Here is a 72,089-nt window from a genome sequence, read left to right as displayed (position 1 = left end):
TCAGGAAATGTCCAGTGGAGGTAAACACAAATGTAAGGGATCTGGGAAAAACCCAATATCTGTTACAGTAATGTGACAGCTTTGGTCACATAGAATCCCTACAGTGTGGAAGCAGGCCATTCAGCCCAGCGAGTTCACATCAATTCTCTAAACCCAGCTCCCTATTCCTGTAACCCCACATTTACCATGGCTAACCCACCTCGCCTGCACATCCCTGGACACTGTGGGCAATTTAGCACAGTCTATCCACTAAACCTGCACATCTTTCAGCTGTGGGAGGAAACCAGAGCACCCAGAAGAAACCCATGCAGACCAGTGGAGAATATGTAAACTCCACATGTCCGATCACCCAAAGCTGGAATTGAACCTAAGTCCCTGGCGCCGTGAGGCAGCAATGCTAACCACTGAGCCACCATGCCACCCTAACCCCAACTTTCTTATGTTTTAAGAATTTGGACTTCATCCTGGATAAGATGAATGCTACTAGGATTATTTTGGCCCTTAACATGTTACAATGCAAGTTACAGCTGCTACTGTTGGCTTCCTTCATTGGAAGTTTCATACTGTATTTTAAATTCTGTTGCCTAATTATCCCCACAGCATTTCAATTTTCTCACATGGCTCAAATAACCCATTAAGAAAATTTGTACCCAACAAAATCTCAAACTTTTTCCACTGGTAGTTCTAGCCCATAGAGCCCTAACCCAGTTTTCTTTACAATCATAGCTGGTGGGCCAGGAACAGCTGTCCAAAGGTTAACTTAACTCACTGACATTGGAGCTTAGTGATGTCAGAACTGAGTCTCTGTAGGCACAATTCTTGTTTAGATCCATGTTCTGGTATTTTGTACCGCCTTACTGGAGTCTTTACTATCACTTGTTTATTGGTCCTTTCATTCCCAAGGCCACAATTAGCATGAAGTCTTAGAAACATTGAACAATATAGAACACAAGGCTACACAGTTCATTGGTTCTGCTTTGGTTGTTCCGCAGAACAATCTAGGTAAACCTAATTTCCTCTTCTTTCCCTATCTTTTTCCAAATATTTATCCAGTTCCCTTTTGAAGGTTACTGTTGAGTTAGCATTCACCACCCTCTCAAATCATGTACTCCAAACTATAATCACTCATTGCATTTTAAACAGAAAATTTGTCTTCATGTCACTTCTGTTTTCTCAGTCGGTCAATCACTTTAAATCTGTGCTCTCTGAATCAACACTTCAGCTATTAGAAATAGTTACACTCTATTTACTCTATACTGATCTTAGAGGGAGCTGGAAACACAAAAGGGATTAGTTCTTTGTAGGTGCCATAGAGAAGGTTTAAACAAGGTTGGCAGGGAATGAGGAAGGCGAAAGTGAGCACTGCAGATGCTGGAGGTCAGAGTCTAGATTAGAGTGGTGCTGGAAAAGCACAGCAGGTCAGGCAGCATCCGAGGAGCAGGAAAATCGACGTTTTGGGCAGGAGCCCTTCATCAGGAATGAGGCTTGTAGTCTCCGGGGTGGAGAAATAAATGGGAGGGTTGGGTGGGGCTAGGGAAAAGGTAGCTAAGAGTGCAATAGGTGAATGGGGGTGGGGATAAAGGTGATAAGTCAGAGGGGAGGGTGGAGTGGATAGGTGGGAAGGGAGATTGGCTGGTAGGACAGGTCATGAGGATGGTGCTGAGCTGACAGTTAGGAACTGGGGTAAGACAGGGGGAGGGGATATGAGAAAGCTGGTGAAGTCCACATTGATGTCCTAGGGTTGAAGTGTTCTGAGGCGGAAGTTGAGGTGTCCTTCCTCCAGGCGTCAGGCAGTGAGGAAGGGGCTGTGGAGGAGACCCAGGACCTGTATGTCCGCAGCAGAGTGGGAGGGGGAAGTTGAAATGTTTGGCCACAGGGTGGTGGGGTTAATTAGCACACCAATCAACCCCAACGCCCCATGGCTGAACATTTCAATTCCCCCTCCCACTCTGCCCAGGGAATGAGGAAGCCAAGATATATGATCAAAAAAGTATTTCATGGCGCACAGTATTGAACTGATGAAGTGTAACCAGACTCAGAATGTTAAACTCTTATCTGCCCAGATGCTGCCAGATGTGCTGAGCCTCTTCAGCAATTTCTATTGCTGTAACAAGACAGAACCTCTCCAGCTTAGACACATTTTCTTTTACAGTGGACTGCGTTAAGACCAGATGAAATGCATTCAAGGATACACAGGGAAGTGAGAAGTGAAATTACTGGAACCTTGGTTATAATTTTCTAGTCTTCCTTTGACTCTCTGTGGTGCCAGGGACCTGAAGAATTTTAAATGTTTATCCCTTATTCAAAAAAGAAATGTAGACATAACCAGTAACTACAGGCCAGAGTGTTTAACCCCATATTGTCGACTTTAGATCTTACTTTTTATATGTTCAAACTGACTGATAGAGTGATGAATCTGACCATCAGTGTGAATTGAGAGTTGGACTGCACAATTTAATAAAATGATCTCTGCTTACAAATGGTTTGAGGGCAAATTTACTGATGGATCTTCCAAGCTAGTCATTCACATAAACATTGGAATAACAATCATCATAAAACTCTTGTATAATGGGTGTGATCCACTCTGATGCTTAGACAATCAAGGGTAACTTTTTAAAACAGACACGTTTGTAGCTGAAGGTTGTAGCACTGCAACAGGTAACATCAGGCAAGTGAGAAACAATTCCTGATGAAGTGCTTATGCCTGAAGCATCAATTCTCTTGCTCCTCGGATGCTGCCTGACTGGCTGTGCTTTTCCAGCACCACACTCTTCGACTCTGATCTCCAGCATCTGCAGTCCTCACTTTCTTCTAGGCTCACCCAGCCGACCATCACCTTGCCTGTCTGCATGCTTCAGGACTATTTCTGTACCAATGTTTCTGAATGTCCACCCAAGATCAGCCAGCAGAGGCAGTCTAATGACGGACAAAGTTGTTGCACAGATTGACAGCAGCAGATGATACGATGTGCTGTGCTGGCCTACAGTCACAACCCGTTGGATCTTCACTCTGGACAGACAGGATGTCAGTGGACCGCACATGCCACACAGATAGTCAATCCATCTTTCACAGCTACAGGATCACAGACCAATGCTGCTCGAAGTTCAAATGACCAATCCACCAGCAGACTCATCTGTGCATACTGTACCAATTCTCAAGAATGCTGATGCTATTGCATGGGTTGGAGTCCACTGTCTTTTTCATGCTTGTTATAAGATAGGAGATTTAATTAAGATGATTATTGACAATTAGTTCATTGATCTCAATGAGCAATTAAGTTTACCTTCATGAATATCAGTTGGCACACTGAGATGGTTAATAGTAATGGAGGCAGCCACTATGGACAATAATACTTCTGTTGTCAAACTTCCTCTTTATCCTTTAGCTGTAAATGTAACAATAATTATACAGATCCAGGAAATAACTATCCCTGTGAAGGAGATGAAGTCTTCAGCTGGACCTTCTCAAATCCCTCCTCTCAAGTCCTTTGGACAGCAGTGTGACAGTCAGACACTTGCCGTGTTCCAACCACTTAAAGAGCATGCAGTTAAAAAAAAATCACTAAACAGAACCTGTAAGTCACAGAACAGGAGCCTGCGGGGGAATTACAGCTTGGAGAAATGCTGACTTCATCAAGAACAATCGCAAAATGGCAACTAGCCAACCAAGCATATATACGATGACCAAAGTTACCAACTCTTTGTTCACTCATCGTGGTGTTCATGGAAGAGGGTTAGAGTTTCATGGGAGGCCTTTTGCACTATTGTAGATTCATAAGTTGTATTAGTACCATCCACTTGGAAATGGTGAGTGATTTACGATTGCCTTTATCAAACATCATGTCAAAGATGGAGTGAGAAGCAAGCACAGCCATCTGATTGATTTCTACCTGTCAGTAAATGCCTGTTTTCGCACAGGCTACATCAAAACATTCTTTAACTGCTGCATTTTACCATGTGTGGAAAGCCCCAGCATGGAGCAACTGCAGGCTTTGAAGGACTGTAATATTTATCTTTTAACTTTATCTCTTTATTTTCCTAATTTACACTATGAAGAACTGTAATGGACAACTTGTAGCTTTTGTCTTTATTTTTGTACTTAATCTATTTTAGTCCTTAAGATTTTCAACTAGGTACTAAGATAGTGCCATGTGTGGCGACATTATACACTTTTCACTGTATTCCTACACATGACAATAAAACCTAATTTAAATTCAAATTATACAGATAGGCAGCATGAAGGTGGGTGCCACAATTAATAATCTATCTGAAAACTTTCAACCAAGTTAAAAATTACACAACATCAGGTTATAGTCCAACAGGTTTATTTGGAGGCACTAGGTTTCAGAGTGCTGCTCCTTCATCAGGTGATTGTACTTCAACCAAAAATGTTTTGAAAGCAATGTTTTAAACCATACCATATTCTCTATTACATAGGATTTCTGCATTCTATTCTTGAAGTGTTATCAATATTCAATACAATTCATGTAGATGATCTATACATTTTGCATTCTCATTCTCAGCTGAATAAATACTGTGGCATTGTCACCTGCCTACTCTTCCCTCAGGGGAAATTGCTTGTTGTGTTCCCACACTGGTAACATAACATACCAGGCACATATGTTCAAACAGTCTCCAAAATAGGTACATCATGCATACAAGCATTTAGTGGCAGAGTTAATTTTAATTCAACTTAGGTGACAAATCTTACATTGAGCAAAAGAAAGTCTCTTTGAGTAATTGTGCACTGGCTCATTTTGGTCCAGTTGGGATTTAGTGACTGGAACATTCCAAGGTCCCACCCCACCACAAGCATCATTGAGACCTTGCATGCATTTTGGAGATTTGTGGAAGCATTGTTTGTAATTTATTTCATTCTTTAATGTCAATGTACAGAAAATCACGGGCAGAACATTGCAATTTTCCAACAATTACTTGCTATGTGTGAGGCCTGATTGGTGGCTGAAACCTGGGAAATTTCCAACAAGTGCAACAAATATATGCGTCCAACTTTTCAATATGTAGAAAAATGTCCCATTTGGATTACCACAAGAAAATAAAATTGTTCTTATCTTATAATTGCTTTGCATTAAACATACTGTAAGGCCTCCAAGGGTTAAGTCAGAAATCATTTGACTCCCAATCTACTGTAGCCAACTTTAAGCTAATAGTCTTGCTTGGTATATGTGAAGGCTAAGCTAGTAATAGCGTGTTATATTGTTTTTAAAATGCATCACTCAGCAAATCAAACACCTAATTTGCATCATTAAAATAAAAGATATGCTTGAAGGTACTTTCATACTTAGTTGAAAATCTTGGTTGACTATATTGTTTAAAAGACCACTTTCCCCAATCTTACCAACTTCGACCCAGAACCAGGTTCAGTTAATTAAAGCCTATTGCTTCATATTTGTATTTGAGCTTTGTAGAACCTCAGAACCCTGTTGCTTATTTTTAATAATTAGTTTAAGTATTTGACACTGCTTAGCCTTTACATTATAATCCAAGTCCTGACACTGGTTCAAATGTCAACACTTTCCACATTTTTGTTTCATCCTGGTTAAACTGTAAAATGTGCTAGTAATGTTCTAATTAAATACTGCTGATTTTAAGTGAAAAACAGAGGAATTTGTTCAAAAGCCTCACAAGAGACATGTTAAAATCAGTGCTTAGTGGGCAGGGAGTGTCAACCCATTATTATAGAGATGCCCAGTTGAGATGGCAGGATTTGACCATTGTGGCTATTAAAACAGTTGTGCATAAAAGCATCTTCAGGAACATTAACCTGGATCAGTACAAAAGCAAAGTATTGCAGATGCTGGAAATCGGAATTAAAAGCAAAGTGCTAGAAAATCTCAGCAGGTCTGGCTGGATCTGTCTGATGTGGTTCTTCATTGGAACCTTGATCAGACGCTTTTCGTGGACAGCCCAGCAAAGGTCAGAATGCATCCACAAGGTCACGGCAACAACTCTGTGTTCAGACTTCTTCACTCAAAACCATAAGAAGATGTCTCCTCATTATCAAGGGCTTCTTTGTCTTAGTGCTATGCCAGTTTTGCAGGTCCAACACAAAAACATTGAGAAAATCTCAAATATTTGGTAATGACAGACCCAGAGCTTTTTACAGTTCACTAAAATGCGATGAAGTTGGATTGGTAATAAGAATGATTGGTTGGAAATGTAAGGAGAAGAATACTTCACGATAACATACCTAGGTCATTCAAAATTATAATACCTCTTTCTTAACTTGCATCTAGTCCAGTTCGCCCAGCACCCCTGTACTTACTAACCTGCATTGGCTACTGGTCAAGAAGCATCTTGATTTTAAAATTATGAAACTGGTTTCCAAAATACTGTACATCCTCACTCTTGCCATCTCTGTACCTTTTCTGCATTCATGACCCTCAAAGAGATCTAGTAATCACCTAATTCAGGTCGCTCTGAGTGCCCCTAAGTTTAATTGTTCCACCACTGGTTGCTATGCCGAAAGCCCTAAAGTCTGGAATACCCTCTCTACACCTCACCAGTTCTTTACGTCACTTTTCATCTTGAAGACACTCCTTAAGATCCAATTCTTTGATCAAACCTTTGGTCACCTGCCCTAATGTAGAACATAGAACAGGACAGCACAGTATAGGCCTTTCAGCACACAATGTTGTGCCAAACATTTATCTTAATCCAAGATCAACCTAACTTACACATTCCTCAATTTACTGCTGTCCATGTGCTTGTCCAGCAGTCACTTAAATGTCCCTAATGTCTCTGACTCTACCACTACCACTGGCAGTGCATTCTGCGTACCCACCACTCTCTGTATAAAGAACTACCTCTGCCATCTCCTCTATACCTTCCTCCAATCACCTTAAAATTATGACCCCTCATGACAGCCATTTTTGCCCTGGGGAAACATCTCTGACTATCTACTCTATCTTTGCCTCTCATCACCTTGTACACCTCTATCAAGTCACCTTTCTTCCTTCTTCTCTCCAGTGCAAAAAGCCCTAGCTCACTCAACCTCTCTTCATGAGACAAGCCCTCCTATTCAGGCAGCATCCTGGTAAATCTTCTTTGCACCCTCTCTGAAACATCTCCATCCGTCCTATAATGAGGCGACCAGAACTGGACACAATAATCCAAGTGTGGTCTAATCAGGGTTTTATAGAGCTGCAGCAAAAGCTCACAGCTCTTAAACTCAATAGCCCTGCTAATGAAAGCCAAAACACTATATGCCTTCTTAACAACCCTATCAACTTGGGTGGCAACTTTGAGGGATGTATGTACGTGGACCCCGAAATCCCACTGTTCCTCCACATTGCCACATGTGGCTCTGTTTCATAATTTATGACACTCCTGTGAAGTGGCTTGGGACATTTCATTACACTCAAGTCACCGTCTAAGTCAAATGTTAGATTTAATCAGAGATATTGTTTTCCTTTGGCCAAAAGTCCACATAGAGGTTATCACCACACGAATGAAGAAACATACTCTTTGTCATGAGTCAGTCCAGCATTTGAAAGGTTGATAGTTATTGTGGTCCTGCATTCCTTCCACCCGGTCTTCCTTTTCTCGGAGCCAGATTTCAGTTGAATTAACCATACCTGAATCAGTTTCCTTCAATTGTCACTCGGCTGTCAATGAACGAAGATTAATTTATGCTGAATAGGAATTTTATGGCCTGATGCATTCTCATCCATTTCCTGAGCAACTCTTTCCAAAAACCACCCACACTACTTTTTCACAAGGATAACATCTATATATCTGCTTTTTATCAGTAATTCTTTCACCTTTAATTCTCAATCAATTCCCATTATTCTCTTTTCATTGCTTCCCTGCTTTATTATCAAAGTTGTTTCATCCTGCCCTTATCACCTTCCTGTAGTAATACCTGGGTATCTTCACTCTATGAAGTTATCTCACAAATGGGATAGACAGCTGGCAGTCCTACATCTGCTTTTGCCAGATATTTTCCATTTTTGTAGCTAACAATTCTTTTCCTCTGAGTACGCTAAGAGCAGGGGACATATGAAGCAGTTGACATCCAATAAAGATTTCTGCAGAGTAACATTAAAACGTACAAGCTAAGGCAAATATCAAATGTGCTATAGCTGTACGTCAATCAGACTGAGTGTTTCTAGGAGCATGCAGAGAGTTGATTTCTCCATTAACCTCTATCAAGCCGCACAATGTAAAAAGAACACCTGATTTGAAGAAATTTGAGAATGTTAAAGATGTTTCATGAAAGCTTTCCCAGTGAAAGCAAGCTAATATTCATCGGAATGCTGAACTCCTGCCTCCCAAGGAAAACTTGATAGCGCTTGCAGGAATGTAAATCTGCCACCTGCTCACAGAGTTTTCTACAATTGAGTGGGATTTCCATTGTCTCTGGATGCTGACTTGAGAGTTCACTGTGCTTCGAATAATAAAACATTACCGAGATTATCCATACACTGCATTCACAGATGCTATGTGATCAGATATAGAATCAGTTCAAATCTCCTGACTGCTTGAACAAGGACAATGCTAATGCACTTACCAAATCGGGTCAGGGCAAAAAAAAAGGGAAAATATTTGTGCAAACAAAGTGATCAAGGCGATGATAGGCAAACTCAAGACAGGTAAATGGGACAAAAGGTCACATTTGCTTAAAATCATGTAATCTCCTTCATGCAGGAGTGGGAGGAGGGTGAGGGGGTGGAGGAGTGACAATTGGGCCCATAATTGTTGGTTCTATTTTGGGGCTATTCCCAACTGGAGATTCAAACAGATCAACAAGGGCTTAGCAAAAAACTTAACCAAGTGTGCCAAATTTCCTGCAGACAGTACTTTATTTTCTGCTGAAGAAATATTTTCCCAGTTACATGAAGAGTAGATCGTACTGAAAGTGATTCTCATCACTGATATTGCCTTGACAAATGATCACTCAAAATGGATGTCTCCATCTGTACGAAAACCTTAAAGTAATCCACCACCATCCAAATGTATCAATGACTTCCACTCCAATGGTTGAAATGTAAAGGTTAACACCAGAAGAAAGATAGAGAATACTGTCATCAAAGATTAAACAGGGAGGATTAATTATCTTTGATCCATATTTGGGAAAGGCTTGGTAAGCAAGGAAAAGCCATAGGTGTTTATCAAGATAGTTGGCATAGTGAACAATTTGGAATGTAACATCTCAAAACTTTTAATACGGATACCAAGACTAGAACTCCAACTACTTAATTCTTCTGTAAAATCCATTTGGTCATCAACGTTCATAAATAGGCTGACTTATACTATCACTTCATCCAACATTCAATAATTATTATGAGTTTTCAGGAGATTTTACCACAAGCCATTGAGTGCTGCATGCTCCTTAGTCATTTTAATTCTCAAAGAAAACAATCTTCACTGTTTTTGCTTTATCTCTGTACATCAAACTGCCTTGAAATAAAATCAAGATGTAAGATTAGACTGTTATATCAATATGCAGTGCCAGGTCTTTAAAACAACAGTCCTTTTCAAAACTAATCCACGTCATTGAGAAATCAATTGATTTGTAACTGTATACTCCTGAGCACTGAATGGGAGATTTGAAGGATTAGTTGTGTGATTAGATCTTAACTTGAGCTTGAGCTTTAGCATATAATGATTATATATGCATCATACAGCATAATCTAAAAATAAGCAAAACAAAAATTCCTTTGATTCCACCATTGAACATCATAATGTGCTTACGTACATCACTCTAAAAATTATTTACCTTTTTGTATTGCTTGCAGGTTCTTCTACTTTAAAGGTCAGATGCTGTAGGAAATATGACTTGATTTTTTTTTGCCCATACCTGTTGCACAATGAGATAACTTGGCATGGAGTCAGAGAGATGTACAGCACAGAAACAGACCCTTCGGTCCAACCTGTCTATGCTGACCAGATATCCCAACCCAATCTAGTCCTACCTGCCAGCACCCGGCCCATATCTCTCCAAACCCTTCCTATTCATATACCCAGCCAAATGCCTTTTGAATGTTGCAACTGTACTAGCCTGCAACACTTCCACTGGCAGCTCATTCCATACACGTACTGCCCTCTGTGGGAAAAGAATTGCCCCTTAGGTCTCTTTTATATCTTTCCCCTCTCACCCTAAACCTGCACCCTCGAGTTCTTGACACCCCCACCTCAGGGAAAAGACTTTGTCTGTTTATCCTGGCATCAGGAAAGGAATTATTGACAGCAAGATTGGCAGATATTCCTCTCTGTGGACATTCTGGGAGAGATAATTGTGCACTCATCGAGTTTACAGTCATAGAGTCAGAGTCGTACAGCATGGAAACAGACTCTTCATTCCAACCTGTCCATGCACGCCTTAAACTTATCCCACCTGCCTGCACTTGGCCCAAATCCCTCCTAACATTGTTATTCATGTATTTATCTAAATGTCTTTTAAACATTGTAACTGTACTTGCATACACCACATCCTCTGGAAGTTCATTCCACACACAAATCACTCTGTAAAAAAATTACACTTTGTATCTTTTTTAAAACTTTCTCCTCTCACCTTAAAAATATGCCCTCTAGTCTTGAAATTCCCCAGCCTAGGGAAAAAAAATCACCTTATCTCTACCCCTCATGATTTTATAAACCTCTAGAAGGCCAACCCTCGACCTCCTACACTCCAGGGAAAAAACTCCCAGCCTATCCAGCCCCTCCTTAAAACTCAAACCCTCCATTCCTGGCAACATCCTAGTAAATCTCTTCTGAACCCTCTCCAGGTTAATAATATTCTTCCATAACAGGGTGATCAGAATACGACAGAGTACTCCAGAAGTAGAGCTAGAACTAAAAAGTTAAGCGTTAAAAGTTCTGGATTAGAAAGTCCATTGGCAACCATCTTGATTCATGACAAATTAAGGCCCTTATGAAATCAAATAATGGCTACTTAAACACTTCAATCACCAATTCTCCAATTATTTGCCTATAAGGCAGATGAGGAAGGTGGCAGGTTTCCTGGCTCCTGTGTTAAGTAGAGGTTGAGGGGAGAAACAGACTACAATTGCACCAATCTGGTGGATATTGGAGGTCTGGATGGAGGTCTGAGAGTGTCTGGAATTCTCTACCCCAAAGACTTGAGGAGGCTAGATCACTGAAAGTAATTAAAGAGGAGGTAGATAGGTTTTTGAAACACTGAGCAGTTGACACACTGTATAAAGTGGCTCAAGGGCTCCTGCCTGAAACATCGATTTTCCTGCTCCTCAGATGCTGCCTGACCTGCTGTGCTTTTCCAGCAACACTCCAACCTTGACACTGAGGCCGAGTGCAACGGAGCCATAATCTCATAGAATGATGGGGCAGGCTTGAGGGGCCAAATGGCCTACTCCTGGTCCTATTGTTGTGTTCTTCGGTACATCAATGGCTGTTAACATTTATCAGACTTATATCACTAATTTTATATTACATGATTGATACATTGGTGTATTCATGTTATTTTTCTCAGTTATAGTGTTTTTATTTTTTCATTGAAAGGATCCTGAACCTTGAATCCCAAGTTTTTGTGCCTTGAACTTTCTGCAATATGACAGACACTAAACTCGGATTTTAACTCGGGGCAACTGACAAGGATAGGCTTACATGGTAATTCCAGATCTTGTCTTAACTCACTGTCCATCTGCCTCAATCATAGAATCCCTACAGTGTGGAAGCAGACCATTCAGCCCATCGGGTCCTCAGCAACCCTGCAGGAGGAAATTGGAGTACCCAGAGGAAACCTACGCAGACACGGTGCAAATCCTGCACAGAAAGTCGCCTGAGAGTGGAACTGAAGCTGAATCCCTGACGCTGTGAGGCAGCAGTGCTAATGACTGAGCCATCATGCTGTCCAATATCAGGGATCAGTGTCTAACCAGCTAGTGGGAACAGAATACTGACATGAATACCTAAGTTCCACAGGCATCCCCAGTTTTAATCACAGGCATACTCAATTCCAAACAGGTACACAGAGTTACAATTGGTTCTGGTAAGCATCTGAAAGCTGCACCCAACTGTGTTCAATAGATAATGGAACCAGTACAGGCACAATAAGCTGAGTGACCTCCTTCTGTGCCATAATGATTGTGACAATTCTGAGATTTTCTAAAGGACTGGATAATAATCAGGATGCTTTACTAACACCATAATTGTGAAAATAGACCCAAAAATGAACAATTAAGTCATGCCTACCTGATTAGTCAAGATTTCAAAATGATTAAAAGCATTTGCCAAGACACTGAAAAATGATTGGAATATGATGCACAGTCAAGTCTAAGTTGCAAGTTACCACACATAAGAAATAATTTGGGAAGGGATGTTGAAAGATATCTTTTAAATAGTAAAAATAGATTGAGTTACTCTGTAAAGTAACTTTGGAATAACTTTATAGCACAAATATATAAGTCTTGCATTTGATTTCTGTATCTGAAATGTATAAATGGTTACAGTCTGTCACTAACTGCTCGCACGTCTTACATTTCATGCAGGATTGTCTCCCATTACTCCATGTGCTGAGTGAGAGAATTACAATGTTGCTGAGACATTCACATTGTGGTTGGGAGAATCAGCATTGAGATGCAATTGCTTGGTTTGTGTTGTATGCAGGCAATGCCAGCATTATGAAGTGGATGGTCTGTCCTGGAGCGGGGTGGAGGTCTGTTCTGCCATTAAAGGCAACAGTAGCTCTGGGATTGGGGCTCTGCTTTCTTCAGGAAGTTTTCCCCATACATGCTTCAGTTGGCAGGATTCGATGCGGAGATTCACTGCAAAACAGAGCAGCCCGTGCATCCAGAAATCCACATCAAAGCAATCCCAATAATATGTCTGTCAGGATTGACCATGAGAAATCAGAGGGAGGGAGGATTATCATCACAGGAGCCTGTGCCATTTGGTAGATGACATGCCTCTTCCCATGAAGTCTCACCATAGCCAAAAAGGATATGCAAAACGTTTGAGGGTGGTCAAGTGGTCACCATTTTTCAACAATTGGTACCAAGTTGCTCCCAATCATTATTGTTAATGCAGCTGTTTGTCAAGGAGAGATTCTAAGTTTTTGAAGCATTTTTCTTTGTCCTCTCCTGGAACACTGGCAATTTGAGAGCTGAAAAACAGAACCTTGTTTTAAATCATGAACATTCATTTCTCTGTGGTGTAATGATTCAATTACTTCAAGTGCTTAATTTTGAATTGCATGAAATTCATTTTGATTAAAATGCACGAAAATGAATTCTATCAAGTGACGTATTAAATATGGTAGTGCAGTGGTTATGTTAGTGAAATTCTACTCAAACAACTTAACAAGGGTTTAAGTTCAAATTCCATTCTAGCATTTTGACACTTTAAATTCAGTTTAAATCTGAAAATGTAAAAATCTATCAAGTTTCAATAAACATGACCACGAAATATTCAGAATCAGTCTTTAGGATAGGAATGTGACATAGGTGACTGCATTCCCACAGCAAAGGGCTTGATCATTTAACAGTCCTCAGAAAAATTCTAACAAGTCACTTAATGACAGGATAATAAATGCCAGCCTGCCACACCTTGCAAATTCTTCTTGAAAAGATCCTAATCGGTGAGACAGACCAATTTAATTTCTTGTTTATCATCATGGCTATGATGTTGACAAACAAAGTTATAACACAGATCTGGCAGAGCTTTAGAGAAAGGGGAAATTCACAGGCCTTGCACTTACATTGGGATACTGCACACAGATAGATGACTCTGTTTGAAATGAGAGGTGCACATTGCAAAGTTGATTATCCAACCTATATTTCCTTTGAGCAGAGCTAACAACATTTTTACCTTCAAGCACTGCTCCCAGCTGAGAGCATATATAGAGTCTGAGTGTTAAGTGTCCAGATCTCCCAAACTTCATTTTATAAAGTTTGAACAGGAATTTGGTGAACAAAATCACTAAACAATGAAAAGGTGAATCACACAGTACGTTCAATAGTATAGAGTCATAGAGATGTACAGCATTGAAACAGACCTTCGGTCCAACACATCCATGCCAACCAGATATCCCAAACCAATCTAGACCCACCTGCCAGCACCCGCCCATATCTTTCCAAACCCTTCCTATTCTATTAAAGTGTTTTCCTCCAATCACAGTTAACCAGTGCATAGGTTTATAGGTCAGCCAGGAAATTGCAATTGGTTAATTACACATGCTAAACAGAAATGTATATTTCCACTTGCAACGTCAAAACTTTCACCCATTTACTTACACCCAGGTATATCTCCATTCAATGATCTTGATATTTATGTGAAGTTAAGGCCTTGACCAACAACTCCTGCACATATGTCTGCTATCATTAAAGAATTTTTACATTGAAGTGGTCTTTGAGAAATTTCAAACTTTCCCACTTGATAAAGACACAAAGGAGCATGTTTGACCAGTTTGACCCTCATCTAAAAGCCAGCTCCTCACCTAATTTTATAAAACAAACTGAAGTATTTTTGCACAAGTTGTGTAAATTTGGCCTGAGAGAAAAAGAAAGGAGCAAGTGGAAGACTTTGATAAATTGACAACAATATTAGCAACTAAAAGCTCAGTCAAAGTTATGTGGATTAGCCATGCTAAATTGTCCTGTAGTGTACAGGGATGAGCAGGCAAGGTAGATTAGTCATGGGAAATGCTGGATTTTCGGGACGCTGAGTCTGGGGCGGATATTCATTGAAGGGTCAAAGGGCCAAATGGCCTCTTTTTGCACTGTAGGATTTCTATGATGCTGTGAGACCATCCAAACAGCTCACAAGAGGAAAGGTCAGGCATTGTTGTGACAGTTCAACTGACGGGAAGGTACTCTCCAAATTGTAGTGGAATCCAACTCTTTGAAGATCAGCTGCTTCAATGTGGATACCAATACCAAGGAGAACCAACAGGGAGCCTTTTCTACCAACAGCAAGAATTCATATACCTACAGCCCAAGGATTAAAGCAAGCTTTATTGGGAGCAAGCCTCATTTGCCTTGTGTCCCCCTCCCTCCTAAGCTCTGAGCTGAAGGGCTGGGCTCTTGTTAGCCTCCAGGTTTTCTTTTGTTTGAAAGGTAGACTGAGGAATGCAGGCTACATTCTAATGGAGCGAAACTCATGGGAGGAGAGAAGAGTTTCACTATTGACATGGAATCAGTATGAAATAGTTCACAAGGTAACATCTGACTCCAGTGGTAGTCCTACCAGTTTTGTGTGGAAAGAAACATTGCATCGTTAATTAAATAGTAGGGAGACAAAAGAATAGAAGTATTTCTGTCTCTATTCTGGTTTGTCCAGTTTCATCACTAGGCATCAATGTCTATTTTTGTATTGCAAATCATTTTTTTAAAAAAAGCAAATTCATGCCAAACCTTAAAGGCAAGTCATAAGTTCCTTGTTGGTGCCAATAAATACCAGGTCTTGAATTGCAAGAGTTTATTTGTGTATAAAACATGTTTTATGTACTGTGATGTTGCACACATGCTCAATCAGCTGCATATTTGTCAAACCACCAGTAAAATTCAGCCGAACGGTAAAACAGATCAAGTCCACACGAATCCCGAGCAACCCAGAATATTTGTAAATGTTGCCCTGAGCAGAGACCTCAGTGGAAGGAAAATTTCTGGCCAAACGTCAGCAGGGGAGAAACTGCTGTCTTTGATAATCACTGATGCGAATCGTTCTGAAACAGGCTAATAACACACCCCACTGCATTTTGCACATAGGCCAGCCCTCAACAACTAGGGTCAACGGGCAGCCAGATCTCTCCTACCTCCTCGTTCTGCACTACACACCATGCTGTGTTCCTTTCCCCACTTTTGCAGACTTTTTTGTTGGAAACAATGGCAATCAGCAGACCTCAGACATATGGAAGTATTATACCTTTCACCTCTTCATGTGCAATTCACAGTTCACCAAATTTCCAATAGTCTTATCAAAACATTCTCAGAAGCCACAAACATGCTAACACTTATTACGTGTCAAACCCATTTATTATGCTGCACGCTCCCCAATTTTCTTTAATTGTTAATAGAGTTCAGAATTGTGCTTGGAAAGAGGGTAACCCTTACGCTGCCGTAACAAAGTGCTTCATTGTCTCAAGAGCAAGCAGCAGATTAAACCTTCATGAAGGTGCAGGAGAAATGGCTTCACGTGAACGCTTTTTGTAAGCTGATGAAAGTATGCCTGCGATAGGTTGGCCACCTACCGAAATTGCCCCAGAGTCTCCAAGAGTGGAAAGCTGTCTTCCATTGCAAACAACCTGGGTGAAAAAAGGAACTCTTAGGCATTTAAAAAAAACTCATACACTTCAATTTCCTTCGTTAGACATGAAATCATAGAATTATCACAGAATCCCTACAGTGTGGAAACAGCCATTTGGTCCAACAAGTCGACACCGACCCTTCAAAGTGCATCCCACCCATACCTCTACCTTATTACTTCACATTTCACATTACTTCACTAACACACCTAACCTGATCACTATGGGCAATTTAACATGGCCAATTCACCAAACCTGCACATCTTCGGATTGTAGATGGAAACTGGAGCACCTGGAGGAAACTCATGCAGATACAAGGAGAATGTTGGAGAAATAAAGAAAGATTTGGATTTGAACAGCATGTTTCAGAATAACCTGAAGTGTTTCACAAACAATGGGGTCCGATATTGTGTTGAAATACATTGCTAGATTATAACCTAGATTACTGGGCTCTTGAACTGAACCTCTAGCAGAATCAAGATTATGGGGAGAAGCAGAAAAATAGACATATGAAATGGCGGATCAGCTGTGATCCTATTCAGTTGTGGAGTAGGCTTGATAGACTGAATGGCCTACTCCTGTTCCTACTTCTTATTGTCTTATGGTCTTACTTGGAAGCACTCTGAGATGGGCAAATGAAAAACGCAAATAAAAATTGAATGAGCCAAACAGACAGGCCAGCCCTGACTGATCTGCCACAGTCCCCTCTTTGGGGTATGGATTTTCCATTTCAATTTCTTAACCTCGCCCATGGCCTCACGGACGCCTCCTTTATGAAGCTAAAGGTTTCCCCTGTGGCAGGAAGCTGCCACGACACCAGGATAATATCCGCAGCTGCCAAAAATGACCCTCAATTATTTTAATTTGTTGTCTCCATTTGGCAGACAGTCAATTCACATCGAGTCCCATGACTGGAAACCCTTCTCAGGCTGCCATTCCCAAGTTGCTCCTCATTTTTTCTCTGAGCCCTGCCTCCCAGATAACCAGCTCAGGATCAGGGAAATCCTGCCCATCATTTCAAATCCTACTCGATGGGATTTTCATTCAGCTATTCATTCAATGAATCTGTAATGAACAGCTAATAACATTGACCATGAAATGGTAAGATTGTCGTTAAAAAGTCATCTCTTTTCTCAATGCACTTGAAAAATGCACTCTGCTATCCAGACCTGATCTGATACTTGATATGTGGTGCTGGAAAAGCACAGCAGGTCAGGCAGCATCAGCAGAGTAGGAAAATCGACGTTTCGAGCAAAAGTCCTTCACCAGTAATGATGAAGGCCTCATTCCTGCTGAAGGGCTTTTGTCCGAAACGTCAATTTTCCTGCTTCTCGGATGCTGCCTGACCTGCCGTGCTTTTCCAGCACCACACTCTCGACTCTAATCTCCAGCATCTGCAGTCCTCATTTTCGCCTGTCTGATATATGATATGGCCAACTTTTAAATCCCTTCTAAAATGAATTCAGATTTCATTCAGTGGGTGGCACAGTGGTTAGCACTGCTGCCTCACAGTGCCAGAGACCCGGGTTCAATTCGCTTCTCAGGCAACTGTCTGTGTGGAGTTTGCACATTCTCCCAGTGTCTGTGTGGGTTTCCTCTGGGTGCTCCGGTTTCCTCCCACAGTCCAAAGATGTGCAGGTTAGGTGAATTGGCCGTGCTAAATTGCCTGTAGTGTTAGATGAAGGGGTAAATTAGGGGAATGGGACTGGGTGGGTTGCTCTTCGGAGGGTCGGTGTGGACTTGTTGGGCTGAAGGGCCTGTTTCCACACTGTAAGTAATCTAATCTAAAAGGTTAATTATTGTTGAACAATAAGGTTTGCAGCTAAATGTTAAAATTCAGAATTTTCCTTTAACTTGAGATTTAAAGATGTTCCTGTTAAACAGAAGGAAGTGTGGCTATTCAATGGCTATTCAAGAACACTGACAAGAGGGCAAAAGGCAGAACCAGTTCACCGTGTGGATTTACACTAAACCACTTTTTCAGAGCTGGAGTCAACAAAGAAATTCTACATGACCAGTCATGAAACCTGGATCCAACAAGTTGGGTTAGCAAGCCAAATGTCTGTGTGCAAGGAATATGAAACATCAGTTGCAATATGAAAATAAAACAGCTTATTTGAAAATCCACGAGAAAGGTAAATCTCTTGGCTCGGACCAAGGCCAAGATTGTGCTGCAACCAATTCTGCAGCTCATCCTGACAAAAAAAACAAATGAGGTAAAAACAATGACTGCAGTTGCTGGAAACCAGATTCTGGATTAGTGGAGCTGGAAGAGCACAGCAGTTCAGGCAGCATCCAAGTAGCTTCGAAATTGACGTTTCGGGCAAAAGCCCTTCATCAGGAATAAAGGCAGTGAGCCTGAAGCGTGGAGAGACAAGCTAGAGGACGGTGGGGGTAGGGAGAAAGTGGCATAGAGTACAATGGGTGAGTGGGGGAGGGGATGAAAGTGATAGGTCAGGGAGGAGAGGGTGGAGTGGATAGGTGGAAAAGGAGATAGGCAGGTAGGACAAGTCCGGACAAGTCATGGGGACCCTAGTTCTAAACTTCCAGCTCAGTAACTGTCCCCATGACTTGTCCGGACTTGTCCTACCTGCCTATCGCCTTTTCCACCTATCCACGCCACCCTCTCCTCCCTGACCTATCACTTTCATCCCCTCCCCCACTCACCCATTGTACTCTATGCCACTTTCTCCCCACCCACACCCTCCTCTAGCTTATCTCTCCACGCTTCAGGCTCATTGCCTTTATTCCTGATGAAGGGCTTTTGCCCGAAACGTCGATTTCAAAGCTACTTAGATGCTGCCTGAACTGCTGTGCTCTTCCAGCTCCACTAATCCAAAAAAAAAATGGCTCAGGCAACTTGAATACCTGGACCAGGCTTGTGTTTTCTTGAAAGTTGTGTACCTCGTTATATTTCTGTGTTTAAATGGGATCAGAGTGAGGCATTGGGTCTCTATAATAAACTGGCCTTAGAAACTTGATCATGACTGAAACTGGTTTTACAGGGTTTGAAGTTAGGCACAGGTTTCACACACCTGTCCATGTGTTTGCAGAGACAACATGAAATTGATGCTATCAGCACATTATCAGGACTCAGGTATGCAATAAGTGCAAATAGTAGAATTGTTGCTACACTATTGTTGTAGAGAAATGAATTCAAACCCCACCATGGCATCTGGGGAATGCATTTTGTTATTAAATTAATCTGGAAAAGAATTCTAGTCTCAGTAATTGTGGCTGTGAAATGACTAGGTTGTCAGAAAACCCCATCTGGTTCATATCATCATTTTGAGAACAAAATCTGCCATTTGGTCCTTAGCTCTGGCTTAAATATGACGCCAGACCTGCAGCAATGTGCTTGACTCTCAACTGCCCTCTGGAATGACCAGACAAGTTACTTACTCATATCAAATCAATCCAAACAATTTGAATAAAGAATAAAGCCCAGAAAAAGTGCTTCCTGGCATCACCCATGAATGATCCAGCTCTCATTTTGAAGGCCTTTTACTCTGATCACCTGTTGAAATAGGTTTTCACCCCAATTAACCTATTTAATCATCTTAAAACAGTTCAATTAAATCACCCCTTAATCTTTTGGATCCAAAGAAATGCAAGCCTGTTCTATGTACTCTGTCCTCATAACTTAACCATTTTGGTGAAGCTTAACTGTTTCATTCTGCACACTTCCAAGGCCAACATAACCTTGTGAAAGTATAGTGCCGAGAACTGCAGAATTCTAATTGGGGTTTAAAGAAAGCTATACATAACGATATAATTTCCAAGCAATTTGCTTTTCAACCCATTTGAGATAAAGACCAACATTGTATTAACCTTGCCAAATGCTTTCTGTGCCCGACTTAGTTTTACTCATATCTGCACTTAGATCCCAAATGCCTCTGCTCCTCCACCGTTCCTAGTTTCACTCTATTTAGAAAATATTCTGATCTAAACATCTTAACTCCAAAGTAGATTAACGCTAAATTTTGCCAAATCACTTTTTTCTTCTCATCTTCCTTTGTATCGTTCTTCACTTATTTGTATCATTTACTGTTTCACAAAAATGTATCCGATCTTGTACACATGGTTCTCTACTCTTTGATCTAAGTAATTTATAGAGGACAATGACCAAATGCAAATCTGCTTAGGGCACCACAAGTCACATCCTATTATTTTACGTCCTATACATTTTGCTCATATTTTCTGACTCCTACCTCCAAACTGATTCTCAGCTAAAAGGACAACACATTTCCGCACTGTCCAAGTTTACCAGATTATCAACAGGTGAAAATTTGCTGGCTGAATTCCAATTCAGTCAATTTACAAAGAAACATACCACAAGGGAAAAAGGCATGTGCATTAGAAAAGAAACTTAATGGGATCATTTCCTGGGCTTGATTGTCGATTCAACCACTTGAGAGCAGTAACTGTCAAGAGTTCAGAACACACTGTCATGAATAGTGAAAACTGACAAAATATTCAATATTTTCTGAAGATCTGCTTGCTGTATCCCCAGTCACTGGGAAAAAAACCATATTTCAAACTCATGTCTTGTCACAGAATGATCTGATCTGAAGAATAGAAAAGAGTTGAGAAGCATTTATAAACCGAGACTATCGTGTCTTCTTACACTATTTCCTGGAGGTCAGAATCTGAATTTTAAAAATGTCATATAAATCATGACCAACCTCATTACAGAAACAATAAAATAATCGTATTGCATTGATAACATTTTGAGCTTATCTGGATCTTTAAAACAATTATTTTATAAAAATTTATCTCATTCTCTAAGACTGTGGAATCAGAATAGACTGTACCTTCATCATTGTGAGATCATTTAACAACGTAAGCAATGCAATGAAAGGAATAGGTGTCACTTCAGTTTTATCTTTGGTTAAAATTAGCTTTTGAACATGTTTCTTGTCAAGTTTTTGACATTACCGGAATGAGAGCAGCATGCAGTGCGTCCTCAGTTTTAACATTATTATATGGTCAATCTTACAAATGATGTCAAATTTTGAGCATAGTTGGCTGCAACATGTGCTCTATATAATGTTCTGCTTGTTTCAGTGTTCTAAGTCCTTGATATATATGTTTATATGAACCAGAACTACCCCATAAACAGTTCATCACTTAAAACACCTTGATCCCTGCTGCTTAGTATGTTAAGCTTTATTTTATATCACTGACTGTGATTATCAGTTGTCTTGCAATTTTTAACATTGAATGGTGTACATTGAAGCTTGGAATTGAAGGAGATGACAGTAGATTTCTCGATCAACAAACCCATTTACCACCCCCTGAGTAAAAGAACAGGAAGTAACATCACCACAGGAAATGACATCACCAACCCAATGAAACCAAAACACATAAATAAAAAGTTGGCCGTACCACCAGTGCTTCACCAGAGACTCACTGATGATGTTACTGAATAGGGTGATGAAGCGCCTGAAAATGAACCTTCTACCTCAGCGAGCAAACTATCATCCAGAACCTCTACCTGAGCTATAAATCTTCTCAAAATTCGCTAACATAAGACAATACAAGGCATAAAATAAACATTGCGGTCAGGCTTATAAATATTCCACAATCTAGTTCTGCCAACTGTACAGAAATGTGGTGCTGTGAAACTAAACTTGAAAAAAAAATCCCATGTACTAAGTTTTTCATAAGGGTAGCTTAACTGGAAAAAGTGATTCAGATCTACCAGCACTGAGTTTGTGTCAAGTAGCAGAATCCACTTGGGGCTCTTAATAACTACTTTTGCCACTTGGGCATAATTCACCATGTGGAGTCATTCTCTCAAACAGTGGTGGAATTATAAAAAAGATTACACTAAGGTGTAGCAAAAATAAATACTGTGGAAAATGAATGTCTAATTCTAAGAAAATGATTCCAGCCATTTATTACAATTCAAATATCTTTTTCCTGCTATAATTTGTAACATCATCAATCAATAGATTTTGGGTGTGGAAAGGTAGTATTGCGGCCATCATTGTTTTGCTGAATTAGAATAAACCGTTCGTGCTATTTCCAACATTGTGTAAAACAAAACTGATTAACTGATATCACATTCAGTACTGACATGTTTTTCCAGGTCGGTAAAGACTATTTTATTCATTAAACTTTATTTAACACAAATCCTATTTTTGACAGAAAATATTTTGTTTCCTCTGCTGCGATTTTAAGAATATTCCATGAGGCATGTTTCAGTAGAAGGCAGTACTGCAAATCACAACGCTGTGAAATTGATCTTTGGTGGTATCACAAACCAAGTAGTAACACATTACCTGCCATTTCATAGCCATTTGAAGTGAATAGAAAACAAAATCTGGCATTCTATAAAACAGGCTGCAGAGTGGTTAATGCTGGCTTTGCACACCTTCACCTTCTATATGTTTTACAATTTAGCCAGGTTTTGCCATATTGACAGAAAGAGTTTCTCACACAGCAAAATCGGTTCTTCTTCCTGTACCACCTATTATATAAGGGAATCTATACTGCTCTTTTGATTGAATGAAATATGGATTGATTATAAACGCAAAGGAGTAGAAATTGCTGTAAACTCATTTTCGTGCACAGAAGGATGCTGTGCTTTGTGTATGTGTTTGAATATATGGTTACAAAGAAACCCCCAAATTCATTTCCTCATGAATTTAAACAGGGTTGGGATGCCAGCACTAATTATGACCAACTAATGGTAAGTGGTAGGTGGCGGGACCGGGGTGTTGGGGTGGGGGGGGGGGGAGAGCGGGGGAGGTGGCCAGGGGGTGGTTAGTGTTAGTCTTGTGTAAAATAGAAGACAAAACAGCACTATATTGCACAAGACATCATTTGACATCCATTCTTCCTACAAGCAGGGGGTCTCACTGTATTCGCACTCTACACCTGAACCTAGGTTCCTGATGGGACCCATGAGCCAAGTCGTGACAGGACATCCCCTGCCAGACATGGGCAACAGCTGGGGCACTGACAACCATGGCACAGTCTAGAAATGTTGTCCAGGATTTTCCAGTGGTCAGGTAATTGTTTCTGTAACATAGGTGGAAGTTGCTCATCTGAACACTGATATCAAGAAGATTCCACTCAGCACCTCCCCAATCAGCAAGTTCGGAGGGTTCCACTCTCTGGTACCAAAAGGATATGGACACTTTGGAGAGGGTGCAGAGAAGGTTTACGAGGATATTGCCTGGTATGGAACTTGTGATATACATAAATGATCTGGAAGAGGGCATTGCTGGTCTGATCAGTAAGTTTGCAGATGATACGAAGATTGGTGGTGTAGCCGAAAGCATAGGGGACTGTCAAAGAATACAGGAGAACATAGGTAAACTGGAGAGTTGGGCGGAGAAATGGCAGATGGAGTTCAATCCAGGCAAATTGAGATGATGCATTTTGGAAGGTCTAATTCTAGAGCGAACTATACTGTAAATGGAAGAGCCTTGGGAAAAGTTGATGAGCAGAGAGATCTGGGAGTTCAGGTCCATAGTACCCTGAAGGTGGCTGCACAAATGATTAGAGTGGTCAAGAAGGCATATGGTATGCTTGCCTTCATTGGAAAGGGTATTGCATATCACAGCTGGCAAGTCATGTTAAAATTGTACAAGAGTTTGGTTTGGCTGCATTTAGAGTACTGTGTACAGTTCTGGTCGCCACATTACCAAAAGGATATGGACGCTTTGGAGAGGTGCAGAGAAGGTTTATGAGGATGTTGCCTGGTATGGAAAGTTCTAGCTATGAAGAGAGGTTGAGTAGGTTAGGATTGTTTTCATTAGGAAAAAGGAGATTGAGGGGGAACCTGATTGAGGTCTACAAAATCGTGAAGGGTATAGACAGGGTAGATAGAGATAAGCTTTTTCCCAGGGTGAGGGATTCAATAATGAGAGGTCATGCTTTCAAGGTGAGAAGAGACAAGTTTAAGGGGGATAGACATGGCAAGTACTTTATACAGAGGGCGGTAAGTGCCTGGAACATGTTGCCAGCAGAGGTGGTAGAGGCGGGCACGGTAGATTCATTTAAGGTGCGTCTGGACAAATGCATAAGTAGGAGGGGAGCAGAGGGATACAGATCCTTAAGATGATAGGTTTCGACAGTGGATTTGGATTGACACAGGCTTGGAGAGCCGAAAGGCCTGTTCTTGGGTTGTAAATTTTCTTTGTTCTTTGTTCACTGCAGTTAAGCAAAGAGCTATAAAGGAAACATAAGACGATTAAAAAACTCTGGAGTAAATGTTCAACTGACCCCAGAATTTAGTACAAAACACATCCAACTCTATCTCTCCCACACAGTGAACCACAAATACCCAATCTCTACCTGGAACATAACAAACCCCTCTCTGCCCCAGGGCTTGACACTCTCTATTTCCCTCAGTCCCTGATAAATCCACTTGCACAGAGGACCCAGCACCAACCACCCCATTATCGCCACTGAACAGAACAAATTCCAGCTATCCCAGAATCCCAGCACTCTGTCTCACCCCAGGTCCCACAGCACCTCCTTCACTGCCACTAGACCTGCCCTCCAGATGCAACAATCCCCCTCTTCCCTCGTATTTGACCATACCCTGGTCGAAACAGCAGAGCTGTTTCCTGTGTATGTTATATCTGGTGCCCTGCAATTTCAAGAATCCAGCAATGTGAGCGAACTTTAGTGCGATTCCTCTTGCAAGACAATTTTTGATCACTATTTCAATTAAGATAAATTCCTTTTTTGATTTTACATAAATAATTGCAACATAACTTGAGAGGTTTTTTCAAATGAAATAATGGTGCAATCATACTAGATGCAGAACTACAGAATTGTTATAGTGCAGAAGGTGTTCACTCATTTCATTTTGTCTGTGCTAAATCAGATTGAGCATTATCATTGAATGTCATCCTCCTCCATTTTCCCCATAATCCTGAATATTGTTTCCAGCACACTTCCTGACAATGCATTCGAGACCCTAATTACTCACAGTGTGAACAAGATGTTTTTCATCTCCCATTTGCTTGTTTTGCGAACTGCCTTATATCTGTTCACTGTCATTCGAGATCTTCTATGCAAGTGTTTTGCTAAATACTGTGCTGGTCCTTCCTCATTAACCCAGACTTTCCATGCATCCATTCATTCTACCCTGAATAATTAGTTCAAGAAATTTTGCCACTGCTGAAGTTAAACTGACTGACCTGTAATTAATAGATTTGCAACATTTTTTGGACAAGGTTGCTACATTTCCAATTCTCCAGTCCCCATGCACAACCCCTAAGCACAAGGAAGAATGCAAAACGTATCTTAGTGTCTCTACAATGTTCACTCCCACTTCCTTCAATATGCTTGGATACATCTCATCTGGTCCCAGTGTCTTATCAATTTGAGGTATCAACAACCTATCCAAAAACTTATCTCCAATGAATTTTAAAGCATTCTAGTGACTGCATTACCTTCTCTATCACCATGGCCTGGGTAGCATTTCCTTCCTCAGTAAGAATAGATCCAAAGAATTCATTTAACATGCCCCTGTTTCCATGTATAAATCAACTATCTGAGATGAAATATTTACCTTTGATGTTAATCTGAAACTGCTTCATATTAATTGTAGATTTAACGTGTTAAATGTAAATGTCCAATTTGATTTCAGAATGGAGTGAAATAAGATAATTCACCAAAGGTTTCAGACACAGCTAAAAGTTCTCAAGGTAAAATCAAAACTGTACAATTTCCCAAAGAGGTTGGAATTTCGGGTATATTGAACATGCTTGCATTCTCACTATTGTAACCTTACTTCCACACTACGCTTCTCTTGAATGTATTTTTTGCTGGATATAAGTTGTGCCGAGCTTTAAAAATCAAAACATGTTATTATAGTGTGTGATCAGTCGCAAGGTGAAACTAATTTCAATTTGTTCTCTTTTTCTATTAAGCAAGCTTCAAAAGATTCTTTTTTTGAAAAGATCTACAACCAACACAGACAATCATATTTTTCCCCCTGCTTAGAAGTTGTATGGCCTCATCAAGAACATAAAACCTTTCCAAGCCCATGTCCTGGTCAGACTAAAGTGCAAATACGGAGACACAGACTGTACAAACAATATGGCAAAGTCTTGCTGCTTTGCTGCTTTTCTGCAAGTGCAACATGCCTCTTCTGTCAGCACACCACATGCTTCCAGACCAGACAGCTTTTGTTTGGCTTCTCTGCTTGATCACATAGTATGTGCAACCATGTGACTTTGAGCCAATTTGCTTTTAATTCCCAAATGAGATGAGTCTGAATGCAACAAAGAATTCTATATACCACAATCTCGCAAATATGTTGAAAATATAGTTACAGTAGGGATACGCCAGTTACAATTTTCAGCTAATTTTTTTGGACTCAAATCCAAAAGTTCAATGGTAACAAATGTTGAAAATTCAGACACATGAAATGAAACGTTTTGAGCGCACAAAGCAAAAACGGCAACAGTTTTCCACATATACGACGTCTTCAATAAAGAAAAAGAAACTTTCAAAAAGTTCCAGCAACTGGATATGAAGAAAAGGAAAGGTTAGGATTGGAAGACGAGCAGTTTATGAAGAGGTGGGCTTTAAAGGCGGCCTTAAAATAATAAAACAGTCTTCCATGCCACAACAGAAAGAGGGCAGTCAGGGAAGAGTTAAAAATAATGAAAGGTGCAAATTGAAGATAGGCATATAAGTCTGTCTACGAGATAAAGTGGTCATAGTCCTCGCAGAACGTAGAGCTGCCCTCTCATCAGAGAGAGATTACTGGTCTGGTTTAACCTGAGGGTCATCATACAACAAGCAAGGGGAGAGGGGGAGAATGAGAATCCTATGTGGTAACCTCACCCAGTGTGGGATTGCTGTTGGCATTACTCTGCATTGCAAACCAGTCATCCAGTCATCTGAGCTAACCAGACTTCACAAAGCAATGTTATCTTAAATAAAATTAATAGTTAGTACAGGTCTTCTCAATATCCAGCAGGAGAAAAACCGCAGCACATCCAAATTTGGATATTGCGCAAGCTGCTTCAGTGCAGAAGCAAGAAGAGTTGAGAAAGGTGGCAGTGAGGTAAAACAGGATGACCATGGGTGAATGTGTCGGAGCTGGATGCAGTTCTAATTCATGACTGCCATATCAATTTTCTCTGCATGCTTGGAAGGAATTGTCTAGTCAAAATTAGTTTGAGGTTCAACTATGCTCCACATATTTAGCATCACATCAGATTTTCAGAGAATAGAATCCCTTCAGTGTGGAAACAGACCCTTTAGTCCACAACAACCCTCCAAAGATTAAGCCACCCAGACCCATTTCCCTACTAGTCTGAATTTACCCCCAGACTAATGTACATCCCCCTGAACACTATGGACAATTTAGCATGGTCAATTGACCTAACCTGCACATCTTTGGATTGTGGGAGGAAACCCACACAGACACAGGGAGAATGTGCAAACTCCACACAGACACAGGGAGAATGTGCAAACTCCACACACCCAGTTGCCCAAGGTTGGAATCAAACCCAGGTCCCTGGTACTGTGAGGCAACAGTGCTAACCACTGATCCAGCATGTCACTGAAGTGTAAGTAGAATACAAAGGCTTAAAATCATTCCAAAATGAAATTGAGTAAGGCCATTCATCAAAGGATTCAGTCATAATGAAGCTATAAAATTGTCAGGGTAAAATCTCTACCTTTCTGAGCACTGACCTGAAAAAAAAAGCAATCTTATATAAATACATCTTTTTTTGAACAATAATACAGTTTATTTCTTTTAAGTGTGCTTGCAATTCGGCTCAACTCCAGAGTCAAGAACAAGCATGGGACAACCTACAAGAGTTATATTTAAAGCTAGAATACCCCATAGATATGGAATGCAAAAGAAATGTTTTTTTAAAATGTACATCATTTTGAAGTCTGCTGTGGATGTCACATGGGTGCATGAACAAACATCAGTCCTGTTATCGGAGACAGGTCATATATAAGCTATTGTGAAATAGAAATTGCATCCCTGCTTGAGTAAGTTAAAAACACAATCTCAAGCTTCGTGTAAAACAGTTTGGCAAAATCCATAAAATCATAATAAAATTCCCCCACACACAGTTCACTCCTGTAAAAGATTTCTGTTCTCTCTAGCGCACAGTTGATGCATTTCCCATTAGATATGGACAGTGTAAAATCTCCTCAGTAAAGCTTTAATAGAGATTCTCTGCAGACCTCAAGGCACCGCTTCCCTGTCAACAGTTTGATGAAACTCAATCACTTTCTGCTGAACTTTTGTGCAGACAATGTGAAATTTTATACCGTATTAATCCACTCATCAATGTAGTAATTAGCTTATTCAAGTGGTCTTTGGCTGGTTTAAGTCAATAGCCCCTGCTGGCAAGACTGGTTGTGGTCAGACTGGGTTGCTCAGTTGATCGGCAATTTATTGCACTTCTTGACAGAAGCTTCACTAACTAAGGTCACAAGAGAGTCCAGTGTGTCAGGGTTCTGCATCTGTTTTCCACTTGCAGCTATAAACTAGTGAAAGTCTTTCAAGTTTAAGTCATATTTTATGTGTACTTCATTCTGTATACTGACCATAGCTTTCAACCCCTGGCCCAGCAAATGTGGCAAGCTATTTTGTAAAAAGTGTTAAGCAAATAAATACACTGTGGAAGTTTCTGCACAGGAGGAGAAGTAACATGCCATTCCTGTGATCTATGCTATATCTCTGACAGTCACACACAACATGAGAAGCAAGATGTTACGTTTGCTTTAAGGCTTTCAGCAAATGACCACAACAATGTACAAAAATGAATTAATTTGAAATAAAGACTTGAAAAATTCAAAATTCATGATATGCGCCCACATACTTGTTAAGTAATGAAAGTGATAGAACAAAAATTATTCAAAAACGCAAGGCAGTTGGTTGAATTTGGAAAGAGGTAGGATTTGTTTTAACATAGAATGGAATGTTGATCAAACAGAAACTGTAGATAATGAAAGTGACAATGTAAGGTAAACTTGCCATAGTGCCAGAGGACCATAGAACTGCTCTCTCATCAGAGGAAGGCTACAAGGAAAGGTCAACAAAACCACTGAATCTCACAATATATATATTTTTAAAAGTTCATTGCAGTGCAATAGTTTAAGCACATGAATTGAATCTCCCTTCAGATCAGCAATTAATACTCTGATGTTCGCAATCTTTAATGCTTTACAAATCAACGCTAACACTACATCGGTTTCCCACTGTTGGTTGAGGTTAGCTGACCTCGTGGTTAGTCTAATTTTGTGAAGAAACCAATCTGTTTACATTATAGATCTACATCTTATCAACACTGAATAGTTCATATCAGTGCTAAAAGCAGAACATTCCACTCCAACGATCATACCTGGTGTTATCATTTTTTCATTAGATTTCCTATCTCCAGCATAATCAATGCAAGCCAAATTCTTCCTAATGTTCCCAGCTGATAGGTTCCATTGGAAGTAAAAGTCACGCCATTGAATTGTTAAATCTGGAGTTCTATAAAGTGTTGCAGTAGTTTCAATGAGAAACCCCAGCTTGTCATAATGGAAAGTAGGTTGAAAGGACAGAGTTTAGTTAAGGCTTTGATATGAGTCAGCACACACAGAGGAAAAAGAACTTGAGAAAATTTTTTTTAAAGAATGGTCTGAACCTCTTTAGCAGCCCGATGAGTATACTGAAAACCAATTGCAGTGTTAACTTGATTCCTTTAAACTTTAGTTTTATTATTAAATAGCATTTAAATCATTTTTAATTGCAAAGTCTACAGTCTGTGTTGATTTTTCTAATATTTTAGGATGGTCTTGAACAGCAAGTGATATGGCACTTATGATTTCAAATGAATGAGTGATAATATCCCAAAAATTAAAATACAATGGGAACCTTTCAGTTACTAGTTGAGTACTGAAAGGATCTGTTTTGGGGTCACTACTGTTTGTCATTTTTATAAATAACCTGGATGAGGGCATAGAAGAATGGGTTAGTAAATTTACGGATGACACTAAGGTCAGTAGAGCAGTAGATAGTGCTGAAGGGTGTTGCAGGTTACAGAGGGACAAAGATAAGCTGCAGAGCTGTGCTGAGAGGTGGCAAATGGAGCTTAATGCAGAAAAGTGTGAGGTGATTCACTTTGGAAGGAGCAACAGCAATAAAGAGGACTGGGTTAATGATATGATTTGGAGATACCTCAACAATCACCTGATGAAGGACCAGAGGTCAGAAAGCTAGTGCTTCCAATTAAACCTGTTGGACTATAACCTGGTGTTGTGTGATTTTTAACTTTGGACTAATTATAAGATTCTTGGTAGTGTAGATGAGCAAAGATCTTGGTGTCCGTGTAGATAGATCCGTGAAAGTTGCCAGCTAGGTTGATAGGGTTGTTAGAAAGGCATGTGTTGTGTTAGCTTGTATTGGCAGAGGGATTGCGTTGCAGAGCTGTACAGAACTCTGGTGCGGCTGCATTTGGAGTATTGCCTACAGTTCTGGTCACCGCATTATAGGAAGGATGTGGAAGCGTTGGAAAGGGTTCAGAGGAGATTTAATAGGATGTTGCCTGGTATGGACGGAAGGTCTTATGAGGAAAGACTTGAGGCTGTTTTCGTTAGAGAAGTTGAGAGGTGACTTAATTGAGACATATAAGATAATCAGAGAGTTAGATGGGGTGGACAGTGAGAGCATTTTTCCTTGGATGGTGATATGAGCATGAGGGGATATAGCTTTAAATTGAGGGGTGATAGATGCAGGAAAGATGTCAGAGGTAGTTTCTTTACTCAGAGTAGTAGGGGACATGGAATACTCTGCCTGCAACAGTAGTAGACTCACCAACTTTAAGAGCATTTAAATGATCATTGGATAAACATATGGATGAAAGTGGAATTGTATAGGTTAGATGGGCTTCAGATTGATTTCACAGGTCGGTGCAACATCAAGGGCCAAAGGGCCTGTACTATGCTGTAATGTTCTATGTTCTATGTTTTATGTTCTGTGTTCTATCACTGTTCTTTTTGGTTTTTTTTTAATTAAAGCAGTGTTCCAGCTTTTCTAGCAACTTCTCATTTTGTTATTATTGGTTGGATTCATGCCAGTCTAGATACAGAATTTTGCCTCTCTCTCAGCGTCCTTCTCAAACTATAGAACATAGAACATAGAACAATACAGCACAGAACAGGTCCTTCGGCCCACGATGTTGTGCCGAACTTCTAACCTAGATTAAGCACCCATCCATGTACCTATCCAAATGCCGCTTAAAGGTCGCCAATGATTCTGACTCTACCACTCCCATGGGCAGCGCATTCCATGCCCCCACCACTCTCTGGGTAAAGAACCCACCCCTGACATCTCCCCTATACCTTCCACCCTTCACCTTAAATTTATGTCCCCTTGTAACACTCTGTTGTACCCGGGGAAAAAGTTTCTGACTGTCTACTCTATCTATTCCTCTGATCATCTTATAAACCTCTATCAAGTCACCCCTCATCCTTCGCCGTTCCAACGAGAAAAGGCCGAGAACTCTCAACCTATGCTCATACGACCTACTCTCCATTCCAGGCAACATCCTGGTAAATCTTCTCTGCACCCTCTCCAAAGCTTCCACATCTTTCCTAAAGTGAGGCGACCAGAACTGCACACAGTACTCCAACTGTGGCCTAACCAAAGTCCTGTACAGCTGCAACATCACTTCACGACTCTTGAATTCAATCCCTCTGCTAATGAACGATAATATTCCATAGGCCTTCTTACAAACTCTATCCACCTGAGTGGCAACCTTCAAAGATCTATGTACATAGACCCCAAGATCCCTCTGTTCCTCCACCTGACTAAGAACCCTACCATTAACCCTGTATTCCGCATTCTTATTTGTTCTTCCAAAATGGACAACCTCACACTTGGCAGGGTTGAACTCCATCTGCCACTCCTCAGCCCAGCTCTGCATCATATCTAAGTCCCTCTGCAGCCGACAACAGCCCTCCTCACTGTCCACAACTCCACCTATCTTCGTATCATCTGCAAATTTACTGACCCACCCTTCGACTCCCTCATCTAAGTCATTAATAAAAATTACAAACAGCAGAGGACCCAGAACTGAACCCTGCGGAACTCCACTTGTGACTGGGCTCCAGGCTGAATATTTACCATCTACCACCACTCTCTGCCTTCGACCGGTTAGCAAGTTTTCTATCCAATTGGCCAAATTTCCCTCTATCCCATGCCTCCTGACTTTCCGCATAAGCCTACCATGGGGAACCTTATCAAATGCCTTACTAAAATCCATGTACACTACATCCACTGCTCTACCCTCATCCACATGCTTGGTCACCTCCTCGAAGAATTCGATAAGACTTGTAAGGCAAGACCTACCCTTCACAAATCCGTGCTGGCTGTCCCTAATCAAGCAGTGTCTTTCCAGATACTCGTAAATCCTATCCCTCAGTACCCTTTCCATTACTTTGCCTACCACAGAAGTAAGACTAACTGGCCTGTAATTCCCGGGGTTATCCCTATTCCCTTTTTTGAACAGGGGCACAACATTCGCTACTCTCCAGTACCCTGGTACCACCCCGTTGCCAGTGAAGACGAGAAGATCATTGCCAACGGTACTGCAATTTCCTCTCTTGCTTCCCACATAATCCTAGGATATATCCCGTCAAGCCCGGGGGACTTGTCTATCCTCAAGTGGTTCAAAATGTCCAACACATCTTCCTTCCTAACAGGTATCTCTTCTAGCTTATCAGTCCGTTTCACACTCTCCTCATCAACAATACGGTCCCTCTCGTTCGTAAATACTGAAGAGAAGTACTTGTTCAAGACCTCTCCTATCTCTTCCGACTCAATACACAGTCTCCCACTACTGTCCTTGATCGGACCTACCCTCGTTCTCGTCATAAAACTGTTCTGCTTATGTCATGCTTACATCATCACTGATTTACATTAACCTGGGGATGCATTGGAACTCACTGCTTGATTACATGATAGAGGCAGAAATCCTTATTACACTTAAAAGAACACTTTTATATGTGAGGGTGACATGCTGGCTCAGTGATGCGCAATGCTGCTGCGCAGGATGAGGGATTGGGGTTCAATTCCAGCTTTGGGTGACTGTCTGTGTGGAGTTTGCACCTTCTCCCTGTATCTGTGAGGATTTTTGCTGGCTACTCCACCTTCCTCCCACAGCCCAAACAAGTGTGTGTTAAGTAAATGCTAAATTGCCCCGTAGTGTGCAGGCGAGGTCATGGTAAATGTGGGCTTGTGTGGCTACGATAGGTCTGTGTGTGATGCTCTTTGGAGGGTCAAGGCAGGCTCAATAGGCAAAATGGCCTCTTTTTGTGTTGTAGGGATTCTATTCTTCTACTAGAATTGCCTTCACCTACAAAGTCACAGACTATGATTTAGACTGGGTGGGAATTAGACTGAGTGATCATGATCATGAAGGACTGAATGATTTCTTTCTGTATTGAACATCTGTCTATGCTTCCAAACTTTGAAACAAGAGATTCATTTTCATTACATTCAGCCTCATTGAATAATAAGTTTTATCAATTCTCAGTCACTGAAAGAGATATTTTAATGAGGAAAATCACTTCAAGACAAACAAAAGAGCTTTAGCTTTAATTTAACACATTTAGCTTTCTCAAATGCAAGATTACCTCTATTCACAAGTAATAAGCAACAATGCTGGCAATCAATGTCCTGTCCTGAATAACCTGCTCCAAAACCAGATCAGTCTTATAATCTTCTAGGTTGTCTGGTTTCCTCCATTTCATTTCATTTACAATTTGATTTCCATCACACCACCACTGCTTGCTGTTCATTCAGCTGCCATTCCTCGAAATCTCATGAATTTGCTTCCTAAACCCTTTTGACTCTTATTCTGTCTTAAGATGTTCCTCAAAAGCTCATTCTTTGTCCAAATGTTTGGACACCTATACTAAGATCTTGCTGCTAAAATTTAGTTGTTAACACTCCCATGTAATGGCATGAAGTGCTTCACCAAATTAAAAATTCAAAATACCATGTTGTGTTTCATTATAAAAAGCTTAGGTTAATACATAAACTGATTATGATGTTCTTATTGAAAAAGAAATCATATGTGGCACCATCTCTATAATATGACTTCTTAATCACTGACAAAATAAAATGATTTCTGGACAAGCTAGTAACTGAATAAATACCCTAAGCTTTTCTCATGAATGACATTGGTGGAACACCAACATTTTTTGACAATAAGACCTCAATTCTGACTGGTCATAGTTTTTAGAACAAATATTTAAACACATGCTTCAATGCCACTACCAAAGGCATGGTTTTTACGTTGTCACGCAGATGAGAGAAAAAAACAGATTTGCTGTTCCAAGTTATGAATATGTCCAAAGAATGACTGTGCTTTTTCCATCAGAACAAGCTTTCCAAAGGTTTTTGGCCTGATCGTTCATTTGTTTGCAAAGTTATGAACCAGTGATCAGGAACAGACTGTACACATTAGAAATAACATACAATTAAATTGATGTGATATCAAACCTAAATAGTTAATGCAGGCACACAGTTCCACTCTCTAAATTAGTAAAATGTTTGGGGTCTGCACATTGCTGTAACCCTAATGCACAATACACTACATAAAAGCAAATTCATCAATAAAAATGATGCTCCAACTGAAAAGTGATTGGATAGGATTTAATAAAATCGTGTCTTTGCCTCATTTGAGAAGTGCTGGAGCTTCCTGGGATATGACTCAAGGTAATTTCCTTTCTCTGCCCATTTGAAACCTAACTTGACGACACATCTCAAAGAAAGAATTACTCACATTTATATGGTGCCTATCACCCAACTCATAATGTCCCAAAACAACTTAAGACTGATTAAATAGCTTTGAGGTGTAGTCTAAAGTAGAAAACACAGCAGCTACGTTGTGAAAATTAAGCTCTTTCAACCAGCAGTGTAACAATGATCAGTAAATGTGTTTTAGTAATGTTGTTTGAAACATTAACATTGTTCAGGACACCAGGGAGAGCTGGTCTACTCAGTCATAGAGTCATAAAGATGTAAAGCACAGACCCTTCAGTACAACTCATCCATGCTGACCAGATGTCCTAACCTAATCTAGTCCCATTTGCCAGCATTTGGCCCATTTCCCTCTAAACCCCTCCTATTCATATGCCCATCCATATGTCTTTTAAATGCTGTAATTGTACCAGCCTCCACCACTTCCTCTGGCAGCTCATTCAATACACACACCACCCTCTGTGTGAAAATGTTGCCCCTTAGGTCTCTTTTAAATCTTTCCCCTCTCACCCTAAACCTATGCCCTCCTGTTCAGGACTCCCCCACCCCAGGGAAAAGAATTTGCCTATTTACCCTATCCATGCTCCTCATGATTTTATAAACCTCTAAAAGGTCTTTTTTGATATGTGCCGTAGAACCTAAGGAGGCTAATGACCATGGGTTTATCATCTCATCTGAAGGCTGGCACATCTAGCTGCGTAGTATTCTTTCAGTATTACACTGATATGTTGAGTGAAGCATTGATCTCTCGATTATAATTCGTGACTGAATAACATAACAATCTGAGACGGGAAAAATCATTGCAAGGATTCTCCTCAAGCCTTTCCTTCAAGTGATTGAGGAACTCCTTCCTGACACAGTACAGTTTTCTCCCATCGAATGATATAACAGACATGTTTATCACTGCATGGCAAATTTAAGAAAGTTCTAACAAACAGCACCAACCATGGTTTTTCTCAACCTTATGTAAGTCGTTGACTCTTCACTGACGTATGATGGATCCTCCCTGTAGTTCATCATGGTGGAAGTTCCATCTGGGAAATTTGTCACCACCATGCTCTTTCCTGGTGACGGTCTAGAGGGCCTGAGTGGTCTAGTGTCATAAGGGAAAAACGCAAGATGGTCTAGCGAAAAAAGGCTTGTGTCCCATATAAAATGTAGCTCATTGCATGATAATAGTGAGGTACACGTTAGTTCATTACAGTCAACATTGTTACTGAGACAATGAGGCAGACCTCAATGTTCAGTCTTTAATTAGCGGGGCTCTATCAAATTCTTTTGTGTGGGATTTCCACCCTCAGTGGGCCTGATTTGCCCTTACATTACAAGATCAAAGCTTATAAGAGCAAGTAGCTGGATAGAGAAAACAGAGAAATTATGGAAAGAGTGTTTCCAATTGCAGGGGTGAGGGTGTCCGCAAATTATAAAAGGGAGCAGATGGTAGTTAAGTGGTCAAGGAGAAGATTGGTTGAGGGTTTATGGGGAGACAAGGGAAGGATTACAGTCTACTTTGTTCGAGAATCACTTCTGGCCAACCAGCAGCGCTGTAAAAGCATTCAACTTTTCTTTCTCAGATACTTTTCACTTCCTTTCAGCTGCTGAGTTTCCCAAAGCCCAGAAGACCAAGTTACCTGTCGTTAGTGTGACAAATTTAATCTAAAAATGTTTAAATATATTATTGTTACTATTATTATTATTATTTGGGAATGTGGGTTGAAAAATGCAGGTAAATGAGTTTTTGGTTTGCATTTCAGTACAGGTTATTTTCTTTAAGGGTCAGAAACTTATTTTGTTTTAGAAGTGGCTCCTGGGGCCAAACAGCCTATTCTTGTTCCCTATTTCTTATAAAACAGTATTTCCAAGATGTGATTTAAGCTAAATTCCCAACAATCTACTTGGTGAAACAATTGCTGAAGTGTTTACTAGTTTAGGATTTATGACACACAGAGAGACCAATAGACAGGGCCTATAAGTAGATCCAGCTTGTAGAGAAATGATTCATGCCAGTTTAGTTCTGGTATTCTCCAGGCCATCAGAGCAGGAAAGAAGTCTTTTGTCATTTTAGCAGTCCAAGTGGATAGGGTGGGGAAAAGCTCTGAATTTTCTTCGAGTTTTGTGAGTTAATACATGTCCATGTCTTGTGGAGAGGACATAACAAAGAGAATCACAGAGTCACAGATTCATAGAATTACACAGCACGGAAACAGACCTTTTGGTCCAACCATTCTGTGCTGAACAGGTTTCCTAAACTGAACTAATCCCATTTGCCTGCATTTGGCCCATATCCCTTTAAATCCTTCCAATCCACATACCTGTCCAAATGTCTTTTAAATTATGTAGTTGTACCTGCCTCAACCACTTTCTCAGGCACCTTGTTTCATATATGAACCACCTTCAGAGTGAAAAAGTTGCCCCTCGGGTCCCGTTTAAATTTTTCCCCTCTCACTTTAAACCTATGCCCTCTAGTTTTGGACTCCTCTACTCTGGGGAAAAGACCTTCGCTATTCATCTTATCTGTGCTCTTCATAATTTATAAACTTCTATAAGGTAACTCTTCCTACAGTCCAGGGAATAAAGTCCCAGCCTCTTCTTATAATTCAACCTTTCAGTCTCAGTAACATCCTTGTCATTCGTTTTTGCACACTTTCCAGTTTAATAGCATCTTTCCTATAGCATGGTGACCAGAATTGTACACAGTACTCCAAATGTGGCCTTACCAATGGCTTGCATAGCTATAATGTGATGTCCCAACTCCTGTACTCAATGCTCTGACCGATGAAGGCAAGCATACCACCTTCACCACCCTGTCTATTTGTGATGCCACTTCCAAAGAACAATGAAAATGCGTCCCTAGATCTCCCTGCTTGATAACACTCCCCAAGGCCCTACCATAAGTCTTGCCCTGGTTTGTCTTACCAAAATGCAACACCTCACATTTATCTGCAATTCCTCAGCCCATCTGGCAAATATGCAGAAATTTCCAATAGAGAACTGCTTGCAACCATGTCAGCTGAGTGAGAAAACTTAAAGTGAGGAACAAGAGTGATACCTCACAGCAACTGAGTGTCTATAAAAGATATTGCTTGGAAAAAGAATGCTTTGCCCAGTGGGAATGTCATAGCTTCTGAAGTTTAACTGAGGCGTGATTATTGCTTATTGCAAACTAAATCTATCTTTTACCTATTTATGGCAAGTTCTTTCCAAATTGTCTTATATTTAACTTTCTTTTTTCCCCTTTCTTTTGTATAATAAGTTTATAATCTTTAATTAAAAGTACCTTGGCAATCTCATATGATTATGTTCAGTGACAGACCACAACAGTAACCAATTTACAAAAATAAAACATATGGTTTACCAAGCCAGGTTTCACTATGGGATTTGGCTTCTCCAGGCTTTACTTCAGCTGGGATCATTAAATTACCAACAGAAATTAATGCTATTGAGGTTCAGGCAGACAGTTTCATTGCAATATTTGAATGGTAAACATGATTGACCCAGAAGTGGCCAAGTCGGCACAGATTCAGTTCTTCTTGCAATATTTTTGCATCTTAATCTCTTGCATAACCTCAGCCCACAAATACAGATTCAGTGCAATATTTCAGCAGGAGCAAAATGTGTATCCAAAGATATTTTAGCAAAAATTTCTGTGATCTATTTAGATTGTCAGAAGCGATCATAATAAAAACAGCATCCCAGATATGCTAAAACAGGAAAAAATGTCATTAGCTCCACTCTTAGGGTTGGATCAGAAAAGTATGGCTCCTATCAGAGCTTGGGCACACAGTTGATACTCCAGTGCAGTACCAATGATTCATTGCATGGCGTTGTGAGAACATTGCTTTGTAAACTGGCTGTTGAGTTTACTTACACAAACACCGGTCTCTGCACTCTTGACAAATAATTAATTTTATGAAGTGTTTGGAGCCATGTTGGTATTGTAAAACACAACTTAATTCAAATATTATTTAATCTCAATGCATGCTACTTTTCTGTCAGTGTGCTATCAGATATACCCCTGACTTTCATCTCATAGAGATGCCAAAATTGTTAGCCAATCTTTGCTAATCTCAAAAATCTATTCCTATGGCAACTAAATATTTACACTAACAAATACATGAGAGAACAACATTTCATTGCAGATTAGTGTTCCTGATAATCTAGTTACAGTAATATTTTATTGCAGTTTCACCAGTGAAGATTTGGTGCAGGCTCGAAGGGCCGAATGGCCTACTCCTGCACCTACTGTCTATTGTCTAAATCAGATGGACTAGGTACCAACTTTCATATCCAAGGAGCACAGCACATAAATAGGCAACCCAGTGATAAATCTGTATTACAAGCAACTTTCCCAACAAATGCTTTTCTACTATGATATTCTGTCTGCCTCAGACAAAAATAAGAACAAGGTAGTACAAAATGATATTTGGATGGATAGTTTGCTTGCAAGGACACTAAAGTTGTGGCATGGTTCATTTTGGCCAGGTAATCCCTTATTTCACGAAACATACTTTGGCAGCTCTTCCCAATTGTGCAGGCTCTACCACAATGAAGAATTAAATACAGTTTATAAACAGGAACACCTCCACCTCCAAGCACACTCTGAACTCTCACTCAATCCTGTTTTAGAAGTATTAAATACTGTTTCTCAGGAAATAATGTGATTAACCTATAAGGGTGCTATTTAATTATTTCCCATTTATCCCTGACTGGCTTTAATGTTACTCGGATTCCTTGCTGTAATATTCGGTTAAGTGCTGCCTTTGTGGTCAGCACTTTTTCCAGTTGTTTGGGCCAAGGTTCTAGTGAGGTCTGTAATGCAATAGCTCTGCAGGAACTCAAACCAAGAATGAGTAACCTGGTTATAGGTAAATAAGTGTATTTTGATAATCCTTACAACAACGCTATCCATTTGCTGATGAATGAGAATAGGTCAATGAAGTAGTTACTGGTCGTAATCATCTTGTTATTTGGGAATTAGAAAGAGTCGAAAGTAACTTTCCACATTATTGTGTAGTTGTCAATGTTATAGCTGCACTGGCCAGTGGTGCAGATAGTTCTGGAACATGTTTCCAGTACTATAGCTGGGATGGTGGCAGGAGTCATAATCTTTGTTGTATCCAGTATGTTCAATGATTTTTTTTTAATATCACGTGGATTGAACCAATTTTGGTGAAGGTTAACATTGCTGATAGTGGAGACTTCAAGATGAGGCCAAGGTGGATCTTACATTTGGCACTTCCAAATGAAAATTGTTACAAATGCCTCAAATCAGAAGGGGTTTGAGGTGGATTGAATACAAAAGCAATGAGGTTATCTCTTCAGTTATGCAGTGAATTGGTAAGACCAAATCTGGTGTGTGATGTACAACACCGTTCTCCTTATTCTTAGAGGGATGCAAATATATTGAAAGCAGATTAGAGAAGGTTTTCTAGAGAGTACTTGCAATAGACAGGTTGCCATATGAGAAATTATTAACTGGATAGGCTTACAACTGCTGTGGTTCAGAAGACTAAAAGGTGACTCAGTAGTTGAAACATACAAAATCCTGAGTAGTCCTGACAGTGTGCATGTGTTGTACTATGGGAGAGTCTAGAACTAAAAGGCAATGGTTACACATTTAAAGGGTTGTGAATCTTTGACACTCTCTTCCTGAAAGGTAATGAAGGCAGAATCTTTAAATATTTTTTGGTGGGGGCAGGGGGAATATGTTGGTTTTTGCCAAACAAGGGTGTGAGATATATCAGGGGAGCAGGTAAGAATATAGAGTAATAAGATCAGGTACAACCTTATTAACTGGTAGAGTAGGTTTGATGATGACCAAGTGGCTAACGCTTGCTCCTAACTTATGCATTCATATGTACGTCTATTTCAGCGAGCAAAAAGGTAAAAACAATGACTGCAGATGCTGGAAACCAGATTCTGGATTAGTGGTGCTGGAAGAGCACAGCAGTTCGGGCTGCATCGAAGTAGCTTCGAAATCGACGTTTCGGGCAAAAGCCGTTCATCAGGAATAAAGGCAGTGAGCCTGAAGCGTGGTGATATAAGCTAGAGGAGGGTGGGGGTGGGGAAAAAGTAGCATAGAGTACAATGGGTGCGTGGGGGAGGGGATGAAGGTGATAGGTCAAGGAGGAGAGGGTGGAGTGGATAGATGGAAAAGGAGATAGGCAGGTAGGACAAGTCCAGACAAGTCATGGGGAGAGTTACTGAGCTGGAAGTTTAGAACTAGGGTGAGGTGGGGGAAGGGGAAATGAGGAAACTGTTGAAGTCCACATTGATGCCCTGGGGTTGAAGTGTTCTGAGGTGGAAGATGAGGCGTTCTTCCTCCAGGCGTCTGGTGGTGAGGGAGCGGTGGTGAAGGAGGCCCAGGACCTCCATGTCCTCAGCAGAGTGGGAGGGGGAGTTGAAATGTTGGGCCAAGGGACGGTGTGGTTGATTGGTGCGGGTGTCCCGGAGATGTTCCCTAAAGTGCTCTGCTAGGAGGCGCCCAGTCTCCCCACTGTAGAGGAGACCGCATCGGGAGCAACGGATACAATAAATGATATTAGTGGATGTGCAAGTAAAACTTTGATGGATGTGGACGGCTCCTTTAGGGCCTTGGATAGAGGTGAGGGAGGAGGTGTGGGCGCAGGTTTTACAGTTCCTGCGGTGGCAGGGGAAAGTGCCAGGATTGGAGGGTGGGTTGTTTGGGGGCGTGGACCTGACCAGGTAGTCGTGGAGGGAACGGTCTTTGTGGAAGGCGGAAAGGGGTGGGGAGGGAAATATATCCCTGGTAGTGGGGTCCATTTGGAGGTGGCGGAAATGTCGGCGGATGATTTGGTTTATGCGAAGGTTTGTAGGGTGGAAGGTGAGCACCAGGGACGTTCTGTCCTTGTTACAGTTGGAGGGGTGGGGTCTGAGGGTGTAGGTGCGGGATGTAGACGAGATGCATTGGAGGGCATCCAGCAGTTAAGAGTCTATCACATGGTGGGTTAGACTAATAAAATAATGAAAGGCCTATTCTCCTTCAGAACATTAATTGACCTTGAACATTTTACTCAGGAACTCCTTGAAGAAAGAGGTTTAGTCATCAAGTGAACCTGTTGGATAAAGGCAACCTGTGATAATGTCATGCCATGTACATGGGAGAGAAAGAATATCCCTAATGTATCTGACTCTACTACCTCTGTTGGCAGTGCATTCCATGCACCCACCACTAGCTGAGCAAAGAACCTACCTCTGACATCTCCCCTAAACCTTCTTCCAATTACCTTAAAATTATCTCCCCTCGTGATAGACATATCCTCCATGGGAAAAAGTCTCTGATTATCCATTCTATCTATGCCTTTCAACATCTTGTACGCCTCTATGAAGTCACCTCCCATCCTTCTTTGCTCCAATGAGAAAAGCCCTAACTCCTTCAACCTTTCCTTGTTAGACGTGCCCTCCCGTCCAGGCAACATCCTGGTAAGTCTCCTCTGCACCGTCTCTAAAGCTTCCACATCTTTCCTATAATGTGGTTACCAGAACTGAACACAATACAGCTGCATATTATTACAGTTGCAGAAGAGATACCCCAAGTTCCCAAGCTTCCGGGTGAGGGGTAAGGATCTGGTTTCCTTTTTTATTCACCAGTCCCCTTCATTGGTTACAACAAAGCTAATTTGAAAATAATCTTTTCCCTTGTGAAAGCCTTTTCTCAGACCCAAATGAATTTATGTTTAAAAGAAGTCAATGTGACCAGTTAACAAAAGGGTAAGTTTATTAGTAACTGAAAGAGAGAATTAACAGCACAACTCTCGGTTCTAATTTGCATGCAAGACCAAAAGGTTGTTAGGAAAGATACATGGATTAGTCTCTACGTTCCATGAAGAGTAGACAATGAGGACTTGCTGTCTTTGCATTGGCAGATACTGATCACATTAATGTTAATAGGTGAGCCATTGATTTTGAGATACCAGGTTCTAGATTAGAGTGGTGCTGGAAAAGCACAGCAGTTCAGGCAGCATCTGACGATTTTACTGCTCCTCGGATGCTGCCTGAACTGCTGTGCTTTTCCAGCACCACTCTCATCTAGAATCTGGTTTCCAGCATCTGCAGTCATTGTTTTACCATTTTGAGATACCTGGCTTGGCAGGACAGCTGTAAATCCCTTGTGCTGTTTCTATTCAATGCAGTTTCACTTGCCTTCTGGGTCTTGGTAAAGAGGCACAGTGGCTCAGTGGTTAGCGCTGCTACCTCACAGCACCAGGGGCCTGGGTTTGATTCCAGCCTCAGTGGACTGTCTGTGTGGAATTAGCACATTCTCCCTGTGACTGTGTGAGTTTCCTCTGAGTGCTCTGGTTTCCTCCTGCAGTCCAACAATATGCAAGCTAGGTGGAGTAACCATTGAAAATGCAAGCATAAAGTCAAGGCGGGATGCTCATCGCAGGGTCGGTATGGGCTAAATGGCATTGCTTCCAGACTTTAGGGATTCTATGAAAGAGACTTGTTATTTCCTTTTACCTGAACAGAGGGATAATTAATGGTTTTCGGAGCTCTGACCCTCACAGCACATACATTCGCCCACTACCATTCAGTCTAGAGTTGATACAGTCTTTTAATTTCTTCTGTATTATTGAAAGAGAGAAAGACAGCTATTTCTTTGATATACACTGCTCTCTTTTCTTTTATTATGTTCACAGTATGGGACAACTCAACAGCAGAGTACTGTTAAATTTGCAGTAGCTTTCTTCATTTGTCCTTCTTAATGATGCTACCTTAGCACCCATCAGATGTGACATTCCAGGGTCTCCATCAAGGGTGGGGATAGTTCAAACAGGTCTTCCAGAAAGTCACTGCAATGCATTGTGTATCATATACATCCTTAGTTAATTTTGGCTGTATTCACTTTTCAAAAAAAATTAATAGCGCAAATGTTCATTTGTGATCCAGAGTTATGATCCCTCATCCTCGCATGAAACACTTGGCATTTTGCATCGTATTGGTTATTTCCTCACTATCCTTCTGTTCCTGGGCCAAGAGACAACCTAACAATGATTTAACTTTTCCAGTACAGTACCTCAACCAATTTTGAGAGGTTATATAATTCTGATCCAAGATGACATGCCCACTATCTTTCACTTCCCTCATTGTTGGTGGGCATATTTCCTCCATTCCTCAATTTAATTGCACTTTAATAATAACTTTTTCTTTTTTATTTTATTCTTTGGATGTTACCAAACTTCTCTCGATGGTGGTACTGTTCAATCTTAATTGCCCTGAGATCACTCAAAGTGACCTTTTAATTTGGAACTGCAATCACATATAGACTAAATCTGCTGGAAATTACAACCTCCTTTCACTGAAGACCATTGATGAACCATTAGATTCTTAGAACAATCCAAACCACTTTCCTGGTTGTATTTCTTACGACAGTCCAAAAATTATAAATTTTTATAATTTGACCAAAGTTATGGGACATAAACAAATAGGCAAAATAAAATTGATTATTTATCCCTAGTCACATGAAGAGTAAGAGTATTGTGGTACTGGAGTCATACATAGGCTAAACTAGTTGAGGAAGTCAGTAGATCATGGGTTTTTACATCAATTCATAGTTATCTTTCCTGCCAAAGGGAAAGTTTAAATCACCATGATTTCAGAAGGCAAGAGGTTGCTCTCCCAATTCAGGATGAGATGACTGCTGGTAAGATTAATTGAAGAGTCAACAAGCCTGAGGGCCAAGTTAGAGAAGGTGAGGCTCCAACCAATAATGATCGCAGTTACTGAACACAATAACACAATGATGAGATATGAAAGTGACCTTCAGATTCCTAGCTGTGACAAATATACATACCCTATACAACAATTGGCGCTACCTTTCTGGCATAATCTCAACCTGGAAATGTGGGATATGGAGAAGGATTTTCTCAAGAAATATTTGCGAGAGATCCCAGAATTTCAGTGAAATATTTATTCCATCTAAACTCAGTTTATGGGCCCTGATTAAGGATAAAACCTTCAACCATTTGCTGCTCTAGAATCCTGTACTAAGCTGCTAACTGCAATCTGGGCACAAAAGGCAACTAGTTTTTGACCTGATGGAGCAGAGGGAACATTATTGACATAGTGAACTAAATGTTAAATGACAAAATGTCATGAAATTATCGGGTTTGGCAGCATATAATTTCAGAAGTCCATATTCCAGTCTGTTTACAATGTCTAATTACATCTCCGTAGTACCCAAAACTTTAAAAAATGCTGAGGTCAGAGAAACAGAATCTGCCTTTTATTTCAGATGATGCTATAATTAATACATTTTCAGCATAGCTGTGGTTACATGCGAAAACTGCAGAGGCACTGATTTCAACACGACTCTTCAAGGTAAAAGGGTGAACTTTTAAAATGTCAGGATTAGAAATACAATACTATAAACCACATTTCAGTGCAAAGTTTCCTTACTTATATCCTTAAATCTTTTAGTCAAGTACAACATGCCTGAGAATGTGTCAGTCATTGAATTACTGATTGCACCCTAGTTAAATATCTCCCCCATTTGGTATTAATCATCATTTCTTTAATTTAAGTGACACATGTAAACATATATGTGAAGCAATATAGACCCTGGTTGAATGATGTAATCCTATAATGTGAAAGAAAATCCCAAGGATTTTAAGAAATTATTATTAATTCTTAGAACGTGAGTGTTACCAGTTAGGCCAGCAATTGTTGCTCATCCTGAAATGAGCTTGAGTCGGTGGTGAATTGCTTTCCTGAACCATGATAGTCCATGTATAAAAACACACACCATAAATTTCTTTCCTGTAATAATTGTTACAGCTGAGTAGCTCCCTGCACCATTTCAAAGTGTAATTCAGAATCAACCAGGTTAAAGTGGATCTGCAATCTGCCTAACCAGATATGATTGCAGATTTACTCCCCAGAAGGATATTAGTGAATCAGACAGCATCTTTTCTTAAATATCAATCTAGCAGTTTTGTGATCATTATGAATGAAGCTTGCATTTAATTCCAGGTTTGATTAATTAAACTTTAAATCTTCTCTTTCCCATGTGGGATTTGAACTTGTATCTCCGGACTCAAGGTTACTTCTTCAGTAACATGTTACCATTGAAATGTGCAATGGTAGTTGGAAAGTGGAATGATAGTTGGAAAATAAAATGCCATCCCTACTATCTGTCGTGAGAGTTCACCTCCACCATCCTGACACCAGTTTACATACCACCCCATGCGGATGTGAAGAATGCCGAAATTAAATTTACATTACTGCAAACAGTTTGGAGATGAAATTCCCCGATGCTCTATTCATCATGACCGGCAATCTCAACCACATGGACTTCAAGATGGTACTGTCAAAGTACCACCAACACATCTCCTGCCCCACCAGAGGACCAAACATTCTGAGCCACTGCTACACAACCATCAAAAACCATCCCACCACCCACACTTCAGAAAATCAGATCACTGATTTCCTTCTCCCAGCTCACAAGCAGAAGCTGAAACAGGAGGGCCTTTCACAGAAGGCAGACACAATGCTGGTCCTAGGCTGTGGAAGACCGACTCCGGGACTGCTTGGAATCAGTGGACTGGACCAAATACAAGTACTCAATAGAAAACATAGACGTGTGCACCACCACTGTCACGGAATTCATTAGCAAACGTGTAGAGGACAGCATAACAAAGAAGTCAATCCAAGTGTTCCCCAACTGTCAACCTTGGATGAACCAGGAAATCCAATCCCTACTGAAGGTCAGATAAGCAAGCATTCTAGTCAGATGACCCAGACTAATACAGGAAATCCAATATGACTTCTGCAAACCAACAAAACGGTCTCCCGCCACCTATGGCAAGGCCTAAACAACATTGTAGGACAAAATGAAGCAGAGCTAGATAACAGACACAGACCTATCCCTCCCTGAGGCACTCAATGCTGTCTATGCTTGGTTTGAGCAGAATGCGTTCGGTGAGACCCACCCTGAAAGCCATGGACTCACCTGTTCCCTCAGTCACCCATGAAGACATCAGATTACCTTTCCTCGGAGTCAACCCAAGGAAAGAGGCAGGCCAGGACAGTGTCCCCTGCCAAACATTAGATTCTGTGCAGACCAACTGGCGGAGGGACTCACTGACATCATCAACCTCTCCCTCCTACAAGCCAAATCCCCCACCTGCTTCAAGAAGACCACCACCATCCCAGTACCTAAGAACATACATGCAATGTGCCTTAATGACTACTGCCCAGTGGCTCTGACCTCCACAATCATGAAATGCTTTGAAAGGCTGGTCATGGCCCCCATCAACTCTAGTCCCAGTCAGCCTCAATTCCTCACAATTTGCCTTAAGCATTAAGTTCTTATGAGTGAGGATAACCGACAAGCTGTCTTGGACTTCCCATGTAAATGCAATGGTCACGAAGGCACAATAACACCTCTTCTTTCTCAAGCAGTTCAGGAAATTTGTCACATCCATAAGGACCCTCACCAACTTCTACAGCAGCACCATTGAAAGCATACTGTCCATGTGCATAATGGCCTTGTATGGCAACTGCTCTGCCCAGGACAAAAGATTGTGTGCACAGCCCAGATCACCATGGGAGCCAACCTTCCATCCATGGATTCCCATGGCCTGTTGCCGCGGAAAGACTGCCAACATCATTGAAGGTAAAAACAATGACTGCAGATGCTGAAAATCAAATACTGGATTAGTGGTGCTGGAAGAGCACAGCAGTTCAGGCAGCATCCAACGAGCAGCGAAATCAACGTTTCGGGCAAAAGCCCTTCATCAGGAATAAAGGCAGTGAGCCTGAAGCATGGAGAGATAAGCGAGAGGAGGGTGGGGGTGGGGAGAGAGTAGCATAGAGTACAATGGGTGAGTGGGGGAGGAGATGAAGGTGATAGGTCAAGGAGGAGAGGGTGGAGTGGATAGGTGGAAAAGAAGATAGGCAGGTCGGACAAGTCAAGGAGACAGTAACTGAGCTGGAAGTTTGAAACTAGGATGAGGTGGGGGAAGGGGAAATGAGGAAGCTGTTGAAGTCCACATTGATGCCCTGGGGTTGAAGTGTTCCGAGGCGGAAGATGAGGCGTTCTTCCTCCAGGCGTGTGGTGGTGAGGGAGCGGCGGTGAAGGAGGCCCAGGACCTCCATGTCCTCGGCAGAGTTGGAAGGGGAGTTGAAATGTTGGGCCACGGGGCGGTTTGGTTGATTGGTGCGGGTGTCTCAGAGATGTTCCCTAAAGCGCTCTGCTAGGAGGCGCCCAGTCTCCCCAATGTAGAGGAGACCACATCGGGAGCAACGGATACAATAAATGATATTGGTGGATGTGCAGGTGAAACTTTGATGGATGTGGAAGGCTCCTTTAGGGCCTTGGATAGAGGTGAGGGAGGAGGTGTGGGCACAGGTTTTACAGTTCCTGCGGTGGCAGGGGAAAGTGCCAGAATGGGAGGGTGGGTCGTAGGGGGGTGTGGACCTGACCAGGTAGTCACGGAGGGAACGGTCTTTCCCAGCCCGGTAATGATCTCCTACAACCTCTTTCATCAGGTATGAGATACAGAAGCTTAAACATATGTATCAGCAGGTTCAAGAACAGCTGCTTCCCTATCATTGATGAACTGACTCTCTGACTTTAAATAATGCTGACCTTGCTAATGTTGATCTTGCCTAGTGCACGCCCTGTGCGATGTAACCTGCATACTTCTGCCCAAGGGTTTCTTTCATACTATGATCTGTATGTCCTTGCTTACTATGATCTGCCTATATTGCTCATAAACAAAGATTTTCACTATACTTAGCTACATGTGACAATAACCCAAATCAATTAATCAACCAAAGTGTGTGAAAACAAATAACAACAAGATCATTAGCTATGTGTGACATTTGATAATTTGGTTACACAACCTGCCTCACCTTCTAAATTTCAGTAAAACATTTTTTTAATTAGTAATATTATTTTCTAAGTCTGGATTACTAAAGGTTAAAAGTAAGTTGAATGCTAGGATTTAAATGCACACTTGGAAAAAATTCCATAGAGTGAGAAAGGTTAAGCTTATAAAACAAATGCCAATAAACACATCGTCAAGATGAGTGTTAAATCCATTTTAACACTGAGGTGTGAAAATGTCTGGGCAAGGGTTGATATTATAAATTTCTAACACATCTCAGCATGGTCTCCCACTGATGAACAACAGAAGAGGCAGACAGAAATCTCACCATCTTCCAGACAGCACTTCTCTGACATTATGGTTAGAAAAGAGAAAAATGATTAACAAAGTACAAATCATAATTACCTGAAGATCAAGAGAATCTTTGTCTAAGAATACAGAATAGCTGTAAGGATAACATATTTACTGCTATGTCCAAATATGTGTCAAAAAGGGTTAAGATTGAGGAATGCCCTCAGCACCACTCACTTTGATAATATCATATGGACTTTTCCCCGGGTACAACAGAGTGTTACAAGGGGACATAAATTTAAGGTGAAGGGTGGAAGGTATAGGGGAGATGTCAGGGGTGGGTTCTTTACCCAGAGAGTGGTGGGGGCATGGAATGCGCTGCCCGAGGGAGTGGTAGAGTCAGATTCATTGGCGACCTTTAAGTGGCATTTGGATAGGTACATGGATGGGTGCTTAATCTAGGATAGAAGTGCGGCACAACATCGTGGGCCGAAGGGCCTGTTCTGTGCTGTATTGTTCTATGTTCTATGTTCTATGTTCTAGAGCTGGAAAGGTCTGGACCTCAAAGGAGAGGAACCTAAAATTTAATCTTTCTCAAACAATGTCTATCATTTCAATATAACTTGCGACTAGTTGCTAGAATAGAATAAACTATACCTTAATTAAAACAGATTCTTCTCAGTGGTTTTCTTCAACCACTATAGACCTGCTGTTCATACACTTCAACAGAATGGCGGCAACAAAACTTATTACAAGCAGTAGCTCCAGACCGTTTTGTCAGCTAGCATACACACAAAAACTGCACTTGCACACCTGAGGGAACATTTACACTGCAAATATTATCACAGTGTAAAATAGTACCCACACAAGGGGAATAACATCAGATTTGTCCATTTACAACAATCTTAATCAAGATCCTTTGTGAAATGAGGGAAACTACCTCGATGCGGGAATGGCGTCATGCTTTCTTCTATTTAAATATTGAAGCTAATAAAGATATGAATTGTATGTACATAATGTTGTTTGATCTTTCGTTATTTAACATGTGTTGTGAATTCCTAGTGAGCACTGTGAATGCAATACTGTGAAGATCAAGAATTAACCTGATAACTGTTCTGGACAGCAACAGGGTGCTGGTCAGTAGCAGGAGGTGACAGAAGGGATTCTGTTTTTACTGAATAATGGCCTACTGGGAAATGTCATTTCAATATCACATTGTGAATTAAGTCAGCACTCCATAGAGCACTAAAACTTTCTTCTCACAAACTATTCCGATTAGCCATAATACAATATTTAGTATAAATTAATTTATCAGAAATGAATGGATTTGTTGGAAGCTTGCATGTCTGATTGCTTATCTTACCAGTTTGAAAGGAAACAGAAGTTGCAAAATGTCCATCTATCCCTATTGTAGTACTACCCAAAGTTCCTCATCAACATAAAAAAAGGCATTGATCCTAATCACAATAATTTTTAGAGGCATTCTTCACATATTACAATGCCTAAGATTATTAAGATTTGAAAGTGCTGGTGTTGGACTGGGGCGGACAGAGTTAAAAATCACACACCAGATTCTATTCCAACAGGTTTATTTAGAAGTACTAGCTCTTGAAGCACTGCTCCTTCATCAGATAGTTGTAAGGTATAAGATCACAAGATCAGAATTTATTGTGGTTCTGTTCGCCGAGCTGGGAATTTGTGTTGCAGACGTTTCGTCCCCTGTCTAGGTGACATCCTCAGGGCTTGGGAGCCTCCTGTGAAGCGCTTCTGTGATGTTTCCTCCGGCATTTATAGTGGTTTGTCTCTGCCGCTTCCGGTTGTCAGTTCCAACTGTCCGTTGCAGTGGTATATTGGGTCCAGGTCGATGTGTTTGTTGATTGAATCTGTGGATGAGTACCATGCCTCTAGGAATTCCCTGGCTGTTCTGTTTGGCTTGTCCTATAATAGTAGTGTTGTCCCAGTCAATGACAAGCAACATGAGTTCAACTGGGACAACACTACTATCCTAGGACAAGCCAAACAGAGAACAGCCAGGGAATTCCTAGAGGCATGGCACTCATCCACAGATTCAATCAATAAGCACATCGACCTGGATCCAATATATCAAACACTGCAACGGACAGCTGGAACTGACAACCGGAAGCGGCAGAGACAAACCACTATAAGTGTTGGAGGAAACATCACAGAAGCACTTCACAGGAGGCTCCCAAGCACTGAGGATGTCACCTAGACAGGGGACGAAATGTCTGCAACACAAATTCCCAGCTCGGCGAACAGAACCACAACAACAAGCACCCAAGCTACAAATCTTCTCACAAACTTTGAATCAGAATTTATAGCCTATAGGATCACAAGGCACAGGATTTATAGATATAAATACTGATCTTATGATCCTATACTCAACAACCATCTGATGAAAGAGCAGCGCTTCAAATGCTGGTGCTTCCTGTTGGACTATAACCTGGTGTTGTGTGAATTTTAATTAAGATTATCAAATATTTATTAGAGGTCAACTGTGGAAATATATTTAAAGAAAACCTGAAAATGCCTGTCATTCTCAGATATATTTATTCCCTGTTGTTCATGTGGGGAAGGAAACAATATACTTCACATGGAAGAGTATGTGAGAAAGAGACAGAGAAAAACAGAGAAAGTGGAGAGAGAGAGAGAAGGGCATGAGGCTTATTGTTCTTTTCTCCTTTATTTTTCATTTATTATTACTCAATCAATGGTCATATTTAAGCAAACCGATGTTGTTGAGTCTTCACTTAATTCCATTTAACCGAATCCGAAGAACTTCTTGGAATTACTTTGCGTTTCAAGACAGATGGCAATACGTAATTCTCACAAATGAGCAGCGAGAGGCTTATTTGTATGGACCCTCATTATTAATGAACCTCAGCTAATTACTATCCAGTTTCCTATTCGCCCACCCTCCAGTTAGAAACAAGATGGCAACAATTCCCAGCATGCTCTCTGTCCATTAATATTAGCATCGAAATTAGAGCAGCCTCATCACACGATTGTGGCACATCCACTCACAATACTGTCTGCACTTTAATGCTACACTTTGGAGCTTACTGGCATCTTTCAGTGTAGTGCTGCTGCATGGATACTTTGCCCACAGGTATTGGTCCCCATCTCATAACTGGAATGAAGAGCATCTCAGGGCTGTCTCAGTACTTATTCACTTTGAGCCTACTTAGATGCTCACAGCATCCCTGCCTTGCATTACCTGGCATTTCTCTGCTTTGCTTCTCAGTTAGAGCTAACAGACTCGTAGCACAATAACAAAACCAAGAATTGTGGATGCCAGAGATCGAAAACACACAAAAATAGAAATTGCTGGAGAAACTCAGCAGGTCTGGCAGCTTCTGTGCAGTGAAAACAGAGTCAAGCCCGGGATCCAGTTCTAAAGGGTCACTGGATTTGAAAAGTAAGCTCTGTTCCTCTCCACAGACTCTGAGTTCCTCCAGTAATTTCTGTTTCTGTGTGTTTCAGGCTCATAGTACCTCTGTCTTGCCTGGTCAGGCACAAGGCTAGGCAGCTTGTCATGGTTGTCATCATGAGGGGCTGAAGATTTTGCTATATGGTACCAACATTACACCTCCTCCATGTACCCACAGTGAATGCACCAAACACACTGCATGTGCATCAACCAAATAGCGTTACTTCAAATCTAAGGAGAATATTCTAGTCAAATCAAGTGACAGACCCTTCAGGCAGGAGGTCAACAGTATCACCCAATATCATTGCAGGGGCTTAGGCATGGTGAGTCAGCTGTTCCGGGCAGTCATGGTCAGGGTGCTGTCTTCACACTGGATGAGAAGTTGAATATCAAGCACCCCTCCTTTTGTCTTGGCTCTTTCTGACATATTGTGGGCCATCTTCTGGAATGAGACGAACAAAGTGATTGAGTGAGATGAAAGCGGCTGCCTCAGCTGCTAGTGTTGGTGCGGTTGGGGGCAAAGTGCTGAGGCATCCCAAGGAGGATGAAGCACAGAGGCCATCCAGAGTTAGCGGTCGAAGGGAGGGAGGGGATTGGGTGTTTGAGAGCGAGTGAGGGAAGATGTGAGCATGGGGAAGGATGATTTTTGTTGGGATGTGGGTGCAGGAGCAAAAGCACAGTGAATGTGAGGTAGCAGAGAGATGATGATGGGACTTACCCTGGATGAATGGAAAAGATCCTACAAAATTGGGCATTTCTCCAGAGAGGTGAAACTACAACAATCCTACTAACAATCAGATTGGCCGAGACTTGGGTTGTGGCCTCCTCTGGCAGTCCTGGGGGAAGAAAGCAGCCCTCGTCTGCGTCACTCCATCCACTAGGACCTTCAGGTTCCTTTCTGCAAAGTGTGGTGCTAACTTCTCATCTGCTATGTCTGGAGCGAGTCTAGCAACCCAATCATGGCTGTTCCATACTACCCGCACTTCACTGGGTGCATAATGACCTTTTAAAGATGGCACCATAACCAATGATGCCCTGGCAGTGGTGAGTGCTTTCCTCTACAGCAAGTGGGAAAGGCAGGCTAACAGTAGATGAATGGGGCACCATAGGGGTGTGGTACCTGGTTAATGAGGAAAGTTGGGACAGTAACTTGAGAAAACATGCTCCCCCTCACAGAGGGACACCATCTAAGAAACCTTCCAAAAATGACATGCAGCCAATTCCTGGTAAGATTCAGTCCCAAATCCTTCATTGTAACATCTCTACATACCTTGATCAGATAGAAACAAACATTGCATTTTACGCCATTAATGTCTCATTGACTCAGTCCCTAGATATTTGGGCAAACGCATACCACATTTGCCCTCAGAAATCTCCAAGTGGCAACAGACTGCAGGCAGCTGGTGGACAGCGTTCTCTGTAAGTTCTCTATAGTTGCTCACTGGAGTGATGCCAAGAAAGGAATCTTTGGCAAGTTAGCACCCTGGAGAGTTGCATTCTCCTTCAAGGCCATCAGAAGGCACACTAGCAATTGTGGTGATCTGAGCAGACATAAGATCAGTCCTGAAGAGATGTGACTGTAACAAGAGGATAAATGCATCAGTCATTAGTCATAGAAGAAATGTAATTGTAAAGTAGAGTTTCTGGGCTTAAACTATCCAATGAAGAAATGTATTTGCACTGGGGAATTGAAATGTGCAAAGATTAGCCACCAGTAAATAGATTTGCTCCAAAAGAATCTTGTCCAGATGGGCCAATGTGCTGAGGAATGGCAGATGGGATTTAATTTAGATAAATGCGCGGTGCTGCATTTTGAGAAAGCAAATCTTAGCAGAACTTATATATTTAATAGTAAGATCCTGGGGAGTGGTGTTGAACAAAGAGACCTTGGAGTGTAGGTTCATAGCTCCTTTGAAAGTAGATTTGCAGGTAGATAGGATAGTGAAGGTGACATTTGGTATGCTTTCCTTTATTGGTCATAGTATTGAGTACAGGAGTTGGGGTCATGTTGCGGCTGTACAGGACATTGGTTAGGCCACTTTTGGAATATTGCATGTAATTCTGATCTCCTTTCTATTGAAAGGATGTTGTGAAATTTGAAAACGTTCAGAAAAGATTTACAGAGGAACCTCGATTATCAAATGAGATGGGCGGGCAGTATTTCGTTCAGATGATTGATTATTCAGATAACTGATTCAATGCCTCTCCTCTGGGACCTGGAGTTTTCTGAAGTTGCCTTTTTCCTCACTCTGCCTGCCTTGTTCCCTCTCTCTCTGTCTCAGGGACTGTTTCTGAGCAGACATTCACTTGTATGTGAGGCACCTGCAGCATTGCTGAAGCCTCTCCCCACCGCTGCTTCACTTCAATGGGATTGACAGAATAAGCACTTGCTATGTCCATTCCCGGTTCAGGAGACTAAGCATCAGCACACTGCGCAACCCCCCACACCCACCGCCACCCTCGCCCCGCTTCCCCCCCACCTCCACCCACCCCTGCCCCCAGAATGGAGACAGCAGCCAGACTGGACACCAATAGCAAAACTGTTGCTGCCTTTGGGAGTGAGTCTCAAAATAGCACACACACACACACACACACACACACATGCACACACGTGCAAACACATAACCTTTTCACATTGTACAGGACAATGTTGAAGAGATTATTTAGGGAAGGGTGGTTTAGGGTACACTCCTTTGTAGAACACCAGGGAAAGTGTGGGGGGGTGAGAGAGAAAGAGAGAGAGAGAGAGAGAGAGAGAGTGTGTGTGAGAGAGAGAGCACGGGAGGTCAGTCATTTGGATACTGTGCCTGGGCTCCTCTCAATGTCCAGGATTATTCTCGGCAGCCAAATTCACTTTTAATCATTGTAAACAAAAGACATGATCAGTGTTGGTAACATGTCTCTAATGTAATGTTTCTATCAGGACCTTGAAATCTTCTTCAGATAATCTGAAATTCAGATAATTGATACTCGGATAATCGAGGTTCTTCTGTACAAGGATGTTGTCAGGGTTGGAGGATTTGAGTTATAGGGAGAAGCTGTTTTCCCTGGAGTGTCCAAGGCTGAAGAGTGACCTCATAGAGGTTTATAAAACCATGAGGGGCATGGATAGGATAAATAGACAAAACTAGAACTAGAGGGCATAGGTTTAGGGTGAGGGGGAAAGTATAAAAGGGACCTAAGGGGCAACTTCTTCACACAGAGGGTGGTGTGTGTATGGAATGAGCTGTCAGAGGAAGTGGTGGAAGCTGGTACAATCACAACATTTAAAACGCATCTGGATGGGTATATGAATAGGAAGGGTTTCGAGGGATATGGGCTTAAATGCTGGCAAATGGGACTCACTTAAGTTGGGATACCTGGTCGGCATGGACGAGTTGGACCGAAGGGTCTATTTCTGTGCTGGACAGTTCTACAACTGCATGACAAAATATGTTTTGCCATCAATTCCATAAAAAGGATGTGTTTGAAGTAGTCAGTGCTAGTAATTGCCCTGCTATTTTACATTTTTGTTTGTCAGTAGGAGCAAATTGAGATCTTTGGAAAAATCATTGTAACATCATCTAATGTTTGATACAGTTGTAAGTTTGTGTCCTCAGCATTATGTGTTTGACTCACACAGTTCCCCATAAGGAGCGCTCATCACAATCTGTCTTGGGCTGTGAAAAACTACATGAAACCTTTTGAAAGACATGACACTTTCTCTTTTCATAGCCCACACCTGCCAATAAATTGAGTTCAGGGATGTGTAAGATAAGTGCATTTGTCAGGGCTAAATGTAAGGTAATAGGGTTGGGGGATGGGTCTGGGTGGGCTACTCTTCGGAGGGTCGGTGTGGACTTGTTGAACCAAAGGGCCGGTTTCTTCACTGTAGCCATTCTATGATTCAATGATTTCTTCCTTGTAACTGAAGCCTTTCCGAAGACAATGATAGGATGCTGTGACTCCTTCCAATAACCCATTCCTTCACAAATATAACTAATTAATTTAATATATTAGGCTGCTCATTACATAAGAACATTAATTTGCTAAGTAAACATTTGTTCTGCAATTCATTCAGTTAACTGACAAATAAGTGCATGTTAAAAGAATTAGATAACTGGAAATGATGAAGTGAACACTAATCCTAACTGTTAACGATCTACTGCAGCATGTTTGTGTTACTGACATTGTACCAATAGATATACTGGAAACGAAGAATCAAACAAACTTTTTAAACGGTATATATTGATGGACTGCACACCAAACAATAATGGTGTAATGGAAACTTCTATTCCCATTGTAAATGCCTCCAGTATAGTTCCATTTGTGCAGAAAATTTGACACAATCAACAAACCAAAATATGGATTTTCGAGAACACTATGGAGCAAGTTTACAAGCCAATGGTTATTCATATGAAACACAAAAAGTATTACTGTTCAAATATCTGCCTCATTTTGACTCAGTAAATGTTCCTTGCTATTCATATTCCTATGCTAAGTTTATTTAAATAGTACGTTATACCCTTCTCAGGCTGGAGATTGGAGAGATGGAGGATTCAAACCTCAGTGATGCAGCATCATTAGTTTACTATGTCCCTGGTAGTACCTTTATCAGGGTGTGATTGAATATTCCAAATTCAAATGCTTTGGGTAATGATTTTTGCTGACATAAGCAAATGTTTGATTGTAATTGGCATGTATGGAAGAGGGAGGGCCAAGTTTTGTTGATTATATCCAAGAAGGAAACTTTGGAAGTCCAAGAAAAGAAAAAAAGAAATTGTAACTTCTTTTGTTGCCTCCAAAGAACATTTGAACAGAACATGTACAATGTGGCCAGGCTACTACAACATTAACACAAACTTGCTACCTAATGCTTTTTCTTACTCACATTGTTAGACAGCCCCACATTCCGATTGGCGCACATCCATCTTTTTAACCTCAATGGAGGATACCACGACTTAGCTGGGGAGCTAGGCAGCTGCCAGGTGTTAAACTGTACTGAAGCTGAAATACATGAATGTTAACTGAAAAAAAACTCAATGCCAAAGAAATCAGTTTTGTTTAATATTGGGAATGCCTGATCAAATAAAAGATAATGCCATGTGGCCTGCAGACTACAGTAGGGAATTGAAGAAGGCTTGCAGGATTTATTCTTAGCCCACAGACTCTTTCAATCAACCAGACTAAATTCCAGTGTTTGGAACACGTAATGCTTCTATCGCCTGCACACTTGATTAATTGGGATTGCTACCTGGTTGGTGTGACACTTGAGAGGAGCAGGAAGGTGAAAGAGGATACCTGACATGATCTGCTATTTTCTTAATGATGACAACTGTATTTCCAAAGTAATTCATGGGTTGGCGAGCACATAGCAATGGCCTGAGCAAGTGATAAGACACCATATTAATGCAAGCATTCTCTTTCGTCAATTTAATGGATGTTTTGATTCATATATTATCTATTTGGCACTGAACTTCACTCCAAAAATTGTGTGGGATTCATAGTGTGATGTTCTGACAATGTGATAATGAAGTTTGCATTTTACATTCGTTACATTCTTTTTTATCTAGTGTAATACACTTGAAAACCTACACTTGTTGTTTGTAGAAATTATTTACTTTTGCTCTGCCTGAGTGACAGTCTATATTAGGAATGTCAATAAGGTGCATGCTGAAATATTTTCGCATTTTATGAACTGAAAAATATTAGGACAATTTTTTTTAAAAACACAGTGTCGAAACTAGTAGCAAGTTGAAAGTAACAAAGCTCTTTCATATCAAGGGTTGTTCCATCTTGGTGCAACATTGAGTAGTAAAGTTAGATTGAATGATGCAATATGCTCTCAGCTCAATTTGAATCAGATCCATGATGTTAAGGGAACTATCTCCAAAATCAAGACTCTGGATTATTAATACATCAGAGCAGGACAGGAGTGTGTTCAGACACCCAGAGGCCAAACTCTTGTTGCCAGGCACTGCTGGTGAATCAGAGACCTGCAGCTCTGTGGACTGTTTTGGTCATTGGGGAGACAGTGGCTGGTGCCGATACGCTATCCACTTGATTCCAGGCTCCAAGTGAATGATTGCAAGAGGATGTCAGGGTTACCAGTGTGGAGAGGGTGAACATCAAGAGGTTGGCTGTTAGCAGGCTCTATTTTCCCAATGCCAGGTCCCTCAGTCAGGTACTGAGTGCTTTTGAATGAGGCACCCTCCCCAGGAGCATGTGTATAACAATGCATAGGTTTGCTTATCATACTCCCAGTATAGTGAGGATCCCACCATACACAGCTGTAGCTAGGTCAATATCAGTGGTAGGGGCTGAGGAATGACTTGCCTACTTAATGGCTTCAAATGTCAATTGATAGAAGGACTGGAAGGCTATCTGACAAATCTTCTGACATGAATTTATGACAATACTGGGAGGTATGTGGTCTTGACCCACCTACCATTCTCTCATTTGATTAAATGCCACACCACCATACTTACCACAGATGAGGAAATTGAATTCATCCATTGACTCAGCATTGAAATACATGCATTTCATCACTTCCATCAAATAACCACTCTAATCCTGAAAACTCAGTTTGCAAGTGTGGAATTGCATTTCTTCAGAAGTCATTTTGCGATGGAGTTTATTTTTTAAATTAACTGTGTTTCCTAATATGAATATTAAACATATGAATCAGGTGCAAGTGTAGGCTATTCAGCCCCTCATACCTGCTCTGGCATTCATGTTCACTCTTCTACTGGCTTCAACTCCACATTTTCCTAATAACCTTTGATTCACTTATTAGCCAGGAATATATCTCTGCGTAAAAGGTGTTCAATGACCCTGCATCTGTAACTTTTCAGGGTAGAGAGTTCTAAAGATTTTCTACCATCTGGAAGAAAACATTATCCTCATCATCATCTTAAATGGGAGATCCTTTATTTTTAAAGTGTACCGCCATGTACTAGTCTCTCTTACAAAGGGAACCATCCTTTCAGCATTCATCCTGCTAAGTCCACACAGGATCTTGTATGCTTCAATTAAATCACTTTTCATTCTTCAACTCCAATGCATTCAGGTTAAACCTGCCCAACCTTTCCTCAGAAGATATTCCATCATTTCAATCTTAGGTGTCAACTAACTGACCCTTCTCTGAACTGTTTGTAGCACGTGTCTATCTTTTCTTCAAGAAGTAGCCAAAGTGGACAAGTTCGTATTTTCCCTCATTATACTTCACCTGCCAAATTGTTACCCACTCACTTCACCTACATATGTCTCTCTGCAGATTCATCATGTCCTCTTTACATTTTCCTCTCCTACTATCATCCCACCATCAACAAATTAACCACTATACTCCTTCACCCAAACCAGTTGTTTTGACAGGATACAGTTGAGGCCCAACACTGAACCTGCCCACTCTACTTGTCAACCTGAAAACAATCAATTTATGCCCTACCTTATCTAGCTAACTGATCATCTGTCCATCCTACTATGACCCCACACCATATGCTTTTATATAGTGTCATAAACTTTGATGAGTTTCTGCTTTGAGCTTTTTTTTAGATTCTGTTTGTCTTTATGTGGATTTTTCAATCTGATTTGTTGAGTAGACTACCTATCTCATGTTTCACTCACAGATGCGACAAATACTCTGTAAGTGGTGATGCATTAAATCAGGTGCCAGTGAGGACTTTGTTCACTACTTACCTCATTGACAACTACCCACTCTGCTTCTTTACTGTTGACTTCATTCCAATCTATATTAACAGAAACACACTATGGAATTTTGTTCATTAGTGCTATTATAGTTGCAAGTGACAAAACATATACTATATACTATTGCATACAAAATAAATAATTTGTTGAATTTTCACAGGAAATTCATGGTTTCATTGTTTGTAATGCAGACTTAACATAGTCACTCTATACAAAAGTACATAATGCTTATGGAAGCTGTTTGAGAGCTTTCATATTTTGGTAATCGAGATAAGATTGACGAATTAACCTAATGTACACAAGCAGAATATGACAAGTTACAAAACAGATTCTTCCATCTATCATAATTATAATTATATTTATTGCACTCGGTTGCTATAAGTAAGTCTACAACTAATCAAGCTATGTAGAATAGTTTATTGTTGTATTTTTTTCAAAAGCAGATTGTTAGTGCTCAATAAGTCTATTTTGCCAAATTAAAGAACAGGTTTCAAATATTGCTGTTATGCACCATTGGGAGCTGCTTCAAATTGAGCCGAAGGGAAAGGATGAAAGACCCCCTTGTCTATTGACTATGAAAGTCTTCTTTCAAGTGAGTTTGAACAATCTCAATCCAAATCCTACAGTGAGTTTAGGCCAACAGCAGAAAACTGTCCCCAATTTGCCTTAATTGACAATAAATCAAGAATCTCATTCAGATGACTAGTGTACAAGATGTAATTTGCAAAGAGCGTGCTGGTTTCAATCTGGAGCTAAGACAAGTTACTTAGCCCAGTGCCAAGTTCTGTGATGTCTACCCTGCGACTGCCATCTCTGGGTGTCCAAACTGTTGATGGAAGGTGTAAGAAACTACTGAACACTACTGTTCACCCATGCAGAAAAGAGTAAAGTTCCAGTTCTATTGTCTATACAAACCGTGTCTGAACTGCAGCATGTATATGACCAGTGTTCACACTTAGATCACAAATTCATTCGGCTTTAGGTCAATCACAAGAGTATTGATAAGGAAGCACTCTCAGCAACTAAATAATATTAAGCAGCTCAGTTAAAATCCTTTTGGAAAACTTACATTGCAGCTAATGTACAGTAATAAAGTTAACTCAATATTATTCAGTGCGGTGGGAAAAAATTGCTACATCAATAAAAGAATTATCTTAATTATAATTTTAATTTATAGTGCCTCCGAACAACTAATCTTTTAGAGTGTAAAAAGTATAAATTAAGAAATAATGCAAAATGCAGGCTTGTTTCCACATTGTTAAAGGTCAACACTTTTTCATTTACCTGCTATTGGCAGGGCATTTGCTGAAATTACTTTGCTGCTAAAAAATCCATTTTGAACATAATCTTCAGCGAACGACATTAATATATACCTAGCATCAATTCCTCTATATTTAAACAAGGGAAAGACTTTCACAATCTCAGCATATCCCAACATTGCTGCACTAACAGTGTTAGACTTATGATCTAAGGACATAATTCAAAACTCTGTCTCAGAAACTGAGGAACTCAATTAAATAAATTAATTTGAAATGATAAAATAATCTTGTGTAACAGTGACCACGAGGTTGCAATGAGAACCTATCAATGCCCTTTAGAGAAGGAAATCTGCCACTTTTACGTGGTTTGGTCCATTTATGACATTGAACTCACAGCAAGGCGACTGACTCATAACTGCCCTTTGAAATAGGCAAGCCAGCCATTCCATTATACTTAAAGAACTGGCAAACTACCATTTTGTCACAGGCAATTAAAGATGGGCAATAAATGCAGGCCTTATATCCACATTCTATAAGTAAATAATAACTTATTTTTAAATGAACATTTTTTTTAACCTATGCAGTACCTGGGAAGTGTCATCACTGTTGCAATGTAGGAAGCATAACTGAACAGACAGTGTTCTGCAGTCCCCATTATAATAACAAACAGGCAGTATTCCGTAGTCCCCATTATAATAACAAACAGACAGTGTTCTGCAGTCCCCATTATAATAACAAACAGGCAGTATTCCGTAGTCCCCATTATAATAACGAACAGACAGTGTTCTGCAGTCCCCATTATAAGAACATACAACACCAACTTTACAAAAATGGATGCTCTGTTAGGTATCTGTCTTTTAATGAGCTACTTCAATTGACAGAGTTGTAGTTTCACAAAAGATCAATGATTAACAAAATATGAACCTTGAGACAATCCGTGACCTGACACCTTTATGCTTAAATGGATGGGATAATAAATTCAATGAGGTGAGGAAAATACTTTTAATGCAGTGAATTATTATGATATGTAAATCTCTTCCAGAAAACATGAATCAGAACATGTTAGTGTTGGTGATAATGGAAAAGGAGTACAGCATAGGACAGTGAAGTTTAATGGAGTGGTGTGATATTGAGTTCTTCCCATCTGTGAGTGGTTGTGCTCTTCTCTGACCACTTTGGAGTGAGGAGGAAGGTGTGAGGGCCCGAATGTCCATTGCACCTTTATTGGCCTTTACTTAGTTGTGAACCAATTGTTCCTGTGAGACAAAGGGAGGGATTGACTGATGGAGGTGGATAGAAGAGCAGTTAATGCTGATAGTAGGACAGAAGAGGTGGTGAGATCTCCCCTATGAGTGGATAGGAAGTGTGGATGGTAGGAAAGAGTTAGTAGTTTGGGAGAATGAAGTGCAGTTGGAACAAAATATCTGCAAAAAAGTGAGAATCATAGTCCCTGAGCACTGGTGCATGTGTAGTGGCAGAGTTAGAGTAAGTGGTAGTCCTTTGAGTGTGAAGTAACAGAGACAAGATGATGGTACTGAGCTGGGAGGAATGCAGGTGCCTTTTAACCTTCTCCCCACACTGTTGTGTGTTCTGATTAACTAAGGACACAAGCTGCCTGTGACTGGCAGTGTGGCCTCTTGGGTGATCTGCAGGAGACAGAATAGCCTTGTTCTCCATCACTCTATCCAGCAGCATCTTTAGGTCCCTAAATGCAAGGCAGGGAGCTAGCTTACCTTTCCGATTCATTCCTTTGTTGATATTGATGAGCACCACAGGATGAGAGGTTGGTCCTGTATTGCAGCATATGAAGTGATGTATGTCATCAGTGGCATGAACGTTGGTAGATCTTAGCAGTAGCGAGCATTTCCACCTCTACTGCTATGATTCCATGAGAATGGTGCTGATACTTAATTAATGAAGTCGGGATTTCTTGGTAAAAGTCACTCCAAGTCATGGCGGAAAAGCACCATGAATCATACTTGACAAAACATTTTAGCTGTAAATGCAAAATGTTCTACTCCTCAAACACAAAAGCAACAATGCTGAACAGTTATGAAACATTGCTTAAGCCTAAGTTGGAGAAATTCTATCTGACAGACATTTAGAAGTGATGTAAAGGCATCAAGACTGTAAGAAATAGGAACAGGAAAAAGGAATAAGAGTTGGCTATTTGGCCACATGAACCTGCTCCACCCTTCAATAGGATCATGGTTGATCCAACACTCCTCACATCCACTTTCCTGCCCTTTCCCCATCACACTTGATTGCCCCAAAGACAGTGCAGAAAAGATTCACAGTGGTAGATTTGAGGATAAGAGATTTCAATTACGGGGATATATGGGATAGCAGACCCAGATTTGTCAAACGTAAAGTCGAGAAGGAATTTGATAGAAGTTTCCATAGTCACAAGAGATCAAGATGAGAGTATGTGGGGAAAAACCTGTCCTATTGTCTGAGAATGGGTTGAAGATAAAAATAATCTTTGCTTTCAAAAGGGCACTTCACATTTATCTGGAGAGATTAAAAATTGCAAGCTGACAGGGAAAAGACAATAGAGTGAGACTAGCTTACTAGTGCTGAGAGCATGGACCTGACAGGATGAATGGCCTGTTTCAATAAGGCAACCATTCGATGACTCTACATGATTTGTGGACCCATCAAGTGACAAACAAGCTGTGATTGAATGATGTCTGATGTACTGAACTGAATTAAATGCCTCCATTATATTTCCTCTTTTTAACATTTATTCTTTATATTACTTTACTGTTCTGCTGAAGTCTTTAAAATAGAGATTTCTCAGAAAATATTTTCTATTAGTTTTAATGTCACATAAACATTTCCAATTGGTTCTGCTGCCAAAAGAGAAAATAAAAGCAAGGAAACACACAAAGAAAATTAATGTTACAGAAATCATCGGAAAATATTGCCGTAAGAAAAAAAGCACCTTTGACTAAAAGATGTTCCTTTGAATTTTTGTTTGGCTTCTTTATTCATGAAACTTCCTCACTGCCTAATCCAAGTGGGTAAACTGGATTCTCAACTGTCATCCCATCAAAAACTAGAAATCACACACAATCTGCTATTCACCCATTAAAGCCGTATTTAAATATTGAAAAATTGTTGGCAATATTAGTACCCGCCTAAATACGATTATACACAGTGAGATTCCAATAGGAATGGGATACAAAATGCCAGGTTTTTTTGCTTCCCACCTGCCTTCATCATGGCAGCAGGAATTACCATGCAAAATCTTCCCTTCTTTTGATAACTGCACTAAATGCTGGCACATAATTCTTCAAAGTAGGAGTGCGCTGTCTCCGCTAATCTCTGGTGATCAAAATGCTGATCACTTTATTCGCTTTTGTAATTCTTGTCTGTGAAAATATGCGTGATCATATCTCAGGCAGCCTCATGAGAAGAGATGAAAAAACTTCCTTGCACCAAGAGGTTGGGGAGAGCCAGGATAGAACCCATAAGAGGTAGTAAATATGCTGTAATCTTCCTGCAGTTCAAGAAGCCGATCACTTTCTTAAATGGATTTGGGAATGACCAATAAATTCCAGCTGAGTCAATGTTGCCCATGTCCCATGAAAGAATATTTTTAAAAAATAACCTGCTTAGAAAGAGAAGTTGGCAATGATACAGCTCCTGTCACATCATCAACATACCTTCAGATCATACAAAATTGGAATGGTAATGTTCTTTGTCATATGTCACATGACATTACTTTCAAATTTAACAATATCCGAAAACCTGAAAATCAAACAAATGGGTCTCAGTAGCACATAAGTATCTTTTTAAAGAAAATATGAAAATACATAACCTGGCATAGATAATAACTAATAACAGATGCAAGGGAATTTGTAGCAACATAAACTCAGGGTTCATACAATGAACATGCACTGCTTGAACTTCACTCTCACAGTTTAAGGCCTTCCCATAAATCTTTTGACTAAATTACTACTTTGCTGCTAAATTACAAGGATTCATAACATTTCTTTGTAAAATTGTAATTTTAAAACAACTAGATTTTTCCTTGTATTACATAGTAACAGCTCTGGCCTCAAGATTACTTATAGAAAATATGTTCATTAAAACATGGATAGCTTAATGAACTTCATTATGTGCAATGAAGGTAGTTAAATGAAATTGGAGTCTGTGGTCACAATAATTTTGGGATAGTGTTGGGGGGGGAGGCGAGCTGAGAATAGTTCATGGTTCTGCACAACATTGATGGCCGAAGGGCCTGTTCTGCACTGTATTGTTCTATGTTCTCTATAACGCAATATGTCATAATTAGAACATGTTTACTGGGAAATTTTCCATCAGCTAAAATGTAAAATACATGTTTTTCAAAACTTTGATCAACCATATTATATCAAGCAAAAAAAAACAATTTACATTTAAGTAGTTGTCTGAATGATCACATGACATCCCAAAGTGCTTTCAAACTAATTAAGTAGCTTGCAGTATAGTAACTGTCGCAATGCCAGGAAATATGTAGCTAACTTGAGCACAGAAAGGTCTTACAAACAACAATGACCAGATAATGTATTCTGAAGAAGGGTTGCTGGACTTGGAATGTTAACTCTGTTTTCCCTCCATGGATACTGCCAGACCCGCTGAGTTTCTCCAGCAGTTTCTGCTTTAATTCATTTTCGTCCTGCTGGTTGAGGGATAAATATTATCAAGTCACCGGAATTAACTCTTCTATTCTTTAGAATGAAGAGTGGCCCCAGAGTGAAAGAGCTGCTATAGTTCACCAATCATGAATAAGCTTTTCATGACCCTAGTGATGAACATAATGTGGAGACAACCCAAATAGAATTCAACAGTTGATTTGCAATGGCCACAGCAATGTGAAGGTTAAATGGACTTCCTGCTACTGAGTCTGATTGAAAGTATGTGCATTTTATATCTTGTTAGGTTTTGGTTGGCCACTCTTTCTTTCATATAATGAGCAAACATCATTGTTTCTAGCACCTAATTTATAGCAGTGAGTCTTCATTTTTAAAAATTAAAATAGAGCATTAGAACAAAGCCATGTGGTTTTCATGAATAACAAAGTCAGTCGACCGAAGTTCCAGTATGTAAACAGTAACTAGTCCAAAACCACGGATGGTGACAGAGATGGAGGTTTGCTGCCATTGTTTTATTAAAATGTATTCTTTTTGAGGAAGATTACACCCTTGGAACTGGACAGCAGAAGAGACCTTTGTAAATGACTATGGTGAATTAACATTTCAACCAACACCTTTAAGCTACTCAGCTGTGTATTTAGGAATTTCAGGCTTGCAAATGTGCAGGAAAGCACCTTTAAGTCATTAGAGTTAGCAGGAGCTGTTCAGTCTATATTTGTAAGTTATGTTTGAGGAGCTCCTGCTGGTTCCAATCAGTTGTCACTAAAGCACACAAGCCACAAGCCTTTCATTTGTAATGCCAAAAGATATTTTTTTCTCTTCTTAAAGTTGTATTGCTCCCAAAATGTTTAGATTAATACATCCTCCCTTATCTTTAATAGAGTCTTGTGGTGCAGCTATTGCATACCTAGAACAAAAGCAGAAATTGCTGGAAAGGCTCAGCAGGTCTCACAGCATGTCTGGAGAGAAATCAGAGTTCAGTTACCCTTCCTCAGAACTGATGATAGCTAGGTAATTGTTGGTTTTTATGCAAAAAAGAGATTGAAGGGAGGCAATAAGGAGTAAACGATAGATCAGATAGAACCCAAAGGAAGTGAAAATCAGTTGGACACTCAGAAGAGTAGATAACAGTCGGCCTGGGAGAAGGAATAGTAATTCGTGGACAATTAGCAGCTAATGATGGGTGATGTGTAATAGTCAACCATGTGATAACAAGGCCTGGTGTGTAGGGCTTGGGGTAAGCACATGTGAAGATGCCTCAAGACTTAAAAGTGTTGAACTTGATATTGAATCCAGAAGGCTGTAGAGTACCCAAGCTTCTGCTGAGCTGCACTGGAGCACTGCACCTAGCCTGCGATGCACATGTTGGCCAGGGAACAAGGTGGTGTGTTGAAGTGGCAGGCAATTGGAAGCCCAGGGTGTTTTTCGCAGACAGAACGTAGGCGTTCTGTGAAGCAGTCACCCAGTCTACGCTTTGTTTCCCCAATGTAGAGGAGATTACGTTGTGAGAAGTGAATTGTGAGAAATGCAAGTAAAGTGCTGTTTCACCTGGAAGGCGTGTTTGGGCCCTTGATAACTGAGGAGGGAGGAAGTAAACAGACAGGTATTAGACCTTCTGTAGTTGCAGGGGAAGGTACTGTGGATCTGAAGGGGGTTTTGGGACTGAAGGTGGGTGGACAGGAGTGTCCAGAGGGAGCAGTCTTTGGGGTTGACAAGGAAGGGGAGAGGAATAGGTATTTGTGATGGGATCCCTCAAGATGTGGTGGAAATGGTGACTAATGATCCCCTGGATGTGGGCGTTGATGGGATGGTAGGTCAGGACAAGGGGGATCCTATCACTGTAGCGAAATGGGAGAGAGGGGGTAAGGGCTGAAGTGGGGAGATGACCTGACCTGGTTGAGGGCCCTGTCAGCTACAGTACTGGGGAATTCTTGGTTGAGAAAGAAGGTGGACATTTCAGAGGCCACTTTCTCAAAGTTGGCATCATCATTGACCTGAAGAAAGTGAGAGGAGCTAAAAGAAAAGTTGTTCAGGGTGAGGATAAGCTTGGTCAGGCAGAGGAGGGTGATGGTGGATGGGCGGTGCAAACTTTTTTTCCAGGAAGAAGATGTGAGAGCCCTGAGACCATCCAACTGGGGTATGGATGTATAAAGGGATTGCATATGCATGGCGACGAGGCAGTGGCTGGAGCCTGCAAAATGGAACTTCGGAAATTGACGTAAAGTGTCAGAGGAATCACAGGATAGAGAGTGGACAAGGGGAGAAAGAATCGAGTCGAGATAGGAAGAGGTGAGTTCTGTGCAGCAGGAGCAGGCAGCAACATTGGGTCTACCCAGGCTGTCTTGTTTGTGGATTTTGGGAAGGATGTTGAAGCAAGTTGTGTGGGGTTGGGAGCTTGGAGGCAATGGAGGGGAGATCACCAGATGACATGTGATTAGTGATAGTGGTGGGCATGACAGCCTGATGTTTCATGGTGGGGTCAAGGTCCAGGGGAGATAGGAGGAGGTATTGTTCAGGATGGAGTACCTGTCTCTGAAGCAGGAGCTCTGGGTCATTTTTCTGTGAACAGCCAAGGTTTATAATATGGCTATAATAGAGTCAGAGTTATACAGCATGGAAACAGACACTTTAATCCAACTTGCCCATGCCCATCAGATATTCTAAACTGATCCAGTTCCATTTGCCAGCATTTGGCCCATATCCCTCTAAACCCTTCGTGATGACTCTTAAATGACATCTATCTGCCTCCACCACTTCCTTTGGCATCTCGTTCCATACATGCACCACACTCTGCATGAAAAAGTTGCCCTTCAGGTCCCTTTATATTTTTCCCCTTGTACCTTAAACATATGCCCTCTAATTTTGGACACCTCTATCCTGCGATAAACATCTTATTCACTCTATCCATACCCCTCATGATTTTATAAACTCTATAAGATCATCCCTCAGCCTCCGCCACTCCAGGACAAAAAAAGCCCAGCCTATTCAACCTCTCCTTACAGCTCAAATCCTCTAATCCCGGCAACATCCTCGTAAATCTTTTCTGAACCCTCTCAAGTTTAACAACATCTTTTATGTAGCAGGAAAGCCAGAATTGAACTCAGTATTCCAAACATGATCTAACCAATTTCCTGTACAGCCACAACATGACATTCCAACTCCTTCACTCAATGCACTGACTAATGAAGGGAAGTGTACCAACCTTCTTCTACCTGAGACTCCACTTTCAAGGAACTATGCATCTGCACCACTAGGTCTCTTTGTTCATCAACACTCCCCAGGGCACTACCATTAACAGTGTAAGTCCTGCTCTGATTTGTCTTACCAAAATGCAACGCCTCACATTGATCTAAATTAAATTCCATCTACCACTCCTTGGCCGACTGGCCCATCTGATCAAGATCCCTTCTCTGAGTTAATCTTATTCACTGCCCATCACATTACCTATTTTGTTGAATATCAACTTGTAAGTTTTTCAAATATAAGCCAGTGGCAGGTGGTAAGAGTGGGAGAAATTCACTATTTTGTGATGGAGATAAATTGGAGACTCGACCATCACTATGCATAGCTCATCAAAAACATGCATGTAGCGCATTAGTCAGAAGGAAATGGGTCTGGGTGGGTTACTGTTCAAAGGATCAGTGTGGGCTTGTTTGGGCCAAATGGCCTGTTTCCACACTGTGAGGAATCCAATCTCAAAAAAAAGTGTGGTCATACAGCAATGTAGACTCCCTGTGGGGATACTAGTGTGATTACTGACCTGGATCACCAATGTGGATCAGATTGGTGCTGACAGCAAGGGCATTGCTTGCAGTGATAGGGTGGATTTTGACCTGCCTCCTTGCCCTACCCACAAATGGAGATCATATGGCAATATGGAAAAGACTGCCTTCAAGTCGAGCTCTGAAGAAGACAACAACAAAGACATTTGTTAGGTGCCCACCATTCCAGGGCTGGAAGATGACCCTATACCAATGGTGTGCAGGAGCAGACTGGGAGTCTTAATTTATTCCCACCTGTGAGGACAGCCCAGTGGTGTTTTCCAAATGCACATTTTGTCAAATGGATAATTGTAGCTATAACTTGGTTGACCAGAGAATAAACAAAATTGGAATGGCATGGTGGCTCAGTGGTTAGCACTGCTGCCTCACAGTACCAGTGACTCGGCTTTGATTCCCGCCTCGGGCGACTGTCTGAATGGAGTTTGCACATTCTCTCTGCGTCTATGTGGGTTTCCTCCCACAATCCAAAGATGTGCATGTCAGGTGAAATGGCTATGCTAAGTTGTCCATAGTGATTAGTCAGGGGTAAATTTAGGTGAGGGGAATGGGTCTGGGTGAGTTACTCTCGGAGGGTCGGTGTGCACTTATTGGGCCAAAGAGCCTATCTCCATACTGTAGAGAATCTACTCTAATCCCCTTCAAAACCAGCAGCAACTTATTAAACATTTGCCGCTAGAGGCTGAGAGTCAACTTTCAGTTTAGTTCAGCTTGCAGCTGTGCTTTTTTTTGATGCACCATCTGATTCCTGGTTCTCCAACTGGGGAGTATTCATCCAGAGCTACATTTGATACTTAATTAAAGGAGGTCGATTATTAACCATCACTTGAATTTATTTGAACATTCTCTCTTCTGTTTCAGTCCAGCTGGAATCTTGAATCTTCACCTCAACAGAATTACCTATCCACATTGCATAGTTCCTGAATCCAATAAAATCATTTTATAAAATAAATTATACATAACTTTGCTGCTTTCTGCCAAAATGTAACATACGACAAAAATGGAAGCTTGGTCAGCTGACAACCACCCACAAAATCTGCCCCCTGCCTCCCGTGCCAAAAACAGCTCCATGCATGCTCAGATATCAGGCTGCCATTAAACCCTAAGACTTAAGAAAGTACAATGGATACCATCTGGTACTCCACCAGTAAGGTCAAATAATGTTCTCACCATTTAATGTAATTAACTCCAACAGTCTGTCTGCAGTTAGTCAGACTGAGCCAACACAAGCAAAGTCCCTCCAAGTCGAACTTCTGGTCATTATTATACTCAATATAAGCACATGGCTGTCTGTACAAACAGAGTAAGGAGAAAAACTGAAACCAATATACAAAGTATGAAATTTCAATAAATCTCACTGAACTTCCAAACTATTATGATTATAAAATTGTTCTGGCCAACATCAGTCTAATATTTTGCCATATAGTGATTGCTCTTGTGGGTAACCAGTGTGCAGTGTTCTCTCAGGGATAAATAAAGTGCCACAGTGGTACGATACCTAAAGCTGAGCTTACGCTGCCTAATTGCTATTTGTAAATGGTGATAGTATGGCCACTTAAAATCAGGAACAGGCTGATACTAAATACATGGTGTCTGGTGTCTGCCAGTTTTGGGTGGTATAAGATTTTATAGCAGATGCTGCAGCTATTCCATGTACGAAAATTAACAATTCTGATTGGGAGTATTTGGATCATACAAATAATACTTCAGTAGCCAATGCAAAATCAAAAACATGGGAACGAGGCCATAGAGAGCAAAGTACTTTTCTGAATTTAAGAGTCAATTAGACCTGGATCAGTAGTTTAAGCACCATATCAGGATCAGGATCTGTATCAACTGTAGTTTCAACTGAGTGAACCTGCCAGTGATGATTTGAAATTTCGATGGAGGAGATTCACCTCCCTGGAGAGTTCACTAATCTGGACTGAGATTGAAACCTTCAGATATTCTGCTGTTGGACTGATGCTTGCTAAAATCAGCTTATGGAGAACATCTGCCCATGAGAACTTAATTTTTTTTATTGCATTCCAGGCTTTTGATTAGGCCTAGAAATTAGATATCCCAGACTAGATAAACCATATTAAGTAGATTTCCAGAACCATATTAAACAGAATATATTAAACTGAACTAT

General features: G+C 40.8%; 1 pseudogene; it reads left to right on the top strand.

The window, feature by feature from the left end:
• Nucleotides 1-38,097: 38,097 nt before the first annotated feature.
• LOC140464248 (U4 spliceosomal RNA) lies at nucleotides 38,098-38,217 on the top strand (annotated as a pseudogene).
• The last annotated feature ends 33,872 nt before the right edge of the window (nucleotides 38,218-72,089 follow it).

The sequence above is a fragment of the Chiloscyllium punctatum genome, chromosome 39, assembly GCF_047496795.1.
Source record: "Chiloscyllium punctatum isolate Juve2018m chromosome 39, sChiPun1.3, whole genome shotgun sequence".
Classification (NCBI taxonomy): Eukaryota; Metazoa; Chordata; class Chondrichthyes; order Orectolobiformes; family Hemiscylliidae; genus Chiloscyllium; species Chiloscyllium punctatum.
Note: the sequence above shows the minus strand (reverse complement) of the source record. Positions and strands in the feature narration are given on the sequence as shown.